At 32.3% G+C, this 72,089-nt stretch overlaps 3 protein-coding genes and 1 long non-coding RNA gene across 4 annotated transcripts; 3 read left to right on the forward strand and 1 right to left on the reverse strand.

Annotated features, from left to right (window-relative positions):
- The first annotated feature begins 16,493 nt into the window (after window positions 1-16,493).
- Window positions 16,494-18,070, forward strand: LOC100800646 (squamosa promoter-binding protein 1). Its single transcript, XM_003525981.4, has 2 exons — window positions 16,494-16,917; window positions 17,528-18,070. Exons 1-2 carry the CDS (start codon window positions 16,586-16,588, stop codon window positions 17,751-17,753), a joined length of 558 nt encoding a protein of 185 aa, XP_003526029.1. The 5' UTR covers window positions 16,494-16,585; the 3' UTR covers window positions 17,754-18,070.
- Window positions 18,071-20,843: 2,773 nt separating this feature from the next.
- Window positions 20,844-25,102, reverse strand: LOC100789914 (probable protein phosphatase 2C 39). The gene is made up of 5 exons (XM_003527187.4): window positions 24,739-25,102; window positions 23,060-23,305; window positions 22,104-22,380; window positions 21,362-21,516; window positions 20,844-21,231 (listed from the first exon to the last, which is right to left on the reverse strand). Exons 1-5 carry the CDS (start codon window positions 24,769-24,771, stop codon window positions 21,094-21,096), a joined length of 849 nt encoding a protein of 282 aa, XP_003527235.1. The 5' UTR covers window positions 24,772-25,102; the 3' UTR covers window positions 20,844-21,093.
- Window positions 25,103-35,425: 10,323 nt separating this feature from the next.
- LOC102665256 (uncharacterized) lies at window positions 35,426-38,514 on the forward strand. The gene is made up of 3 exons (XR_414857.4): window positions 35,426-36,239; window positions 37,008-37,215; window positions 38,252-38,514. It is a non-coding gene; the product is annotated as an uncharacterized lncRNA (long non-coding RNA).
- A 26,075-nt stretch (window positions 38,515-64,589) lies between these two features.
- LOC102659452 (uncharacterized) lies at window positions 64,590-65,252 on the forward strand. The gene is made up of 2 exons (XM_006582598.1): window positions 64,590-65,086; window positions 65,195-65,252. The coding sequence occupies exons 1-2, from the start codon at window positions 64,590-64,592 to the stop codon at window positions 65,250-65,252; spliced, it is 555 nt and encodes a 184-aa protein (XP_006582661.1).
- The last annotated feature ends 6,837 nt before the right edge of the window (window positions 65,253-72,089 follow it).

Here is a 72,089-nt window from a genome sequence, read left to right on the forward strand (position 1 = left end):
TTGAATAAACGTTGGTGGCGACTCCACACGTTTTCCTTCAATGAAAGATGCACCCTTGGCCCATACGAGACGCCTTTTCGCCCCCCCCCCCGGCCGGATGACAGGTTGCGACAGAGGATATGCATGAAAAGAAATTGTAAGTCATATGTGAGTTTTGTGGCATTAAAATTTGTTATCATGTCTTCAGAATTGCATGTTATTATCTTTAAAGTATACCAAATTGTATTCTAGAGACAACATATATAAATTTTGATTATCAACATTATGTTACTTGTCAATTTATGCATCTAACTACATATGCAAAAAATTAATGTTCAATAATATTTATATGATTTTAATTTAATAAATTGCATAAAATATTTGTTCAATGATTTTTATTTGAGATTGAAATATTTATGCTAAAGAGTAACTAAAGGTAATTAGTTGATTAGTATTTATATAATTATAATTTTTGTAATTATTATATAATAAGACATATTATTAATTATTTATTAAATATATTTCAATCACTTAATATTTTTAAATTGATTCATTAAAAATATTATAGATTGTCCCAATCTCAAATCCGGTGACCTCGACTCCTAAGTTATGTGAGACTTTGTTTCTACTTAAGCAAATCTTAAATTCGTTTTTATTTTTTTTATGGTAGAGACGATAAATTTCATTCACAAGAATAAATTCCGTTTGAGTTAGATAGAGGTGACAAAACTCTATTTCTGAATATATATTTAAATATAATTAGTTAATATGTTTATTACAAAATAATATTTTATTCTATGACTAATGAAATCCTAAATGAAATTTGTGTTGATTAATGTATATATAATATTTTATGTATTTGCTACATAAATATACAACAAATTATTTTATTAAATAAATTTTAGTTACAAAATAATTTGTAATTGTTTCTTCAATAATATTATATATTGAATTAGTTTTAATTTTTAATAATCATAAAACCATTATAATCATTGACGAGAGACATTCATGTTTGAGTTAGCAAAAGCCAATTTAGGTTACAATTACTTTTCCGACTATTGAATATAAATGCATATAAAAAATTCAATAATAATTTTATTTTACTTTTAAATCCTATAAAATTATTTTTAATTTACTTAAAATTTCTATAAATATTTTTAGAAAAATAATTAATAAAAATTTTATATAATGAGGTTCAAAAATTTATATAAAATTTAATTTAACTTAATTCTAATTAGTTAGCATATTCATTACAAAATAATCTTTTGACTCCATGATAATAACATCACAAATGAAATATTTATTGATTAATAATTAAATATAAATGTTAAGTATTTTTACTAAATATTTAATAAATTGATTTATTAAATATATCTTAGTTATAAAATTATTTAATAAATATTATAAATTGAGTTAGTTTTAAATTTTTAGTAATTGCAGAGACCACAATAATCATTTATAGAGACAATCATATTTGAGCTAAGTAGGACTGATTTGGGTTACAAAACTCTTTTTTTGAGTATTTAATATATTTGCATACCAAAACTCAACAATATTTGTTTTACTTTTAAAGTCTATAAAAAAATTATTTGCTTAGAAATTGTAATGTTGTGCTTATTAATTGATTATTAAGTTATTTAATTAAATTACAAGAGAAATTAAATTAAATTTAAGTGCTTGAATGAATTAATTAATTGGTAAGTTAGTGTCATGAATATGCGTTTTATGTGTATTATTCAGCTTTTGGTCTGTTTAGACCGAGAGGGATGAACTTTTGAATTATGAGAGAGGATTCAAGTATTTAGTAGAAGCAAGGTGTAAAAAAAGAGAAGCTAGAGAGTAAAAAAAAAACTCTCAAAATCCGCCACATTTAGAAATTTCTCTCAAAAGAAACACTTTATTTCCACTCGCTTCCTCTTCTCCAAGAAAAAATCCACCATTGGAGGAACTTTGAGTTTCGGTGTTGAGCAAAAAACGAACTCCTTTGTCCTGCTTTTAATGGTTGTTGATTTTTCCTAGGTGAGGTAATCTCTCCATCTTCCTCTCTATGAGTTCATTTTCATTTTTCTTAGAGCACCCATGAACTTTCACAAAAAAGCTTGGTTTAAAAGGGTTTTGCTTCCTTTTTATGTTGGCTTTGGGGTTGGGTTTATGCTTGTATTGTGTGGTTGTTGGGGAATTGGAAGAAAGTTCCTCTCTTGGACCCAAAGCTCACTCTTTTTTCCTTCCTTCCTCAAAGAGTCATCCATCTTGGGTTTGTGTAGGTAAGGAAAGCTTAAATTATTATTTTATGATGTATTTGATGTTGAAAATGTTGACCTTTGGCTTAGGATGTTATAAACTATGCGTTATCAAAACTATTGAAGCATTGGGTGCCATTTCAGAGAGCGGTGGAGTGATTTTCAAAAATTTTAAAAAGTTGCAAACATTAAGCTTAAGCACGAGACTTAAGCACAAGTATTTTGGGACTTAAGTGCAGAGCTTAAGATGAGTATCTTGGGGCTTAATCATGAAACCTAAGTGAACTTAGTTTTAATACATATTTAAATATGATTCTCCAAATGGAGCACAAATGCGATTAACTTGTTTTGTGAACTAATATAAGATGATTATGTTATTTTGGGTAAATGTATAAACATGAAGATTGATAAATGCTAATTGTCGAGGTGATGATATGTGTGTCTTAATTGTTGTAGTCTAAAATACTCTTAATCATAAAATGTATTGAGGTGACTTCTTGTTAGTTTCTCATACAATTCACATTCATATATTGAGATTTGGAGATTGACACTACTAGAAAATAGGCTTTTAACATTGGTTATTAAGGACTTTCAACATTGATTAATAACCGATGTTGAAACTATCGACACTAAAAGTATCAATGTTAACATCTATTTTTTAAAACAGATGTTAAACTAAACTACACAACATTGATTTTCTGAAAAATCGATGTTATTTTTTGCTCACCAACATTGGTTTTTAAAATAACCGATGTTGTTTTTTGGTAAACAACATTGGTTTTTCTACAAATTGATGTTCTTTTGCGCAACAACATTGGTTTTTCTAAAAATCGATGTTGCATTTAGGATTTTTGTTAATATCATGTATGTTTTTTTAATTACCAACTATAATCATACATAACACATCTTATCATTCAAAGTTGTGAAAACTCTAAAAGTAAACATAAACCGTCCTTGAAAAGAAGTAAATGAAAACTAAATGTAATAAAATTAGAATATTCAATATATTTTATATAATAAATTGTCTATCCAAAAAACGATAAGCTGACAAAAAGATTTCTAATAGAAACATTCCAAGCATCGTTTCCCTCAAAATATACCACCAAGAGTTATAAACAAAAATTTATAGATATTAGTATAATATAATGTACTTCAATTACAAACAAATCCAAAATAAAACAAAGTTAGATGTTACATCTGGGAAGCTTCCAAATTTTGTGATTGTGCAAAAGTCCTCCATCAATAGCCAATTTTTGCAAACTTTCTCCTATGATTATAAACAATCCTACATTTCGTAATCCCTTCCAAATTCACATGGGTGAATCCCACACCTTTCATAAATGAGTACATGGTACTCGATACATCCTGAAATTAACATTAAGTTCATCTTAGATATGTATATGATTTTAAAATTTGATAGACAGAGGTATTTTTATACTGATTATATACAATGCTAGGTTACTCACCAAACTGCTACAAGTCACTTTGTACTCATTCAGCAGGACTTTAAAAGTAATTGAGTTAGGAATTTGGTGATACAAGGAGTGCCATTTAGGATAAGCTTATGGTTGAGGACTACTTTTGAAGATGACCAGGAAGAAAACACTCTATCCAAAATGGGTCCTGGTCACTTGATGATTTCCTGTGAGTCCATAGAAATCTTTGAGTTTTGTTCATCCAGCAATATAGTTAGGTTCACCAGATCTTAATTGTATGTAACAGAGTGCGTGTTGCCATTACTGTCTAGTAGATGCCAAGTATGCTCTAGTTTATCCTTCCATGTTACAGCAAAGGACCTACTCACATCATCATAAGGTTACATTTAAAGTAACCTAGTATATGCAATATTGATGTGGTATATTATGTCAAGTTTATTTGAGAATAGTCTTGAAATTCCTAACATGGTCCTTAATATGAACTGTGTTGAACATTTCCTTTGGTTTTCTGTTAATCTTCATCATTGTCTTAGCCTTTTCATTCCAATTCTTTTGATCTTCATTCATTGTTTCTAAACTCCATTTACAATATAAAAGTTACTATTAACCACAACATCTATTTTGCCTTAAATTTGTTCAGTTAACAACTATTAATCCAACATTTTATAGTCTCTAATCTAAAATTACCATTTGGCTTAAAAGCTAGAACTGCTTAAAAATAAATATGCATGCCTATCTACTAGTAGTAAACCAAGAGATATGAGATTGGTTTAGTACATGCCACAGAGTTGAAAGACACAGTGCATATACCCATTTTTGAAAACCAAGAATGACATTCCTATTTTCAAAGTATCAATTTTTTGCTTCAAGTTAAAAATCCTAACATCATCTTGGGTCTGTGACAGAGGATCAAAATTTTTAACCAAGAGTGCATGAGGATTCTTACCAAGTGAAATAGGTCGACACATAACTCTATTGTGGTTGGCCGTTAGATGGACTGACCCTGCTTTGCCAGTTTAAACATGGATCTTTGCTTTCAAATAACTTGACTTCATAGGAAAATTATACTCTTTAAGTATAGAATAATCAATTAATTTTTTATCATTTGTTTCTCTATGGTGTTGCATCAAAATTGCAAGAGGTACTTCAAGTTTTCCTTCACGTACACATATTTTTATTCATTATTTTTATGTCTCTCTAATCGTATCAACTATTGGAAAAACATTGGAGGCCTAAGGCTATGGCAGAATTCTCACACCAGCACAAATTCCCATTATAAGAAAACAAACAGAACACATAATTTAAGATTAACTACAAATTTGATTGCTTTAGTATTTCTGAAAAAAAAAATAGAACATAGAATTCTCTCACCAGCATAAATCCCATATGAAATAATATATTCAAAGTTTCAAACTGTCAGTATTTGTAGTCATTGAAGCATAACAGAGCCAAAAACTAAAACCTGAGGTCCGACAAGGATTGTCTCTAACGGTGCCAGTGAGGTGCTGAGAGTCTGAGATTGAGTGAGGAATGATGAGGTCTAGAGGCAACGCAACGGTGCGGAGGTCTCACAGCACAACAGCGGTGAGGAAGTCTGGCGTCGCGTCGCGAGTGAGGAATGTTATAGTGTGTTGTGGCAGCGTGAATGAAGTGGAGACCGAGAGGTGAGAATAGATAGATGATGAGAAAGAGAGTGGATGCGCAATAGGAAGCAACAACATGGGGACGAAGAGGCGGAGAGGCACCGCAAGAGGTTGCAGTGCTATCGGTGAGGAAGTTTCAGTGCCGCAAATGTGAAAGTGAGGGATTTTGAGTGAGGGTGAAAGTCATAAAGGCAAAGTGAGGGAGCTCGAAGGTTTTCGGTGCCAGAAAATCATTATAAAAGATCCCACAACGTCGATTTTTAAATAAAATTGATTAACTCAACATTGGTTTTTGGAAATCCCGATGTTGAGTTTTTCAAAAAACTAATGTTAATGTAGCGATGTTAAAAATCTCATAAGGTGTAACTGAACTATGTGAGAGTTCATGTTTGTTGAGAATGATATGAATGGTGAATTGAGCATGGTGTGATTGATGAATTGATGATATGTTGAATGAGTTATGCATGATGGATTGAATTATTATATATATTGACTCATTGATGAAATGAATTATATTGATGATGGTGGATGAATATAATGGTGATGGGATGTAATGATTAATCATAACCTAAATGCATTGATAAATGACATTGCATGTGAGTAGACACATAAGTTGGGAGTGCTTAGTGGACCTTCAACCTAATGATGAAGGTTTTCAGTGGTGGCTAACAGGAATGAACATACATAATGGATGAGTGTGTGAATCCCTAGATAGGTTAAGGTCTTTGCAAACTTTCTCGAGGTAAGCTATTACCCATGTTCATTCATTTTTCAAAATATTCACACTTCATTTATAAGGTTAATTCTAGTCTTCCCAAATGATCAAGGTGTGACTATGTTAAGGGGTGTGAACTTGGGTTAATCGCTCAAAAGGTGAAAATTTCTTTGGACTAAGGAGTCAGCATGACATAACTTAATAGTTAGACATGAGCATCAATAAATGTGACTTAAGAATGGTGTGCTACTTGATGAGTTGTATAATTATATTGTTATTAGAGATGTGAAAGATTTTCTATATCTCTTTTTAAATGGTGATCATATACTGTTTCCAATTATATGATGTTTATTTTAAAATGAGTTTACCCATACATTTTCTGTTGAACTATGATGATTGTGTTATTTGACATGGAAGCAGATTTTGATGTAGCTTCTAAGAAGTATGTCACTCATGGTTGATATGTATTTGGTGGTGGACTTAGGGTTGAGACCCGACCTTCGTCATTTATTAATGTTTTGTCTTAGTGGGGACCAGTTTAGAGTTTAAGTAGGATTATGGATCGGTGTTGTATTGACTCCCTTAACAGGACCCTTGAGATTTGTTTGGAGATTTGTTTATAATGTTTTGATGTAGTGCCTCATGTAACATCCCATTTTTTTCATAAATAAATTTAAGAATTTTTTAGTAAAAATAATAAAAATAAATAAATAGAGTAAATAATAGGTCGTAAATGCCCCTAGCTATAAATAGCAACATGCTAGGTTTTTCAGACAAACTCCTCAGCCTCCTCTGTCTCTCATTTTCGTTTTTCCCCTTCTCCTCTCAAAACCCTTTCTTTTTCCCGCAGCCCACAAAACCTGTCTCAGAAAAACGATGATCTCAGACTCATTCACCGTTGGATCGTCGTGAAATTTTAGCACCACGTTTGCAACCCCATTTCGAGCATTCTCACCGTTGGGAATTGCAAAATCATGTCTAAGCTTAGAGAAAAACCCTTCGCATTGTAGCTTTTATTTTCCCGCAGAAACCCAAAACTGTCTCGGTAAAACTACGATCGCGGTTTTGTTAACCGTTGGATTTTCATGAAATTTGGATATGTTGCTCGAAATTCAATTTCGCACACTCTCACCGTTAGGATTTGCGATATAATATTAGTGGTAGGAGAAAAAGGAATCGCATGAAGACAATACAAGCGGAGGCTTCAATCTCTTCTCCGTCTCTCTCTAACGTTCGAGAATTCTATCGGAGTAATTGGAGGAAAAACTTGAAGAATCTCAGGGAACCGCTATAGATGCCGCTATCGTTGTCGGAAGACACGTGAGTCCGCGTAAGGGATGAGTTATTCACAATTGGGAAATAGTGAGAACATGTGTAAGAATCCTTAGAGATATCAATTGGAATGAGTTTTTGGGTGTTTTGCAATTTTATTTTATCCTTATAATTATTACAGTGAATTATATATGTTTGACAGACCAATTGTTGTAAAATTGATATGCTATTATGTTGAGCGTGAACCCTATAAATTGAGTACTTTTTCTAATTAATATGAATTGATAAAATAAAGTAAGGAGAAATTTAGAGAGAGATATTGATTTTGTATTTTCTCTTTTTCTTGCTGTTTAGGTTTTTATATATAATTTAAAAAATTAATGTCATAATTGAAACTGACCAAAGTGTTCATATAATTATTTAGAATTTGTGCATTGAAAGCTTACTTTAAAATTTGAGATTTAATATGATGTATGCTAGTTTATATATATAGAGGTAGTTATTTATATTAATAATTTATGTAAATAATATTGTAGAGTGTTATAGTATGATTCCAAAAATTATTAAGTGTTGGAGTTTGAGAATATTATGGTTAAATTTTATGAACATGTGTATGTTGTACCTTATGAATATCATTGGGAATGCTATGAGATGGTTGATGTGATGTTATGAGATGTTAAAGTGTGGACATGATATTCAATTGTGAATAAGTGGATGTATTAACATTTGATGTTACATTAATTATATCGTGAATTATGAATTATACAATAACCCGACCAGTGTTTATGCGCAATGTTAAAGAGAAAGTGTAGGTTCCTAGTTAGGAACCAATGTTAAATTGTAGCGGAATTGTGTTAAACATGTTTGAAACATGAGTGTGAGGTCGTGGTATTGTATAATTCATGAGCAGTGCTTATAAATGAAATATGTGATGAATTGTGGAATGATATGTTGCCTTGAGATTATAATATTGTTATTGAGATGGAGTAAAAGTGTAAAGTGGAACAGGTGTTGAATTGTGAGATATGTGAAAACATGTGATGGCGGATTGTGACATTATGAGATGTGAAATTATGAATGAGTTTTGATTGTGAATAAGTGTGTGATTAACTCTTGATGTGACATTATTTGTGTTGTAAGCTGTGAATTGTACAATAACCCGACCAGTGTTATCTTGAGAAAAATGTAAATGCGCAGTGTTAAAGAGAAAGTGTAGGTTTCCTATTTAGGAACCACTGTTAAAGAGAAAGTGTAGGTTCCTATTTAGGAACCACTGTTAAATTGTAGCGCAATATGTTGTATGTGCTTAAGACACGAGTGTGAGGTCGTGGGTATTGTATAATTCACTAGCAGTGTCTGTGTGTTAAAATGATTTTAGGGGTTGGACCTGAATCAGGAGGGAGAGGCTCTGACGGACTCTTCGGAGTGTAGGCCTTGGGGGTCACCGGGTTTGAGTGCTCCTTTAAGCCTATGCTGATCCCATATGGTTGAAGCATTCTTGCAAAACATCGTGACCCTGACTGTTCTCCCTATGATCTTACTTAGTGAGAGTGACCTGGCAAACCCATTGTGTGGTGTGTCTTGTTATGTACTCCTAAGTGCCCCAGGGTGGTTTTTCACTGACATGGTACCACATTGCATATAGGCTTGAGTCTTAGCATAACTGTCTCATGCGCTTGCTAATTGTTTATTATGAAATTAATGTGTTATTATATCTTGATCAGAGAATGTGATTTTTGTGTAATGTGATTGATGATTGAAAAGTGTGATTGATGGATGAAAAGTGAACTTTGAATGACAAAGCGGTGGAATTACGTGAATTACGTGTAAGTAAATTTTATTTAGTTATATGATATGTATATCTAGTTGTCTTGTTTCTCTATTAGTTAGGAATGTGATAACTCACTCCCCGTGTGTTGTTTGTGTTTGGATCCTGTGATGATCTTGAACTTTGTGTTCGGGGGAGCAGACGACTAGGTGAATTGCTTTAAGGAACTTTATGCTGAAGGACGTCGAGACACAACACTCTGATAGAATGAGACAGTGGGACATAAGTTTTTATATTAGTTGCATGATGTTAGTCTATTTTATTTTATTTCACTGATTTAATAAAATATCTATGTAAATTTTGATGGTCTTATTTTGAGCCAAATATGTTTTATTAAGTTTTAATTGATAATAGTGAAGTGAATGTGAACCTTTTACCCGTGTGAATTTGGTTACCAATATTTTTATATATTTTGCTTATTTATATATATGTCGGGGTAGAGGGTGTCACACCTCAGGGCACAAATACCTTAATGCTTTGATAGATGAGGAATAGCCTAAAAATATTGCTTTATCGGCCTTAGAATGAAACGTGCCCAAGTCATCATTACCATTTTTCAAAACAAAGCACTTGCTTCCAAAGACTCTTCTAAGCTTCAAATGCTTGCATCGTTGAGTCATCTTTGCTAGCACACCAAGTCCATATCATTGGCATTTGATCTTGTTTCAAACAACATACATTTTTCTCCCCCTTTAGGCATATAAAAAATAAACCAAGCATAGTATATGAAAATAGTAGAATAAAACATAAGGGTTGATAACATAGAACATAATCTCATTCATTGATAAAAGTCGTTATGATAGGAATGATACACATAAACTTGGCTAGCATAAACATTAATCATAAGACTCAAAACATCAACACCAAAAGATAAAGCATAGAGCTCTAATCCTTATGTATTAGCTCTAAGACACACAATGCTCAAAATAATTGATTAAATCCATGTGTGTTAACATCACAATCGATTATTTTGTGCAGAGGATGCCACACAAAACAAGTCTACTACAAACAATCAATTATTTTGGGAAATAATCGACTGTCTGCGAGATAGTAATTCAAACATTTTTGTTCCCAAACCCATTTAGTTGATTGGGGCTCGAAATAGTCGAATATTCGTGACCCTGGAAAATTTTCAGATATGAGATAGTTGATTATATACTTACAATACTCGACTATTTGGATTGTATGAAAATTTCCAAGTTTGAGCAAGCATGAAATAATCAATTATTTTGGAGCATAATTGACCAAGTGCAAACAAAGGGCACTCATTCTCATACAAATTACATATACACTCATTTCGTACAAGACATGTAATGAACAAACAAACACTTACCATAACTAGACATACATAAACAACATTTCAAATAGAAAAGGAACAAGACATAAGATTAAACTACATACATGAATTAATATGCATGTTATGCTAGATAATCTTCATCTAGTATGCCTAGTTCATTTTAATGGTGTAAGTCTATCCCTAGGCAAGGGCTTTGTGAGAAAATTTCAATTAGTTGGTTGTTTGTGTCTAGAAAATTTATAAAATAATCACATTTTAGCACATGATCTCTAATAAAATGATGCTTTATCTCTATATGATTAGTTCTAGAATGTATAACAAGATTTTTGGTCAAGTTGATTGCACTCTGTTATCACATCTCAAAGTAATGTGATAAAGGAGGATACCAAAGTCCTTTAGTTGTTGTTTCATCCAAAGGATTTGAGCACAACAACTATCGGCAACAATATAAATATGGTTAATGACATCTACTACTAGTACTCTTCCTATCAACTTTACAACATGCATAATCTAAATATGGCTAATTAACCAAGTTAACTACTTTTTATTGATCCTAATGAATTAGATAATTGTTTCTTATACATAGAATCGAAAAATAACTAACAAAGATTGATCTAATTAGTAAGAAACAAACTCATATTTTACAAAGACGTGAGTTGGATTTTTACTGGTAATGTGATGTGAGAATCTTATTGGTTGATAATCTATAAGTACTCTTTGAACTTTAAGGTCTGTCTTGATTTGCTAAGCTATTGGAACCTAGCTATCCTAAACTTAAATTGTTTGTTATAAAAAAGAAAAACCTGGAAGAGGTAATATTATATATAAATTAAAATTACTATAATGCCAATCGAATATATGTAATTAGCACAGTGATGTTCTACTTATCAATTTCATTTTCATTTATCACTTTTACCAAATCAAACTAGGTGGTTCTAGATCTTTCAACTCGAACCCTACTAATTTAATAGTTAAATCGAAACAGGGCTAACAGATTCTGAAGCTCAACAGAAAACAAGTCAATTATCATTCTAGTAGATTTATGTGTCTGACACTTAAACAGAATCTGATACCTTTGTCTATTTCTTACCCATAAATCCTCTGATAAAGTGGTAGCAAAAACGACAAGTCATAAATCAGAGAAAAACAAAAGCAGATGGGAAAAGAGCCAATGGTTAGTTTTCTGTGTGAAGAAGACCCAAAGGCAAATTCAACATATATGCCACAAAACTAAATATGTGTTAGGTATAATTAGCCGAAAATGTTATTTCTTAAATATGTGATAAAAAAATTCAATTATTAGATATGTGTGTATAAAAATAAATATGTAAGATAAATTGACTCCTTAAATGGATTAAAGTATTTTGAGAGATTAATAATTGGCTTCCAAAATCAAGAGATACCCGGGTTCAACAAAAAAACATATATGCCACAATTCACAAAAGTGTGCCGTGAAAACAAGTCTATGATTTAAGGCTTTATTCATGGGTGCCAAACCTTGGGGACCAACATCAATTTTCATGCTATTGAATCAGATGGTGATTTATATTCCTCTTATCTTATCAATCGTGCAGCTGTATGCACTATCATTCTTTAGCAACAAGAATTCTCTAGCACTACAAGGGTTGCCTCATGCTTTGTCTATTCTCATATCATATGGGAATTCTTCACAACTGTCCTACAAATTGTTTTAGAGAGAACACAACACATAATAATAATAATAAAGGACCTTTTGAAACAGTATAATATGTGTGCACTACGCTTGTGCAGGTGGAACTCATAACTGGTGCTAGCGAGGCTTTATTGGAATGATGGTGTGCATGAACTGCACTGCATAACAAATAAACAAGGAAGAATAAAAGGGAAGAAGCTAGCTAGGGGCAGTGGGGGACCAAAACACCAAGTCAATATATATGAGAGTGATGGGCATATGATTTTTTGGTGAAGTAAGTCAGAGGTGTGAAATTCTGATTCTCAAGGCCAGAAAGGAAAGTAGAAAGTAGAAAACGAAAGAAATATAAAAATTCAGATGGGTGTATAATAATACGGATGATTGTACATTTACGGCCAAGCATCATTTATGCCTCTGAAAATAAATTTGCATCATTCAAATTTTAAGCAAGGAGGACATGTTATTTCAAGCCTGTTTTTTCACTTTTCACCTTAAACAACATATCGTGTATCATGTATTATATACCAAATAATAACATGGACAATTGCATTACAAGCATAAATGCTCCCGCTTTCTAGCTATTATTAATTTTTATATTACGGATGCGAGTTTTCAATCTTAAAGGGTGAGAACATATTTTATTGTACTATTTTTCTTTCTTGTAATAGTGTACCTTTGCTATTAGCTTGTATTTATTTCTTTATAATTTCAAAATTATTCACTCTTTAATTTTAATTCCTTTAAATTATTTTTTCATTAAAAATATTAATAGCTTAATGTTATTTTTTCCCTCACTTATTTCTCAAATTGATTCAAAGTTTACTCTTTTTCCCCTACTTGTTTGTTTGATATATATATATATATATAATCTAAATATTTCCTTTTAATTTATATTTTTGAAAAATTAGTTAAAATTAAAAATACTCATGATACACACCAACTATTAGCTGTTTTAGTTAAGAAATTTTGGTCTGAAGATTTGAGAACGAATATAGACATGCGCTAAGACAAATATTGAGGGATTTTTTATACATAATAATATTGAGGGTTTAAAATGAAAAAAGAAAAATTCTAATTAAGGTAAAGTATTAAAATTCTTGTCATGGTAAACTACCAACAAAAACACGTGCAGGTATATTCTTAGTTATAGTATTTTTTTACAATAGTCAACTAAAATGCTATCAAATCAGAAATAGTCTATTCTCACCCCATTATTCAAAATCCACTTCCAACATTGAACAAAGATACTCAAACAGGGTAAAGAAATTTTAAATTTTCTATAAAAACATGAAAAACGTTAAGGTGATATTTTCTAACACTTTTTTTTAGCATAATTTGTTATTAACTTAAATTTATTGAAAATTACAAAATTAAATGGGTATTGTATCTTTTTTAATGATCTCTCCTAATTTTATAATTTTTAATATATTTTAACCAATAAAAAGAATATGTATAAAGGTATATGTTAAAGAATGTATTAGTAACATTATCTAAATAAGACATGTAAGAATTTAAGAAGAGTAATCAAAGCCCCCAAAAGCTAATCCCCTACAATGGGCTGAATTTAAGGTTTAAATTCTCATTACACTCATATTTAATGTTAGATCGTGCCTTCCAAAAGAAGATACTTGTGAAAAAAAAAACCAAAAAATCTGTTGGTTTAAGGGCAAAAGGAGTTGGTTTCTTGTTAAAATTTTGGGTTTTGGTTACGTGAATGAAAGAAAGAAAATTGCTTAATAGTACGGATTTCTTTTGCACAAAAAGAGATGAAAACTGTAACCCATTGTCCGTTGATACTGCATGATTTCTGTTAAGTCCTTTATTCTTTTGATTTAATTTTTAATCAATGGAAAGTGGACAACCTATTTGGTACTTGATTAGTTACAAATCTTTCGTAACATACAATATTCCACCTAAAAAAATTATAGACACTACAAGAACTTTTACTTAAATGGGTCTACAGGGATTACTAGTATCACGTGCATGAAACAAAGGTTAAACAGCTTATTAAGATGTACCAAGGTTCTAAACTTAGCTCTTTCAGGTTTTCTAAATTGCCATGGCATGATTGATCCTACCTGAGAAAGGCGCAAAGCATTTGTTTTCACTGTAAAAAAAAATGTCAGCAACACATTCTTTCTCAAAATATATTATTTATTATTGATAAAAATTTGTTAAAAAATTATAAATTATGTGTGTGACTCTCTATATTAACTATCCTCAATTATAAGTTTTAATAAATCTTAATCAATAAAACAAATTGTGTTAAAAAGATTGTGTTAGAAGTATTAATGTGTTGTTCGTGATCCTTAACATAGATGATTATATATATATATATGTTTGGTTTAACCTAATGGACACATATTTTTATGGGTGTTTTGTGAGAAATAAGATTTCGTAGCTTTTAATTCAATGACCATTTGGGGGTCTCCTAATGGTAAATCAAACACGCTGTGAATTACGTTGGACTAAGATTGAAGTAAATACAAGTTGGGTGAAATGAAGCCAAACCACCCTCAATGATTGAACGTAGATAAGGTTGAACCGTTTGTTTTTGTCCGCTATATCTAGATACCGTCCATGGTGAAAACTCGCATCAAGTACTGAGTACGATGGCATCTTGTGAAACCACGGTACTAGCGTGCAAGGTCATGTCAGCACCACATGTTGTGGCCATAGTAGTACTATTGCAACTTGATATCATTTATACCACAAAGATTCTACCAGAATGATACCTATTTATTTTCTTAATTTTAAACCACTACACAATATTTTAACTGCTTAATCGCATAAAATGATCAATTACTTATACAACGTGCAACAAAAGTCATGCTAGCTAGAGGTAAATTGAAGATGAAGTTAGAGAAGATTAAAATAGAAAGATCACCAAGGACAAGGGAACAGTTTGCCACTGATTATCATTTATGTAGTAAAGGTGAATTTTCTTCTTCTATATGAAAAATTTGATGTCTCTACTCTCTAGAGTCTAGTAGCCTTGGCTAGTGCTATGAGTACTTTACACTACGGGCATATGATATAAATTGCAATGAAGCAATAGCTCTCACCCTATGCATTTAAATTAATGCTCAATATTACTATTGTAATGAATAAAGCTATGTACAACAGAGATAGAGACAAGAAACTACCTAATTCCACTCAAAAACTTTTACTTATGTAGTTATGTTACTCCCGTACCTCTGTGCATGTAATTGTCATTGTGGCAGTGAAAAATAATAGCTGATAATTTTCTTCTTTTTGATATTTTAGTTGTGAAACAAACCAAAGGATTGCTCCATGAATTCTGATGGATAGTAGTGTGTTTGGTTCTGTGGTGTTGTGAAAGATAATCAATTGTTTTTCCACGTCAAAGGAACTGCAACTCTTTGTAGCTTTGAGATTTTCACGGTGAAAAATTGATTTTTGTGGTGTCACCACGGAACCAAACATACATACAGATTCTTTCTTTGCATATCAAGTCTGCTTTGCAAAAGTCCACACTAGCTTTGTTGATATTTTCTTCAATTTCTTATTGTTTTAACTTTTAAGAGTTTAAATTTTTAATTCACAAATAATGCAAGTTGTTAGGTTATTAGTTTTTGTTAGTAAAAAAATTTAAACTTACAATTTCTCCTTCACCTATTTTTTTCTTTTAACTATCAAGTCAATCTTTAATTTTTTTTAAGAGTTTAATTTTTATGGATTATCAATATAAAAAAATTTACACTATCAATTATTGATAAAAAGTTTTTTGAATTTTTTAAAGTAGTTATTACATAAATTAATAAACTTAATGTACATATATGATACATAATATTATAAAAAAAAACCTGTAATCTATCCGTACAATTAAATTCTTATTTTAATTGTTATAAAGAGTCACTCTTTTATAATGATAAAATAATATTACTTCCGATCTTATTTTATAAAAAACAGTATATTTTATATTAGAACCTTGTTTCTTAAAAATAGGACTAGTAGTAATATACTATTGTGTAAGCAAGGGTTGGCTAGGCATGTGATATGGGTCCTTCATCTGCATCGTATCTGAAATCACAAAAACAAACAAGCAAAATCCTCTTCCTTCCAATTTGTAATTCCTTGAGTACCAATGGCTAAGCATTTATCATTGACGCGCCATCAGCACTATCACTTTCAACTCATGACACCCCATTCATTCAAAAATCAATACCCACTTCCCAGTTGCCACTTTAATGCAAGGAATTGGTATTTAACCTTTTCCTCTATTAGCTTATAATTAAAGACAAAAACATTTCCAACACTCTCCTCTATTTCACTATTGCCTTACCTTTATGATTACAAAAAAAAAAAAAAAGCACATAATTAACAAAATGGAGTCTGTGTGGTCCACACACACCCTTTGCACCTTCTTTTTCTGCCTTTCTGCTTCATATAAACACTCCCCCTTCTTTCACTTCATTGCTCCAAAAAGTCCTAGCTCAACAACAAGCATATCCTTCATCATTGTCACCACCCCTTTGCACAATGGAGAGGGAGAGAGCATTGTTTGAGAGGGTGAGAAAGAATAGCACAGTGGAAGAGGAAGTGGAAAATGAAGTAGAGGAGGAGGATGAAAGTGGCGTTAGTATTACTGAAGAAGAGAAGAAGAAAGGGGTTGGTAGTAGTGGTGGGAGAAGAGGGTCAAGTGGAGGTAGTGGAGGGGTTTCTCCACCTTCATGTCAAGCAGAGAGGTGTGGTGCTGATTTAACTGATGCAAAGAGGTACCATCGCCGCCACAAGGTGTGTGAGTTTCATTCAAAGGCACCTGTTGTGGTGGTTGCAGGGCTAAGGCAGAGGTTTTGCCAGCAATGTAGCAGGTTTGTTCATTCAATACCCTCTTATCTTAAGCATTTTCTCTTTAAGAGTGAATTTTGTATTGTCTTTACTTTTTAGCATTTTACTATGCATGGTAGACTTGATCATGCTTTCCTATTATGTATTATCTTATTTTAGTTCATTTGCTCTTGAAACTAACAACTACATTTTATTTGTACCAAACAAATCACTAGAACTAGCACTAGCACTGCTATAAACCTTTTAATTAAGAACAAAGTCCAAGGTTTTAAAAAACGGTCCATGATCGCGATACAGCTACAAGGTCACAATTGTGACCGTATTGGTAACATTTGTCCAAAATTTTCCACAATATAAAAAATCATGACTATTGCAACTGTTCAATGGACTAGTTAAAAAAATAAGCCTTGATCAATGACTACAAAAATTTGGATGCTCCAAAACAAAATATGACAAGGAAATAAGGAAACATGATCTATGAATAGAACAGAAACACTCATATGTCATAAGTAATTGAATTTCATTGTTTATTCTTCTTGCACTTTTCTTTCCTTGTTAGTTTTTTTTTTTTTTTTACAAGAAGTGTCAAATAGTGTAAGCTTAAGAACTTCTTCCTATGATGAGTGTGTGCAGGTTCCATGACCTGGCAGAGTTTGATGAATCCAAGAGAAGCTGCCGCCGCCGGTTGGCCGGACACAACGAGCGGCGCCGGAAAAGCAACCCGGAAGCTTCCAATGAGGGCAGCACCAAAGGCCATCACCCTAAGGAAACAACACACTGCAGGCTTGCAAATGAGAGGGAGAGAATTCAGATGAACCTACCAGGGAGTTCCGGCTACAAGTCTTTCAACATCAGATGAAGCCAAAGTGTTCACAAAGCTCTCTCTCTTCTGTCACCCTTTGGTTTCTTACAACCCAAGGTATATAATAAAAACCACTTTGTATTGTATGTTCACATGAGCAAGAATCAAAAATCACAAAAACTTCCAACAGCCAAAGCCTGATGTCTTAATATGCAATGTAAGCTAGCTAGTTTCCTGAGCTCTGTTTTTCTTATTTGGATAGAGTGCCTTTTTTTTCTGTTTGCCTTATCACCATTGTTATCCTATAGAAGCACCCTTCTTGATTGGGGTGTGCTCTTATCTTCCATTGGGTTAGAATAAAAAGATATTGCTTCTTTTGGGTATTCATGTTTGTATTTCGATCATTACTTCTTACTTTCATTCCTTTCTCTTTCTATATATGCTAATAAGCTACACCATTAGGGGCTAGATTCTGTTTGAAACTTAAACTAAATTACTCAAAAAGGTACATCTTTACAATTCTATTTTTCCCTATTCTGGGCTTACTGTATAGATAAATTTTATTTCCATTTTATCTTAAGTATCTCCACAACATAATCGGAACCTTGGTTACTATTGAGAAGTCATAAAACCACTGTGACTGAAAAGGAGTCCAAACATGCAAATTGCAAAGTATATATATGATGATTTGGTCTTTAAAAATGTTACTTGCTACTTTTGTTTTTTCCGTTTTGAAAAAATGTTTATACAAATTAAACTTTCAAATTGTTACAGAGAATAACATACAAGAATCAATTTTATTTTATAAAATTATGATGATACTATAAAAAAATAGAAGTAATTATTTGTTATTTTGTCTTTACCATAAAAGTTTAATTGATTGTTTTTCACCATAATTTTAATTCAAACACACTATTAATTTATTAGTGCTAACAATAACTATTATAAAAGTCAATTAAAAGAAATTATAAGTCATTATATTTTAATATAATCTTTTAATCTAGGTGATATGATAAAATAATCTTTTAAAATTTTAATTCAATAGGTGCTAAATGTATAGATGAAATTTTCAAAGAATATATAACAAGGCAAGTAACATCTGCTATTAGATCATTCCAGACTAGTAAATTGTAATTACCTTCCTCTGCTATGTCATGATTAAATGCCTTTCTTCATGCAAAGCCATACCCTCCGTCCTTCTTGCCAAGGTGTGTTGGCAACAGTCATCCACAGTTAATTTCAAAAGGGGTTTCACAGGTACAACAAAATGTAGTCTTGCTCAATTTCCCACTCATAAGTCATTACCAACGTGGGGCAGGCTAGTGGGGAAATTAATAAAGAATGAAAAAACAACTATGTGATATATTGAAATCAATTATCACACTTTTCCACTTATATTATTTAATAATTTTATGTAGAATACAAAATCAATACTCTAATTATGAATTACAACTTTTTGCAAAAAAATTAAGTTTATAAAATTTTATACAAATAAGAAACTAATTAAAATATCACAACTTTATTTTAACACATAATATGTTATTCAAAATATAAATAAATCTCTATTGAGGAATGGTATTAACAAATGTTTAAATTATATAAAATTTGATATGCCCGACTAAAAAGATAATATCAATATTTTAATAATTATATTGGTTAATTTCATATTTTATTTTTTTTTACTGAAATTTCATATTTTATATAAAGCTGTTAAATCATGTAAATGAAAAATAAAATTGACGGTTAATAACAACTAAATATTGTTATATATACATCAAGAAATTTGGCTAAACATGTTGTATTTGATACGGATAGGACAAAAACCTGACTCATTTTTTTCTAAAAAAATAGAAAAGTAAAAAATAAGTCAATTAAAAAATAGACTTGATCATCAAATTTTTTATTATAAATTCATAAACCTAACCCATTTCCAGTTTTGGAGGAATAAATCCATTAATTCTTTGATTTCAATTAATAAAGTAAGATTGAACTAAGAAATAAATTTTAGAAACTAAAAAAAGGTATTTTGAACAATTTAAACAATATGGTTCATTTGTACACTTTATACATAATAAGTATATAACTATAATCTCTTAAAAAAAACAGATAACTGTAATGCTGCAAATACAAATTTAAATTAAACACGTACTTCTTAAAACATAAATAAAAATAAAATATGAATTATAAATGATTTCTTACTACATAAATAATAAGATTAATTAGTCCTTAATTTTTTTTAATTTTTTTTAGTCCCTGAATTTTTTATTGTAATTTTTAGTCCCTGAATTATTTTTTTTGTTCACACTTTTAGTTTAGGATCAAAAAAGTGTTAAAAGGACCAAATCAGATTAAAAAAAACATTTAAGAACTAAAAAATAGAAATTCTAAAAAAAATAAATAAAGAGATAATCTACCCTAAATATAATATCATCAATCGAATATCTTTTTTATAGAAGACAACTTGTCTAATATGTCAAGAAACTTTGTTGCTTTATTTGTTTTTGTTTTCTGAGTTTAAAACTTTATTTCAGTACCTTAAAATGTCTGTGTCAATTTATAGTATGCTTGAATAACACCAAGAATCAATTTTACTCTTCAAAATCATATTAATATCATAAAAAATAGAAATAATTATTCGGTACTTAGAAATTCATCATAAAAAAAAATTGATTATTTCTCAGTGTAAATTAATCTAATCCAGACACATTAGTCCTTTATGTCAGACAAAATTAACAGTGTAAACAAAATTGCAGAATAGTTTAACAAAAACACTTTAAAGAACTAATTAATGTAAAATCTTTAAAATTTAGGAGAACAAACTACAAAAGATTAAGATAGAATACTAAAATCAATCGCAGTTCTTTTTAAATATGACAGCTTGTATAACTCGTCAACAAATTATGCTAACTTCTTTATCTCACGCCTGTAGCGAAGAAAGAAAAAGGATATATAAATCATTTTAAAATTAAGTAGTTGGTGTTGTCTAAGACAGAATTAATGTTTCACATATACGTGAGAAATACCAAAATAAAGTCGATGAAGTATCAAAACACAAGCATAGGTGTTTTCATAGGCACAAATGGATGGTCTACAAAAAATTAAATGGCTAAGAAGGAATTAGTAAAAGGCTTTTCAAGATGATAAAGATTGACCAAACTTTCTTGCATTCGTACGAATTATTTTGGTCTACACAATCTAAAACTAAATCCTTTTTTACACTGTTACATCAAACAACACGTTCTCAGACAGTTGATTTGTACGAAAGCAGATAAAATATCACAAACAGAATGCCACAACATAATAACACCTAAAGGGAATCAACATTAATCCATATACACTAAAGTATATGTTACATTTTCAAGTTCGAAGATAAAAATCTACTATGTGAGTTCAGTGATCACTGAAATTTCACAACAACGCAAGAGATATCATCAGAACTTTTCCTGATCTTTGCTTCTTCGGTAAGCACCTTAGCTGCGGACCTGGCATCCTTAACATCTTTGATAGCACTAACTGCTTCTTGATTTGACATTACCTTCAATAGTTTCAATAAAAAAGATGTTATTAGTGCAGAATATGCATGTATCTGAGTGTTTAAAGAAAAAAAAAAGGACACATATTCATTAGGTGTGTGCATTGTGATTTCTTCATTTATCAAATGTTACCTTCCATAACCCATCACTGGCTAGTATAAGAAACTCTGCATCATCTTCTATCATCTCCAAAGTTACATATGGTTCTGAGCTCAAATGTATCTTCAGGCTTTTGTCACCAAATGCCCTTGACACCGCCAACTGACCATCGACACGTGGAACATCCCCTAAATTGATCACAAAAGCAGTATCATTAGCACTGAATTAAAGTTTGCCATGAGCAATTCTTTTAATCATAATATGAAGGATTAAATATGTTTTTAATCCGTATAGAAATGGTAATATGGTAATATACACTTCTAGTTCTTGAAAGGAAATTATCTGCCTTGGTGACTGATTGGTCATGGGCTCGAATCCAAAAACAACCTCTTTGGATATGCAAGGATAAAACACCATACAATGACCCTCTGGGCACTGGGGTACGTTAGTTAGTTTTTTTTTTTTTTAACACTCTTTGAATTATGAAATGTATCATATGTGATCCTTAGAAAAGGAAGGGAGCAAAGAAGAGATGTCAATTGACACATTTCCATAAATGAAGGACCTAAAGAAGACCATTGTTTTTCTAGAGACTAAAAGCTATTTAAAGAAACTAAACATATTTAAACCCTAATATCAAGAAGATAAGAAAAAGCAAAGAACCAACCATATGCTAGCAGAACTAAACTTAAACATCCATATAACAGGATGATTTTGTGCAAAACTTGGTTAAAATCAATGCAAAATTATCTTACATTTTAGAATGTCAACATACCTGGGAAGTTTGACACAAAACCACCTCTGTTTCTTATATCTTCACTTTCTATGCTTGGTTCATGATCCACTGATAGTTGTTTGGCCACGCCATTCTTGCATAAGACAGCCCGGGAATCCCCAATATTGGCCACTAGCAGCTCCTGACAGTTGATCAATATTGCAGTAACCGCAGTTGAACCCCCTCTACCCAATTCACCTGATTTGTCTAAAATAGTAGAATCAGTTATACCATATGCTCTCTTAACAGCCTCAGCAGGTTCTGTCCAGAAGTTAGGCTACATGAAGAAATGGGGGGAAACAGAGTCATGGACATGCATTAGATTTGAAAAGTTTAATTTTCATACACTTTCAATATAATTTTTTTAATTTTCATATTATTAACCAATTAAAAATCATATTAAATATGACTTTTAAAGTAATTATTAAAAAAGTCAATAACATTACCATATGATAATGTATGATTGAATGACAAAGTAAAGAGTCAGCGTATCTTTATCTCCACCTCAAACTAAATCTTTGAATAAAAATCCAAAGCCAAAACAAAAACTAGAACGATCAAGAAAAATATACCAATAAGTGAATAAAAGGAAAAAGAAAGGGAAAAAACAGAAATTTCTCATAAAGACAATAATGACAAAATCTTATCCCACTAGGTGATGTTGGCTACATGGATTACACAACATTCAATACGGTTAAAAACCACTAGGTGATATTGGCTACATTGATTACAATACGGTTAAATACCAATGCTTCAGAGACTTCTCATATCAAGAGAAAATATTCCATTTCTAATCTATTTAAATTCTTATTACATACTAATCAAATTCATTCAACTTGCACTGACATTGTTACTTTTTCAATTAGACTTTGAGGTCCAGTATAGTTTTTAGGCTTCACATCAACTCAGCTCACATATAGATTAAGTAACCATACAAGATTAGGAACCCTCATTACCTCTTTCAAGATATTATCAAACAAATGAGACTTCAAGTAATCAGGTACACTGTGACCTGAGTGGCCATCAAATATTGCAAATAAACCCAATTCATTGTCGTCAACTTGCTTGAATTGAGCAACAAGATAGTCTTCCATGGCATGACCTGATCTCCCCTTTACCAAGTGAAAGCCATGAGTTATGTTCTTCTTCATCTTGCTCTTTCCTTTACCAGAATCAGGATCAGATGAGCCCAAAACTTTTTCCTGCAAGCAACACAATCATATCAAAAGACAGTCAGAATAGAAAACCCAGAAAATTGAGAGTTATGAAACAATGAGAATCAGGTCTCTGAGAAATATCTGACTGAAAACTTTTGAACACGAGTACTCCACAAAGCAGAAACATAGACAATTTATCTAACAAAGTTCAATTTCTTGAAGCTTTGTGTCATTGATTGTAAAGCGTAATCAATCATTATAATTATTTTCTCATTTCATACTTCCTTAGAGGGCGAGCCCTGGTGCAGCGGTAAAGTTGTGCCTTGGTGACTTGTTGGTCATGGGTTCGAATCCGGAAACAGCCTCTTTGCATATGCAAGGGTAAATGTAGCCGACCCCACCTAGTGGGATAAGGCGTTGTTATTGTTGTTGTTGTTATACTTCCTTAGCCTCCATTTACCTTAGTATTTCATTTCAATATCTTAATTTCTACACACCCTTTAATGTAGTTGTCTAAAAATCAACACCTAACTAGATAGCAGTTATTACTACTAATTATTAGGACCATCTGCATATATAGCATAAATCAGGTTGATTGATATTGCAGCTAGCTGGAATTAACAACTGGCTAAGATGATACTAAAGGCAACCCACTCTTCATAAGGGGTATAATTGACTTTTTCCATTCATTCTGAGTCCTTAATGGTCAAAAACACAGTTGTGGAACTGGGTATATATTGAACCCGTGACTCACTCTCCACCAGTGATGCAGGAGCATTTGATTCTAAAAGTTGCTGATGACCACATAAAAATTGATTTTCTAACCACTTTGACCAGCAGTAACCTTCCAACCATCTCCATTAATCAGCCAATTGAATACCAAAAATTTGATCATTCATACACCATAGCACAATAGATTTTGCAAATTTGCTGGAGCAAAATACTCTAATATCTTGGATTTTTATATCATATAAACATACATATAGTGGTATATTACATTTAAGCAAAGAACGTAAACCTTTATGATATGAGTTAATTAATTATAAAAATGGAGCTACCAAGAGATACTATAGGCTATTCAGTTAATTATTTCTGATTCCGCAGTAAATTTTCAAACATAGACATAGCATAACCTGACATGAATATGATCACCTATTACGCAAGTTACATCACCAGTTTAATTAGTGACATAGTCTTCCCCTGTATATAGATCCGAATTTAGAATCCAGAAAGGTAAACAAACAGTGACAACAAAGACACAGTAAAATTACATATACAACCATAAAAAGCACGAAATATAACGACAGGGTTTATCAAAGAACTGATTGACAAAGATCTATCAACACCGAGAAATGAATAGAAACAAAGCCAAAGAATTAAGTGCACAAAATTAAACATATGATATAGCAATTTTTAATTTAATTAAATAGTTGTAACTAGTAAGCTATATAATGAGGTCCGTGTATATATGTACATACCTTCATCTTATGAAAAATTTCCCTGCCCGTCATAGTGGAGAGACCCTGAAGGGGTTTTATATAGAGATTTAATTAAGAGGGTGTGTTGTGTTGTGAGCGAGTGTGGCCACGTAGAGGGGGGGGGGGGGGGGGGGGGGGTTGTTTTTTTTATGTATATATGTATATGTATATTTTTTTTGGGGTGGTGCACGCAATGAGAGAGGCTAATTAAGAAGAAGACAGGGGAGAGAAGAGGTGAAGAGGTGGAGAAAGAGAAGAGAATAGAACTATAGAAGTGAGAAGGGATCTTAGGAAGAAGAGAAAGACGAGTGTGTTTTGTGAGATGATGAGGATCATTGTCGCGTTGACACGACTTTTTTTCTACTTCCCAATACCATGCCGCGTACGTCGCAATGACGAAGACGCGTTCGCACCCACACTTGGCGGTGTTCCATTGGGTGCCTGTCCCCTCCTTGTCCACTTTTGAGTTCATCATTAAATTAAAGTGTACCGCTTTATTAACCATTGTCAATTTAGTATTAAATATCATTAAAAATAAAATAGTTAATGTAATTAATATATTTGTAAATATTCATTTTTATATCTCAAAATGTATATTCATCCCAGAAACATTAAAATTTCAATTTTAATCCTTCAAAATGAAAAAAATTTGATAAATATATTTATTTTCTATATGTTACTTGTCAGAGTTCTAGTGATATATATTAAAGGATAAATTTATCACTGCTCTAAAAATGATTGTTTACTTAAAAAGTAAGTCAATCTTCATATTTTTTCTTTTTTTTTTAATGATTGCAAACATAATATTACAAGTATTTAAAAAATAAGAAAATAAAAATAAGATAGAACAAATATAATAATAAATATAATATATTTATTGTTCTGAAATTTCTACCGTGACAATATTAAATAGTAAAAAAATCAAGTTGAGTTTCATTTTTTTTTTAAAGATTAACTTAATAGCTATGTATTTTTTAGTCTCAACTTGATTTTGTCATTATCTAATATTATCACATTCGAAATTTTAGAGCAACAAACAATTATGTTTATTTATCAATATTATGTTTGTTTTAACTTATGGTTGTTTTTTTATTTTTTTTTTAGTGTTTATTGTAATATTATCCTTACAACGATTAAAAAAGGGAGAAAAGATGAAGATTAAATTACTAAATTATATTTTAGATAAATAATTATTTTTGTCTTTATAGAACATTGACAAATTCGTCCTTGAATGTATCACACAGGCTCTTTCATTAATGCTAATGGATGAAAATTAACGGATGAATAAATTTGTCGTACTTTTTTTCCACTTTTGAAGACTAATATTTGAATTTTCATCTTTTGAGGATAAATTTATCCGTGTCCTACACATTTAAGGATAAAAATGACTATTTATTGTTAATATATTTTTTGCTTTAAATTTTAATCAAGGATCTTATTTGATGATAGGTTAATTATATTTTTATGTTCATTTTGAACATTTCTAGAATTCAACCTTTAGTCTTTAAATAAAAATTTGATCAGCCTTTGTTCTTGAATTTTTTTTCCGTTCATATTTTTTATTTCTTTCGTCAAATATTGCCATTAAGTGAGATGTAGCGTTAATTTTTAATTTGGTATTATATTTGTGGCGGTTAATTTTTATTAGAATGTGTATTCTTACGTGAATATGATACAAATATTTGCCGCGATGATACATTTTTTAAAAAATTGTTTTTAAATTATATAAAAATTAAACTTTCTTTGTCTTTGCTTTACCCAATGTCAATTTTTACCCTGAACATTATATACATGAGACTCAAAATACTCAATTAGTCAATATGTTTTCCCTTTTAGTATGATTATTTTATTTCCTTTATTTATTTTTTCATAACAGGATGATTTGGTATTTTTTATTGATAATAAGTGGATTAGTATGTTTGAACTGTGCAGTTTTTTAGTATTTTCATATTGATTGTATTTTGATAATGAGTTAAAATATAAAAATCTACTTGCTAAGAGTTTGCTTATTATGTTATCACAGGAGATAAAGTACCAACATTTTGTTATTTAGAGTGAATTATACAACAAGTGCATAAGAAAAAGATGGACAATATGTCTCTAGCAAAGTTAAGGACTTCATTGTAAGTATTTTTTATTAATATTGTTTATGTTAATCTATTTGCTATTATCATCTAACTAAAATTCTATTAATTTGTTGTACAAATCATATGAGAGTGTTGTAACAGAGAAATATGAAGAAGATAAAAACAAAAACATTCCACAGTCAACTCTGACAGTTTGATTAAAAGTGACTGCTGAAAACAAAAAAAGATAAACTCCACAACATGAATCAGCTTGGAGCTTATCAGTGGTTCTCCACAGGGTCATCTTCAATAGTTGCAAGTCCATCTTTCACAAATTCTACACATTCCACAGAAGACATTAATGCAATAATTATATAGATGTCTCAAATGCAGATGCAAACACAATTGCAAATACAAAGGCATTCACTACATCAATCATTGCAAACACAAATGACAATCATGTAGTTACAAATGTTAACACAAATGCAAATGCAAACACAAATGGAGTTTTTTCGAAAAGAGATATTGAAACACCTTGATATTTGTTTTTCTATATTAAATAAATATATGTAACATTAAAAAAATGTTTCTAATAATTAAATAAATAAATAAATATTATTTTTGGTTATTATTGAGGGAAAATAAAATGAGTTTATGTTAAAAAAAAAAATGAGTTTTCTTAAGCATGTTTAAGTGAGCTTTGGCCTTGTGTGTTAGTGGATTTTTTCTCTCTTAAAGACTCGTTAACATAAGCTTAACTCTTAACAAATGGTATAAGAGTCTCATTTTCTCCCTAAGCAAAAATCTAGCCTTTTTCTTGTTCTTCTCTATTCTTGGAATCCTTGCTACCATGAAACTGTCAGAGGAATCGTTGCACAGAGCCCCATCAGAACCTTGAGTTACAGTTGAGAGGAGTGTCTCTTTGTTTTGTCTTCCCAATTTGAAGGTAAGGGGGGGGGGGGGGGGGGGGGACTGATAATTTCTCTTCTTTGCATAAACCTAAGTAGAGTTTGTATTTTTCCCCTTTCCAAGCCCTTTATATTTTAATGGATTATTCACATATTTTCTTGCTGTGATAAGTCGATTTTCTACACTTTATAAAGTGAATGCGTGAAAATTGTGTGACGGTGGATTTTCCATACTTGATAAATTTGTCTTTCAATCTTGTTGATTTTTTTGTTACTTTCTAAAATTTCCGATGCGCATTGTGTACATGTACATATTGACACTTTTATTTTACAAGCTTTTGTTTTTCTTCCACACCCATGATTTCTCTTGAAATGCATAGATGTAGTGGTAATTAGAAATTTGAATTGAACAAAGCTTTAATCACATTATGTATTTAGGCATATAGTAGATTGGAATTTATCTAAATAGTTTAATTGGAATTGACCGAAGATTCCTAGTAGATTGTGTTGTGTATTCTTAGATAATAATATATATGAATTCATGTATACTTATTTTATATCTATATACACATATTGTTTTAAGAATGAGTTTAATGTCTATGCATTGATGGTGTAAAATAGTTTTACGCTGTCATCCAATCACAAATTATCGTTTGAATTACTTTAAGATAATTATTTTAAAAATCAACAAACTTATCATATATTGTAACACTACAAGAAGTACTACATATGATAACATTTTCTTAGCAACATCAATAGAAATGTTGCAAATGTTAATAAAATGGCTTAGTTAAGTTTTTCATACCTGGAAAATGGCAGAGGGTGTCAGGAACGGGGTTGACAACATTTCCCTTCTCCATAGTGAGGCATTCACCTTCCTGCAATAATAAAAAAAACATTTTTAGTCAATAGTGTGTTTTGAGGGGTTAAGAGAAGGAGTACTATAGTTTATAATGTGGGTTGTTACCGTTGGAGATCGTGGACGACGGATTCGAGGTGAGGGCGTTGGTGGGGTAAAGTGAGGTTAAGAAGAGCGTTGATTGTGGGTGAGAAGGAACTTAGAAGGCACATTAAAAGAATGTAGGTGGCGGGGAACATTGTTCTTTTGAGCAACAAACAATTATGATGATGATGAGTTTGGGTGTGGCGCGATGTGATCGACAGTGGTGGCACGACGTGGTCGACGGTGGTGGCACGGTGGTGGTGGTTTCCATTGAAGAAGGGGATAAAGGGAAAAAGGTGATGATATGACTCTGAGGTGTCAATGATAAGGCTTAATGACGTGACACTTTGTCTGTCACGTCATCACTTAACAAAAAGAGACTAACGACAGGTACTATGTTGAAACATAAAAAAATTTCAGGTACTTAGTTGCAAAAAAATGAATATTAGGTAATAATATAAAAATGATCTATTTTTCCAGGTATAAAAAACTTAATTAAGCCTTAATAAAATAGTATGAATTGGTAACATTTATATGAATAAATATTGCAATTAGTCACTCTAAAATAAATGTTGCAATTAGTCGGTTACAATCTTTTTTTTTTGTGAATTATTAGTTGGTTACCCTCTAATATTGTTGTGTTGGTGTTTTATATTTTCATTATATTTTTACTTTTTGATTCCTTTCTCACAATACCTCTCTCGCATTCTCACACTCTCACTCCAGCGATTCCTTTGTCGATGCACCACTTTCACTCTCGCGTTCCTCTATCCCTCTCTATCAACTCCTCTTCATGTCATTCTCCTTTAGCTTCTCGCTCATCGATGTTTTTTATTTCTCTTTTTAATCCCACTTCAACCTTTTGCAAGAATATATTTCAATTTCATCAATTTGTTTAACACTTTGCAATGCCTTAACCATCCGCAATGAGGTGCTTTAATTTCTCTCTTGTTGTTAGGCTCACAAAAATAAACCCATAGAAGTTAAGGCTAAGGGTGTAATGCCCTGAAATTTCATTAACTGAAAATTGATGTTTAATGTATTTGTTGTGTTATTTGATCATTTGATTGATTTCGATGAGTTGGGGTGTTGTATGAATTAGCTATGCGTAATTGCTTGATGTGGATGTTAGGTTATGTGGAGTTTAATTGACCTATGTTGAAATTGTGAGATTTCAAGTTTTACCCAAACTTGTTACGGTAAAATTATGATCCCAGACTCGTTAATCATTGGATCACTTTCAAATTTGGACTATAAGTTTGTAACTCATGTTTTCAAGCTTTAGTCGTTGGAATTTTCAAAATAACACTTCTGTAAATTATAAATACGTTCTTCAACATGAAAAACAAGATTTTTCACTCTTCTTCTCTCCAAACATCCACCCAAACCCTAATACCTTCTTTTCCACCACCCACAACCACCAGTGGCCACCATAATCCACCGTTGCTTGTCGTCGGACCACTGCATGGAGAAGATCATTTTAATCGGAGCAGAATCCTCAAAATCCACCTCAAGGATTTGGTAGAAAAACAAGCTCTCAATCCTTTCTTTCGTAGTTTCTATGAGGTAACTTTGACTTCTATGCCTTTCTCCTAGTTAGTTTGAGCTTCTCTGAGTATCTCTTGTGTTTTGAATACCATAATAGGATGTTTTTACACATCCTTTGAAAACTCCTTGAAAATGAGACATTGTAAAAGTTACCTTTTTTATAAAATTGATGTTGTTTTCATGACCTTCGTTGAACCCTGGTCACATTAGCGTGATCAGAATTTCAAAATGTCGTCTCTTTGTAATAGAACCTGAAATACCCCTTAGCCCCTTTTATTTTGATAAGGGTATTTGACTTCGAATGTTGATATTAACCTTGTTTTTGAAATCTATACTAAATTTCCTTCAATTTGGTATATAAAACTCTGTGTTTGGAACAACGAACATGAACGTGAGAGGCCTCTGAGCGACACAGAGAGGTGACAAAGAACTCACAATAGGTGAGGGGACTTTATTATAATTTATGGCTTTGATACCATAATTGAGGTCAGGGAACCCAATTATGGGAATCTATGTTTGACCCAATGCATGTTGGTTTTAAAGAAAGACAATGTTTTCGACTAATGGGATGCGATATATTTGTTATTGGTAAATGACCTTATGTTTTTATTAGACTTATGTTGTCTAAAGAACTGGGGAGTATGAATCTTAGGCATGAAATTTATATGTACGTATGTGAGGAATGTGATTACTGATGATGTTTTTATTGATGATGATAATTTATATGAGAAAATGTTGGTGTTTATGATAACATTGATATAAGATGATGTTGTTATTGATGATAATATTGATATGAGATAATGTTGTTATTGTTGATAATGTCATTGAGATCAGATGATGTCTATGTTGATAATGTCATTGAGATGAGATGTTGTTGATGTTGATAATCTCATTGTGATGATGTATGTTGTGTATATACATCGGGGGTGCAGTGACCAAGTTGGATATCCCTAGTGGGGGAAATAAAGTGGTTAAAGAGTTTTAAGCATCTCTGGAGTGAAGGGGTGACTTAGAATCTTTAATTATCCACGGTAAATACATTGATGGTGCACATGTGCCATACTTCATACTACACGGAAATAGTATAAACTTTTTCAGTAAGTACTTGTAGTTTTTCATGAGGGAAAATACTTGAACTTGGGGGCATGTCACTCGGTTCGGAACTCTCTTGTGACTCAGGCTGATCACCATGGGGGGAAGGGGGAGTTACCTGTGCACGACGGGGTGACCTCGACACTTGTTGCCTAGTTTTCCTGAGTGTGAGTGTCGCGTGGACACGCTTAGACTATTTCCTGACGAATGGTACCACATTGCATTTGAGAGTTGAGGTCAAGTGTATGCATCATACTGAGCATGATTGATTAGAATTATGGAAAAGTTGAAAAATAGTTGTTAAGTGTATGTTGAATTGATGGATAATTGTGTATGATCTTAGTAGTTGTTATTGTTTCTCTTGCTAATTATAGTCATTTGATAATTGTTGGTTTCTTTTATAATAAATTCACCTTGCAATTTTGTACTGTGTGGTTGGTACCTGTGATAATCACAAGCCTTCATTCTTAGGAGCATATGAGCAACAATAGATGACATGGAGGGAGATTTTTTTTGGGAGCCACCAAGCCGACTTGATGACGTTGAGATTATTTTGGGAGAGAGTTGTCTTTTGTTATCAACTCCTTTGTAGTGGTTCCATGATTCTTTTTTATTTGGGCATGTAAATCTCAGATTTAGATACATGTAAAAATTAAATTATTTTCTGCATGTGAATGGTGTATAATTTTTTAAGATATACATATGTGTGTGTGTGTGTGTGTGTGTGTGTGTGTGTTTATTTAAGTGTTTGTGCGTTGTTTGGTGAATGTATATCGCGAAAAATTTACTCTCGTTTTCATACTCAAATTAATGGAAAATTCATTTAAAAATTGAAATTACGCGTTTTAGAGTTAGTGATATCATAGCGACGAGGCAGGTCATTACAAAGGGAACCTCCAGAAGCAAGGTGAGAACGAGAAATGGTTTTCTTCATTGCCTTTCTTAATTCATATATATATATATATATATATATATATATATATATATATATATATATATATATATATATATATATATATAAAAGATGCAGAATACTAAATGACAAAAATCACATAATGAAACAACAAACTAGCAAACAAGCATATTCCCTAATTTGTACTAACTAATCTTGTGGGGACGACATTATCATTATTCTTTACACATAATCCACTAAGTGCTTGGGTGGTATAGTCTTCCTTTTGGGCCTTGCTAATGTAGTGCCCTGCTGAGCTATAATCCTTTTCCTATCATTCCCTATGTCATCCAAAAACATTTTGTCCTCAAGGTTATAAGCAGACCTTAAACTAGCCCAATCCTCCCACGATGTGTCATCAGGAGATAAGCATGTCCATTGCACTAAAACCATCAATTGAGGTTCAAAATCAATATGGACCCAACGAGTATCTAGAATAGCAAGTGGAGATGACTGGGCTATTGTCAATTGTTGTTGGTGGTAAGGCAATGGGAGAGCTCGTATCAGTTGGTGACTTGTGAAATTGTTTTAGAATGAAGCAATGAAAGACAAGATGAATGCAAGATCCCTCTAGCAGCTCTAGCTTATAGGCTAGATTTTCTATATGTTCCACGATCTTAAAGGGACCATAGAAATGCTTAGCAAGTTTGGAATAAGATGATCCTGCAATAGAGAGTTGGCACTAAGGGTGTAGCTTAACCATAACCCAATCTCCAGTCTTAAAACTCACTTCTTGTCGATGAATATCAACATTGAGCTTCATCACTTCATGTGCCTTAAGGAGTTTCCTTCGCAAGCTTGTGAGCAAAGCTTCCTTATTGGTTAATCTATCACCCACTGCATCAATCTTCGATGTTCCTGCTAAATATTATGAAATTGTTGGGGGTTTCTTGCTAAAAGTAACTTCAAAAGGTGAAACACTTGTACTTGAGTGTTGAGATGTATTATAAGACCATTCAACCAACATCAAGAATTTACCCCAAGAGGATGGCATGTTGTACACGAATGCCGGCAAATATTGTTCAATTACTCAATTCAAAACCTTAATCTGGCAATTGAACTGGGGATGAAAAGCTGAACTCATATGTAACTTGGTGCCACTCAACTTGAACTGTTCTTGCTAGAAATGAATAATTAACAAAGAATCACGGTTGGAGACTAGACTATGAGGCATACAGTGTAATTTACCCACAATATCCATGAAAAGGAGTGCCACTGTATAGGCAGTGTAGTGAGGGTGTAACATGCCCAAGTGTATGCCTTTGCAGAAGCGACCGACCACGACCAAAATTGTGGTCTGTCCTTGATATGTAGGGAGCCCCATAATAAAGTCCAAGGATAAGTCCTCCCAAGGAGCAGAAGGAACCGACAATGGGCACAATAAACCTGCAAGTTTGTGAGCTTCATATTTAGTGTACTGACAATCAATGCATGTTGTTATAAAACATTGAACATCATAACAGATGGTCTTCCAAGTTTTCCTTTATCCGAGCCAAGGTCTTCTTATTTCCCATATGACCACCTGTGGGCGTCGTATGGAATTCTTCCAGCAAGGTTCTGATGAAGTGAAGCCCATTAGGCAACCAAACACGACCTTTCTGTAAAATTAGATCCTGAGCAATGGAACAATCCAGATGAGTAGAAGGGTCAGTCTGAATGGCTTGCCGAAATGCAAAAACTTCAAGGTTGTAGATAAATCCCTTTTAAGTTCCTGTTAAAAAGTGAAATAAGGCATGGATAACATGAAACAGGAGCCATGGGTAGCTTCAGGGATTCTCGACAATGCGTCTGCAGCCCGGTTTGATTTACCCGAACGATATTGGATTGAGTAGTCATACTCAATCAATCGTGCCAAGTACATCTACTGCTTTGGAGTCTGCACAACCTGAGACATAAGTTCTTTGAGGCTACGGTGGTCTGTGAGTATCACAAAGTGATGAACCAGAAGATATTATTGCCATTTTCAACCGTCGTTATAATGGCACATCATTCTCAGACACAGGTTGAAGCATAAAGGAGTTTGGGACAAAATGGCTTGTTGAAGAATGCGATTGGGTGGCCTTGTTAGGATAATACTACACTCATTCCTACCCTTGAAGCGTTTATCTCTAATACCAAGGGTAGAGAAAATTTGGTAGCAGTAATACGGGTGCCTTGCTGACTGCATCCTCAATTAATCAAAATCTTCCTACGCTTCCAAAGACCATTCTAATTTCTCCTTTGTAAAAAGACGAGTCAAAGGTGAGGCAATTGTGGTGCGAGGCATAGGGGGACAATGGCTTAGAAAAGGGGTTAAAATGCGACTTGCCGCAGAATGGTCGACGAGTTTCACTGAACTTCTCCTCCTACAGGCGAGCCAGAGGCGCCACCTGGATCAGCGTCAAAGGCTGTAACGCCTAGACCTCTGGACGGATCTCTAGAGCTAACCCGGAAATGAAACAACTCAACAAGAAGGGTGCGAGTAAGCTGATGATACGACTAGCAAATGATTCAAAGTCCAAAGGGTAATCGTTAATAGACCCACGTTGTGTCAATTTGAACAGTCCTGGTAGGATCCTCGTATGTTGTCAGAGCAAAACGAGCCTCCAAAGTTTGAAGGAGACCGGTCCAAGAAGTGAGTTGGCCATTGCGTGTCATTCATTGAAACCAAGCCAACGCCGGACCTTAAATATAGAAAGAGGCGATGGTGAGACGTTCATGGTTAGGGGTTGCATGATATTAAAAAAAATTGAGTGATCTTGAAGATCCAACCCATAGTGTCCGAGCCATCAAAGCGCAGGACCTCGAGCTTCATCCGATGAGGGTTGGAGGAGAAAAAATAGGTAGGGCATTTGCAGTGGAAGAAGTAGGAGAAGGCTGATATGTGTCTAGATTGGCCATTTTCAGAAGGAGGTCGTCCAGTTTAGCGGACATAGTGTTCTGAGTAGCGGTGAGGGTGAGTTGGTTGGAACTTGGAAGTGAGTTTGGCGATTGCGTCTTCCAGACGATCCATGTTGGATTTGATTTGAAACGTGTGGAATAGGTCATTGGAACTCGATGAAAGCACCAAGATATTAGGCTCACAAAAATAAATCCTTAGAATTCGAGGCCAAGGAAACCTCCAAATCAAGGTGAGAATGAGAGATGATATATATATATATATATATATATATATATATATATATATATATAATACTAAATGACAAAAATAACAGAATGAAATAACACACTAGCAGACAAGCATATTCCCTAATCTGTACTAACTAATCCTGTGGGTACAGCATTATCATTAATCTTCCTTTTGGGCCTTGCTGATGCAGTGCCCTGTTGAGCTGTAATCCCTTTCCTATCACTTGTTGTATCTATTTTTCTTTGCAGGAACCAATTCTAATCTCATCATTGTCTAATATGATTGTAGAGTTCAAATTTGTATCAGCTTTGCTCATTTGGATATCTTATGATTTTCGTTTCTTCTTTTACGTATGAAGTAAATCGAATTGGCGAAGAAAGGTTGAAGCAAACTGTGTTTCTTTAACTCCACTTTTTGTTTTCTGAGTACCAAATGTTTGACGAAATTCCTCAATGTTTTTGCTTGTTGATTTTTGCGCCTCTATAATAATTAATTGATTCTAATTGAAATTTTCGTCTCAATCGAATTAGGCCATCCTGCAAAGTCATTATCAAATTCCTTTTGGTGATGAAGACGCACGATATATCTCTCAGTAATCATTTTTTTTCTGTTTAATTGTTTAGTTTAAGTATTGAATTGTTGTTGTGTTCCAGTGATTTATTGTGTAAGATACATTGGAGAGTTTGAGTATGTTGACCACAGGGTTGGTAAAATCGTGGTTGAATCGAACGACTGACTGAACAAGTGTGGGGTTATTAGACCCCACGTTTTGCTTCAAGATCATATTGGTGGACATGGACTACAAGTTTTGGTCCAGAATTAATGTATTGACGTGCCCCCTATTCCTGGAGCACTAGTAGTAAACATTGGAGATCTACTGCAGGTAAGTTAGACACACATAATTTCATCTAAGTTTGTGTCTTGATTAGCATAAAACCTCAATGTCAATATGTTGCATTACATAAGATGAGTAACAGAATCACATCAAGTAAAAGTGTATATCCATGTTGCCTTAGTGCATAAAACAAACTACTTCACTATGATGTTGTCAATGGATCCCTTGCATCATCATTTTAATGTGGTTGTCATGCAATTTGATGTTATGATTTATTATTATCTGTTAATTGCAGGGTAGTTTCCCCTGCTCCAATGCAATTTGTTGTAGAACCACTGGAGGTCTCTATGATAACATATGTAAATTGTGCACATTTTTTTCAGGAAATTATACGTATGTCTTGTGTGAAACGTTTTAATGATCTTGACTTGTATATCAGTTCATGTAGGTAATATGCTCTGCATTTTGTTGTCTAGCTTTGGTATAGCTCTATGGTTTATGGACATGAATATGTTCATAGAGAATATAATATCTTATGATCCATTCAAGTATATCATCTTTAAGTTTTATTCTTAATTGGCTAGTAGCAAGCTTCCTCTTATTTTTCTCTTTAATTCAGTTTCAATTCAATTCCAATATCAATACAATCCCCCTTTATAGATAGGAATTGTTCCTATCAGTAACTGATGTATATTAAATCAATATGTAAGACTGAGACCTAGCTCTTAAATTAAGTAACATCCAATAAAATTAGAGCAGCATAAATTTCAAGCAAAAATTACTTCTCGTATTAATCTTCTATTACCCTTCTTTCAGGCATTTTATCGGTGGAGGGAAAAAGCATTGGATTATCCATTAGCCACTAGGAAAATGCTGGTGCATATTATTAATTGACTTACTGATATTTCCTAATATATTTTGATGATTGCCAGGTCAAATTAGACTCAAACTTTGTGAGAAGCTTCAATCTCACTCAAACTCTAAAGTAAGCAAGAAAACAACACAGTTCATGTACAACTTCCAGGTAATTACTTGTGAGCAATATGTTTAATTATAATTTGATTATACATTCACTAGGGATATAAAATATTTGTGTTTAATTTAAAAACAGAGCATTTTTTTTCTATTGTAATAATTGTTTTTCCTATTAGGACAAAACATTAGCTACCATTTTTAGTTAGTCTAATAGTGTAATGCTGTGTACAATTTCATTTTTTCAGAAATAATATATTCTATTGATGAGATGAAAAAGCTGCACTTCACTCCTTGGTTTGCTCCTGTTCAATAGAATGATTTTATGTCTTCCTGTTCCCTTAAATGTTGACATCTGGACGTTCTGGATAATAGATGTGTAGACGTAGATAGCACTTGCATCTTAATAAAACAAATTGTAATTTATTAATATGATACAAGATGAATCTCATTAACATGTTAGTCACTAGTCAGGTCATGTTATTTGTTAGAGAAGTTGATTGAAAAACTATCAAGTGAATATCTTATAAATTTGCACTTTTGCACCATTCACTTGATAAAATCTCAGTATTAGTGTTGGTTATGCTACTTATGCATATGATGTCCAATTGTTTTGTGCTTTGTTTTACTGGGCTTCTTCGAAGCTTTCGGGTTTAGCTGTGAAGCAAAGAAATAGGATGCATGATGATTTCAATATTGGAAAGCCTCTTGGAATATTCCTCACTCTCTTGCTCGCAAAAGAGGCTCTGTATCCCTAATTTCTCTCTGTCTCCCTTAGGCATATATCAAATGTCGTTGTTGTTGAAGAGCATTTTCCTAGTGACCTGTTGAAGCGGCTTCTGATTTGCTTGTGACCTGTTTTTTATTTTTAAAATGTGTTGATAGGTAATCTTTGTCTACTCACTAATTAACATTTTCATTGCCTCTGTTCTTGTTGTGATTTAGGGTGAGTTTTGTTAAAATTGTTGGCTAAATTGGTGAAAACAGAGCATATCTATGGAGTCATGAGTGGTTCCCGATCATGCAAGAACATTGTAGACTCTTTTCTTGATGCATTCCTTTTTAATTTGGTTGTACCGTCATTGCAGGTCAATTTAGTTGAGCAAGTGTCCAAGCCCAAGGTGTGGAGAGTCTATCTGAAGAGAAATAAGAGAGAAAAGGAGGCATAGGGAAATTGGGCATATAGGGAATAAGTAGAGAGAGAAAAAGGGGATAAGAATGTGTTAGTTTGTTATGGGAAGAGACTATTAGCTATCTGAAAGAGCATCACTATGTGGCAGTGGGAATGAATGTTTCCCTACTGTATTTTCCTTAATCACCAATAATACAAATCTATATATCAGTTTTCCTATTCTAATCCATTATCAGAATTTGGGTTTCTATCACGTCAAATCTTGCATACAAACCAGTGCATTTTAGCATTTTTTTTTATACTATTTCTGTAGATTTACTCTTGCTCGTTAGAACCATAATTTGTATAAGTTATCGATTTTGCACAAAATAGTTATAGGAAGTTATAAATGGAAACATTGTAATGCATGAGGAGCTAAAAAAGATATTTATCTTATAAGGTAACAAAATTTAATAATAGATTTATTTTTCTCATTATATAATTCATCTTATAGTGTGAAAAAATACCTAATATTTAAAATCTTAAAATATTATAAAAAATGGCTTTTTAAAAATAACGAATTAGTAACATTTGTTGAATGCTACAAGATATATATATTTACTAACTTTTTTTATAAATGTTGTTATTAGTAGTATGAAAAAATGTTGATAAAAGTCTTTAGCAACATTTTTATAAATGTTGATATTAGTATAAAAATTGTTGTTAAAAGACTTTAACAACATGGGATATACACAACATTTAAAAAAATATTACAAAAATATATTAGTAACATTTATTTATGTTTTGGTGACATTTTTTTTAATGTTGCAAAAGACATATCTTGTTATAGTATGAGTTGTGATTTTATGGTTGTATAAAACTTTTTAATTTGTCAGTATATTGTTAGGAATTTTATAATTCTTAATTAATTAATTAGTGTGGGCTACATATCATATTTATTATTGATATTAGTTATTTACATTTATGAGCTCAATAAAAGTGATTTAATTTAGTGAGCCTATTGAACTATCATACATAAATATGGGTTTGATAAGCGGAAACCAATTTGGTCCGTTAGGGAATAATGAGAACTCTAACAGGTTAAAACCTAAAGCAAGGTTGTGGTCCCTTATACACTAAATCAGAAATTGTATTCTTTTCTCCCCATCTGACGAGAAACCTAAGGTCCTAAAAGGAAAACGGTGATTTGATTGAGGAAGAACACAAAACCAACAATTCCTCAGACTCATCAATTCCGCTGTTTATCATGGATCCAAGTATTTTTCACAACCCCTCTTGATAATATAACGTAATGTGTTTCCGGTGATTATTAGTATTTTATTAAGATCCCTAAAATATCAAACAAGTGGTATCAGAGCCACCATTATTGTTAGATTATTGGGAATTAAAGTTATTTGGTTTGTGTTATACCTGTGTTATTTTGTTACATGAACCCTAATTTTATTTTGTGATTTTATCTTTGCAATTATAATTATGATTGTAAGTTTGGAAATTTTTTTTTTTCAATCATGATATAATAATCATCATATGCGCGTTCATGTTTTGCGTTCGGATTCCATGAAGAAAAAAAACCTTTTCTTTCTCGCTCCAGAATAGTCATTCATTTTTGTTTCTCATTCACGTGTTTTTTTTTTTATGGCTGTTGGTTTTGTTTTCTTATGCATGCCATGAATCCATGCCATGACATGTTATACATAATTTTTGGCTTTATTATATCATTATAAGAAAACTCATGTTGCGTATCGTTAAATGCAATTTGGCTTTTGCATTTTATTTTTTTTTCTTGTTTTTATTTGTGAATTTTGTGTATTAATTGGTGATTCTCATTATGTTTTGGTGTAAATTCAGAAATTACAAACCCTCAAAATTATTACTTTTTTATGTGTGGTAATTTTGATTGAGTTGATTGAAACAATATATTGTCAAAGCAATCTCTATTGCGTAAATTAATTTATTTAAAATTGTATAGATATTAGTATAAAATTATTTATGCGAATTGTGCTCAGTCCAAAGGAAGACACAATTTGGCCAAATAATTTTTTATCTGTGATGATAAATGTGTGACAATTATAAGGTATTCTCAAGTGAATTATAGTCGGTCCAAAAAAAGACTATGATTTGATAGAATTTATTGTCAATATTTGATCATTGCGTTGAGAGCACCAATTACAAATTAATTTCTCTGTCCAAAGACTATGAATTAATGTTGTGTTGGATATCTTGTGATGGGTTTATTATATGAACTATTTTGCACATGTCTTGTTATATATATATATATTATATAACTTATTGGCTTATTTGTGAGCATGTAATTATTTTTATTTTTATTATTATTCAGTTTCTATTGATAGTGCTGCAAATGTATCTGCTCAAGTGAACAATATCCCTATGCTGAATGTGACAAATTTTAAGATCCAGAAGGAAGCCGTAGAAATTGTTCTCGGTTGTATGGATTTGGATTTGGCACTGAGAACGGAACGACCCACTTCCACTCTGGAAGCCTCCAATGAGGTAAAAATTGAGAAATGGGATCGTTCCAATCAAATGTGCCTTATGATCATGAAGCGCTCTATTCTAGGAGCGTTTCGGGGATCTATTTCTGAGGGTGAAAATGCAAAGAAATTTATTGATGAAATTGAACAGTACTTTGCCAAAAATGAGAAGGCGGAGACGAGTAACCTTTTGGCTAAACTCATCTCCATGAAGTATAAGGGCAAAAGTAATATAAGGGAGTACATAATGGAAATGTCTAACTTGGCATCTAAACTTAAAGCACTTAAGTTAGAGCTTAGTAAAGACCTGCTTGTGCATTTAGTTTTGATCTCACTTCCTGCACACTTTGGGCAATTCAAAGTGAGTTATAACACTCAGAAGGAAAAATGGTCCTTTAATGAACTTATATCTCACTGTGTGTAAGAGGAAGAGAGGCTGCAGAGAGATAGATATGAAAGTGCTCATTTAAGTTCCACCTCTCAGAATAAGAAAAGAAAGAAAACTAAAGGTGTTGTTGAAGGGTCTTCTCAGCAAAAGAAACCAAAGAAGGATGAGGAATTTACCTGCTACTTTTGCAAGAAGTCTGGACACATGAAGAAAGAGTGTCCCAAGTATGCCACACGGCGTGTAAAGAAAGGTAAATCTCTTGCTCTTGTTTGTTCTGAAGTTAATTTAGCTTTTATACCTAAAGATACTTGGTGGGTAGATTCTGGTGCTACTACTCACATAAGTGTAACCATGCAGAGTTGTCTGTGGAGCCGACTGCCAAGTGATGATGAAAGATTCATATTTGTTGGCAATGGCAAAAAGGTTGCAGTGGAGGCTATAGGAACTTTTAGATTGCAGTTAAAGATTGGATTTGATTTGGATTTGTTTGAGACTTTTTTTGTACTATCTATTAGACGGAATTTAATTTCTATTCCTAATTTGAACAAATTTGGTTTTTCTTGTTCATTTGGAAATAATAAAGTTAGTCTCTACCAGAATTCGAATTTGATTGGTTCTGGTACCTTAATTGATAATCTATATATGTTAGATGTTAATTGTTCCTATAATAAAATATTGCACACAAATTCATGTGGTACAAAAAGGAAATCAAAATAGAATTCAGCCACTTTATGGCACAAACACTTAGGTCATATCTCTAAACAGAGAATTCAAAGACTTATGTTGGATGAAATTCTTGAACCTTTATATTTATTAGACTTTGAAGTCTGTGTTGAATGCATAAAGGGAAAACAAACAAACATAAGGAAATTAGGTGTCAAAAGAGCTAAAAACATCTTAGAACTGGTACATATGGACATTTGTGGTCCTTTTCCAACACCTTCTTGGAATGGGCAATAGTACTTTATCTCGTTCATAGATAACTATTCTAGATACGGTTACCTTTATTTGATACATGAGAAGTCTCAATCCCTAGACGTTTTTAAGAGTTTCAAGGCTAAAGTTGAACTTCAACTTGGAAAGAAAATTAAGGTTGTCAAATCTGACCGTGGTGGTGAGTACTATGGTAGATATGATGGATCAGGAGAACAACATTCAAGACCTTTTGCACTTTTTCTCAAAGAGTGTGGAATTGTTCCGCAATACACTATGTCAGGCAAACCTAGCATGAATGGTGTTGCAGAACGACGAAACCGAACTCTTAAGGATATGGTGAGAAGTATGGTTAGTCATTCTTCTTTGCCAGAGTCACTTTAGGAAGAAGCCTTAAAGACCGCAACTTACATCCTTAATAGGGTGCCAAGTAAAGCAGTTAATAAAACCCATTATGAACTTTGGACTGGCAAAAAACCAAGCATTAAGCATTTGCATATTTGGGGTTGTCCGGTTGAGGCACAACCTTATAGGCCACATGAAAGAAAGCTGGATTCAAGAACAATTAGCTGTTATTTTGTTGGCTATGTTGAACGCTTTCGAGGTTATAAGTTTTATGATCCCACTTTAAAATCAATATTTGAAACGGGAAATGCAAGATTTCTTGAGGAAGTTGAGTTTGGGAAGGAAGAGAACATAAGGAAATTTTTCTTTGAGGAAGAACCTAATATTGAAAGTGCTCAAGTCCTCATACCTATTGTTGTTCAAGAAACAACTCCAGTAATAGAAAACAATGTTCAAACTATTGTTGATGACATTGTTTAAGAACAAGACAACAATGAGGTTCTTCCTTAAATACCTATACAACAACCTCAACAACCTCAAGAAGTGTCATTAAGGAGATATGATAGAGAGAGGAGAAGTGCAATCCCTAATGATTATATTATCTTTCTCCAAGAACATGAGGATGGCATTGGTGTAACAGAGGATGATCCGATTAACTTCTGTCAAACCATGTGTAGTTCTAACTCTCAAAACTAGATCAATGCCATGAAGGAAGAGATGAAATCTATGCAAGACAATGATGTTCGGGATCTTGTCGAATTGCCTTAAAGTGTGAAACCTATAGATTGTAAATGGATATTTAAAACCAAAAGGGATTCAAAGGGCAATGTCGAGAGATATAAGGCTTGTCTAGTCGCTAAAGGATTTACCCAAAAGGAAGGCATTGACTATAAAGAAACCTTTTCTCTAGTATCTTCAAAGGATTCTTTTAGAACAATAATGACACTGGTAGCTCATTATGATTTAAAGCTACATTAGATGGATGTTAAGACTGTATTTCTAAATGGTGACATTGAAGAAACAATTTATATGATGCAACCATAAAACTTTGTATTAGGTGACTCAAAGTCTATGGTTTGAAAACTAAATAAATCCATCTATGGTTTGAAACAAGCTTCCCGTCAATGGTATTACAAGTTTCATCAAGTCATTACCTCATATGGTTTTGAGGCAAATGCAATTGATAATTGTGTATACCACAAGTTTAGTGGGAGTAAATACTTATTCTTAGTGTTATATGTCAATGATATATTGCTTGCTAGCAACGATATAAACTTCTTACAAGAGACTAAGAAATTTCTGACAAAAATTTTTGAGATGAAAGATCTTGGGGAAGCCTCTTTCATATTAGGATTCAAGATATTAAGAGATCTCTTTCAAGGTATTTTAAGGTTGTCACAAGAGAGTTATATCGATAAGGTCCTAGATAGATTCGGCATGAAAGATAGTAAACCAGAAGATACCCAGATAGCTAAAGGAGACAAATTTAGTCTCAAACAATGCCCCAATAATGACCTTGAAAGAATAGAGATGCAAAAGATTCCTTATGCATCAGTTGTAGGACGTCTAATGTACGCTTAAGTTTGCACTCGTCCCAATATAGCATTTGTAGTAGGAGTTCTGGACAAATATTTGAGTAATCCTGGAATGCAACATTGGAAAGCAGCAAAACATGTGATGTGTTACCTAAAGAGAACAAAAGGATACATGCTCACTTATCAGAAGTCTGAGAATTTGGAGATTCTTGGGTACTCAGACTCTGATTTTGTTGGATGTCAGATAGCAAGCGCTCCACATCTGGATACATATTTATGTTGGCTGGAGGAGCTATCTCTTAGAAGTATGCTAAACAGACTCTCATAGCTTCTTCAACCATGGCCACAGAGTTCATTGCTTGTTTTGAGGCATCCAATCATGGGATATGGCTGAGAAATTTTGTCACTGGTTTGCGTGTGGTTGACGGCATTGAAAGACCATTAAAGATTTATTGTGGCAATAACTCATCAGTTTTTTACTCCAACAACAATAGAAGTGCAACCAAATCAAAGTTTATTGACATCAAGTTTTTGGTTGTTAAAGAAAGAGTTCAAAATAGACAGATTTCCATAGAACATTTAAGGATGAATGATATGCTAGTTGACCCACTTACGAATGGTTTGGTACCTAAATTTTTTCATGAGCACACTGCTCATATAGGAGTGACTCTTTATAGTAACTTAGTTTAGTGGGAGTCCCATTTATGTCCTATATATGCCTTATGTTTTTCAGATATTTGTATAGATTGATTTTTTATAAAATAAAGTTAAAGGTTATCATTGCATTCTGAGCTTGTTTTGTTTGCAATATTTATATTGTGTTTGGATTGATTTCTATAAAGAATAAAGTTTGGACTAGTTGGAAATGAACATGAATGAGAGCACATTCCATGTTATTTTCATGCCGCTTATCCATATTTGATATATGTCATCAAGTATATGTGACATTGATGATCATTGTGGCTCAATCACGTTGGATTGTGAGGAAAACTGCAATGATTTTGTGTTACTATATAAGATGGACCAGATTGTTTAAGGAAAGTCTAAAAGTAAATAACATACAGTTGCACGCCTAAAGACTTTTGCAATATAAATGATTAAGGTTAGTATGAAGCTCAAGTGAGAGATTGTTAGGAATTTTATAATTCTTAATTAATTAATTAGTGTGGGCTACATGTTATATTTATCATTTATATTAGTTATCTACATTTATGGGCTCAATAAAAGTGATCTAATTTGGTGAGCTTATTGGAGTATCATCAGACATAAATATGGGCTTGATAAGCGGGAACCAGTTTGGCCCATTAGGGAATAATGGAAACTCTAACAGGTTAAAACCTAAAGCAAGGTTGTGGTCCCTAATACACCAAATCAGAAATTGTATTCTCTTCTCCCCATCTGGTGAGAAACCTAAGGTCCCAAAAGGAAGACGATGATTTTATTGAGGAAGAACACAAAACCAACAGTTCCTCAAACTCATCAATTCCGCTGCTTATCATGGATCCAGGTATTTTTCACAATCCCTCTTGATAATCTAACATAATGCTTTTCCGGTGATTATTGGTATTTTATTAAGATCCCTAAAATATCAAACATATATAACTATTTTCTCTTTAAAAATATTTGAAATTTTAATATACATAATACATAAGCTTTATATTCAAATGTGATTCTAATTGTAATATACATGTTAAAAGAGTGCATCAAATTTCAATAAAAAGGGAGAGAGTGCATCAGATCCATGATTTCATTTCTAACTCATGTTAATAATATTATATTATACATTTTATTTTGAAAAAGGTGTTTTCAACAATGGAAACTTTACTATAAATATTTATTTATGATAATTTGTTTTATATAAATTATTGTAGGATAGGAACTTCAGAAATATCCCATGATTCTTACCAAGAAAATATTTTAGAAAGCATAAAAATAGAAATCGAGCTACAATATGAATTATCCGTAGCAGAATCTGATTATAATTCTGTCAAAATCAACAAAATTACAACTTTTGATAATATACAGCAGATTATAGACGGATTAAATAAAACAGGTATAATAGGAGAAGACCCTGTTGGATCAAGTGGCCTCAGAATAATTAAGAAGGGGGGGTTGAATTAATTATTAACAAACCTTTACTAATTAAAGTGCACAGCGGAAAATAAAGAGTGTAGGGAAGAAGAAAACAAACACAAGAGTTTTATACTAGTTCGGCAATAACCCGTGCCTACATCCAGTCCCCAAGCAACCTGCGGTCCTTGAGATTTCTTTTCAACCTTGTAAAAATCCTTTTACAAGCAAAGATCCACAAGAGATGTACCCTCCCTTGTTCTCTTTGAACAACCTAGTGGATGTACCCTCCACTAGAACTGATCCACAAGAGATGTACCCTCTCTTGTTCTCAGTCAACAACCCAAGTAGATGTACCCTCTACTTGTACCACAAAGGATGTACCCTTCAATGTGTTAAGACAAATTTCTCAGGCAGTTAGTCCTTTGAAACTTTGTGAAGGGGGAAACAAAAGAATTCTCAGGTGGTTAGTCCTTTGAAATCTTTTGTTTATGGGAAAAAAAAGAATCAAAAGAATTTTCAGACTGTATCGTTTTGAATTCTTTGACAAGGGAGAAGGGAGACACAAAAGAATTCAGACGGTTAGTCCTTTGTTCTTTTGGAAAAGGGAGAAGAGAGACACAAAAAGAATTCAGACAGTTAGTCCTTGGTGAATTCTTTTTGGCAAAGGGAGAAGAGAATGAAAAGGATGAATAGCACAAGTTTTCAAGGTTTGGAAAACCAGAAAACTTTGGAAAGATTTTGGCACAAGGAAGAAGAAGAAGTTCAAAGAGATTCAAAAGTTGTAAAGGATTGTATTGTAAAGGTTGTTCAAGATAAAAAAAAAATGCAAATCAAAGTCTTGCTTTTATAGACTCTTCATGTCTGGTCAAGAGAACCATTAGAAGAGTTATGACTTTTAGAAAAACTTAAAACCAATTTGAAAAAGTCAAAAACTATTTGAAGAGTTACATCTTTTGATTTGTTCAGAAATTATCACTGGTAATCGATTACCAAATCAGTGTAATCGATTACATAAAGCTTTTTTGTGAAAGGATGTGACTCTTCACATTTGAATTTGAATTTCAACGTTCAAGCACACTGGTAATCGATTACCAAAACATTGTAATCGATTACAACTTTTTGAAATCAATTGGAACGTTGTAAATTCAATTGAAAGCTTTTTGAAAACCATTTTGCTACTGGTAATCGATTACAATAATCTGGTAATCGATTACCAGAGAGTAAAAACTCTTTGGTAAACAAGTTTTGAGAAAAATCCATGTGCTACTCAGTTTTTGAAAAAAAAAATTCATACTTATCTTAATAAAGTCTTCTCTTGATTCTTGAATCTTGATCTTGATTCTTGGAAGCTTGTACCTTGAATCTTGATTCTTGATTCTTGAAATCAACTTTCCTCTTGAACCTTGAAATGTTCTTGATTCAATCTTGAACATCTTGAACTCATTCTTTGATGCTTGAGATCATCATCTTTGTTATCATGAAGTGTTCTTGACCTTTGAGCTTTTTGTCATCACCTTTGTTCTCATCAAAACTTCTTTGAATCAATCTTGATTCATCATGAAGCTTGCTTCTACAAACCCTACAAAATATTTGGAAAAAGATCCTGCTATATGCAAATTAGAAATTATAAATCCAGACCTGGTAATAAAAACTAAGGATATTCAGTATGGGAATTTCGAACAAGAGGAATGTAAAAACCACATAAAATCCCTCTTGGATCTAAAAGTTATAGTATCTAGCACTAGTCCTCATAGAAGTCCTGCTTTTATTGTTAATAAACATTCAGAACAAAAAAGAGGAAAAACTAAAATGGTTTACAATTATAAAAGGCTTAATGATAACACTCACATAGATGGATACACTATTCCTTCTAAAGATGTGTTGATAAACAGGATACAGAAAGCCAAATGGTTTTCGAAATTTGATTTAAAATTAGGATTTCATCAAGATGCATCCCAATTCAATAAACTGGATTGCCTTTTCTTGTTCAGAAGAATTATTCGAATGGAAAGTAATGCCTTTCGGATTAATGCACCACAAATTTTTCAAAGAAAAATGGATAATATTTTTGGAAATTACAAAGAATTTACTTGTACATATATAGATGATGTACTTGTTTTTTCGAAAACTAAAGAAGAACACTATCTACATCTTAAACAAGTTCTTCATTTATTTGAGAAATTTGGCTTAATTATCTCAAAATCAAAAATGGAAATTTGTAAGACTCATATTTTTTTCTTAGGAACAGAAATAGGAAACGGGAAAATAAGGCTTTAGCCTCATATCTCCCAAAAAATTCTTGGTTTCCCAGATAAAATGGAAGACATAAAAACCCTGAGAGCCTTTCTAGGCCTGCTTAACAATGCAAGAAACTTTATCAAGGAGTTAGGGGAATACACAGCTCCTCTTTACAATAAAACTTCTTTAATTGGACAAAGAAAATTTAATACCGAGGATATAAAATTAGTTCAGAAAATTAAAGAAATGGTTAATAATTTGTCATATCTATCTCTACCATTAGATTCTGACTATTTAGTCATAGAGTGTGATGGTTGTGAACAAGGATGGGGAGCCGTTCTAAAGAAAAAGAAAAATAAATATGAAAAAATTCATAAGGAGAAATTTGTAGGTATGCATCAGGAAAATATCACACAAAACTACAAGTATACTCAACTTCTATAGATTACGAAGTAAATGCCGTAATAAGTGCCTTAGAAGGATTTAAACTCTTCTTGGTTAATAAAAGCAAAATTACCATAAGAATTGATTGCAAAGTGATAGTGGCTTATGGTAGCCAACAAATAAATACTGATAAAAAGTCTCACAAAAGATGGCTTTTATTCCAAGAGTATGTTTATCATAACGGAATAAAAATAAATTTTGAACACATAAAAGGGGTTAAGAATGTTGCTACTGATATTCTTTCTTGTTTTGCAGGGATACAACAAGATAGAGCCTTCTAAGGTCTCTTATCAAAATATAAAACAAAAAATGAAATTTGGCAATCAAGAATTGTTTGTACTTACAAAAGAGTTTCACTACCCTGGTAAAGAAGCCATCAACGAAAAATTCAATTGCCTTATTGACAATATTTGGAATATTCCAAAACACACAAACAATAATGAGCAATTTGTCTGTTCAGTAAAAAAAGGCATAATTTGTGCCTTATACAATTTCTGCATAGCAGATAACCAAGGAGTCCCCCTCTTTACAAAAGCCTCTCTTTCTGGGAAAGGTTATACAGCTTTTATCCTATTATCATGACCCCATAAAGGTGTTTATACCAATTTTAAAGACCTTTGCTTGGCAAAGGAGGGTATTCAAAGCCCAATTTACAAAGGTTCTATTCAAGGGAAGAAGCAGAAAAAACCCTTGAATTAAATATCACAGACAACAACAAAATCAAGAAGGCCCTTGAGCCAAAAACCATAATTATAGTCATAAATGTTGACCAAACAAAAACCTATCAAAAAACATACAAGGACTCAGTCAGCCCAAATGTCCTCGGACCAATAAATAGCTTGAGCCTAGACAACTTCAAGAAAATACAAAAATTATTGTTTAGGGTACAAACCAACCAAACCCAGATTCAAGGTCTCTACATAGGCGTGCATGCTTATTTCAACCAAAAATTTGGATGCACCAACAAAACCTCATTCTGCAAAGACAAAACTAATTGTCCTTGCAAAATAAAATTCCTTTTTAGAAAAGCTAGATTGTGTAACATCCCATTTTTTTCATAAATAAATTTAAAAAGTTTTTTAGTAAAAGTAATAAAAATAAATAAATAGAGTAAATAATAGGTCGTAAATGATCCTAGCTATAAATAGCAACATGCTAAGTTTTTCAGACAGACTCCTCTGCCTCTCATTTTCGTTTTTCCCCTTCTCTCAAAACCCTTTCTTTTTCCCGCAGCTCACTAAATCTGTCTCAGAAAAATGACGATCTCGGACTCATTCATCGTTGGATCGTCGTAAAATTTAAACACCAGGTTCGAAACCCAATTACTAGCATTCTAACCGTTGGGAATTTCAAAATCATGTCTGAGCTTATAGGAAAACCATTCGCATTGTAGCCTGTTAATTTCCCGCAGAAACTCCAAACTGTCTCGGTAAAACTATGATCCCGGTTACGTTAACCGTTGGATTTTCATGAACTTTGGGTATGTTGTTGGAAATTCAATTGTGCACACGTCCACCGTTGGGATTTGCGAGATGATATTCATAGAGGGAGAAAAGGGAATCGCATGAAGACAGTACAAGTGGAGATTTCAATCTCTTCTCTGTCTCTCTGACGTTTGGGAATTCTATCGGAGCAGTCGGAGGAATAACTGAAGGAATCTCAGGGAATCGCTAGAGATGCTACTATCGCTGGCTGAAGACACGTGAGTCCGCTCAGAGATAAGGGATGAGTTATTCACAATTGGGGATTAGTGAGAACATATGTAGGGATCCTTAGAGATATCAATTGGAATGAGTTTTGGGGTGTTTTTACAATTTTCATTTTATCCTTATAATTATTACAGTGAATTATATATGTTTGACAGACCAATTGTTGTGAAATTGATATGTTATTGTGTTGAGCGTGAACCCTATAAATCGAGCATTTTTTCTAAGTAATATGAATTGATGAAATAAAGTAAGGAAAAATTTAGAGAGGGATATTGATTTTGTATTTTCTCTCTTTCTTGTTTTTTTTAGGTTTTTATATATAATTTAAAAAATTAATGCCATAGTTGAAATTGACCAAAGTGTTCATATAATTATTTAGAATTTGTGCATTGCAACCTTACTTTGATATTTGTGATTCAATATAATGTACGCTAGCTTATATATATAGAGGTAGTTATTTATATTAATAATTTATGTAAATAATATTGTAGAGTGTTATAGTATGATTCCAAAAATTATTAAGTGTTGGAGTTTGAGAATATTATGGTTAAATTTGATGAACAAGTGTGTGTTGTACCTTACGAATATCATTAGAAATGTTATGAGATGGTTGATGTGATGTTATGAGATGTTAAAGTGTGGACATGATATTCGATTGTGAATAAGTGGATGTGTTTAACACTTGATGTTACATTAATTATATTGTGAGCTATGAATTATACAATAACCCGACCAGTGTTTATGCGCAGTGTTAAAGATAAAGTGTAGGTTCCTAGTTAGGAACCAGTGTTAAATTGTAGCGCAATTGTGTTAAACATGTTTGAAACATGAGTGTGAGGTCGTGGTATTGTATAATTCATGAGCAGTGTTTATAAATGAAATATGTGATGAATTATGGAATAATATGTTGCCTTGAGATTATAATATTGTTATTGAGATTGAGTAAAAGTGTAAAGTATAACATGTGTTGAATTGTGAGATACGTGAAAACATGTGATGGTGGATTGTGACATTATGAGATGTGAAATTTTGAATGAGTTTTGGTTGTGAATAAGTGTGTTATTAACTCTTGATGTGACATTATTTGTGTTGTAAGCTGTGAATTGTACAATAACCCGACCAATGTTATCTTGAGAAAAGTGTAAATGCACAGTGTTAAAGAGAAAGTGTAGGTTTCCTATTTAGGAACCAGTGTTAAATTGTAGCGCAATATGTTGTACGTGTTTAACACACGAGTGTGAGGTCATGGGTATTGTATAATTCACGAGCAGTGTCTGTGTGCTAAAATGATTTTAGGGGTTGGACCTGAATCAGGAGGGAGATGCCCTGACGGACTCTTCGGAGTGTAGGCCTTGGGGGTCATCGGGTTTGAGTGCTCCTTTAAACCTGTGCTGATCCCATATGGTTGGAGCATTCTCGCAAAACATCGTGACCCTGACTGGTCTCCCTATGATCTTACTTAGTGAGAGTGACCTGACAAACCCATTGTTTGGTGTGTCTTGTTATGTACTCCTAAGCGCCCTAGGGTGGTTTTTCACTGACATGGTACCACATTGCATATAGGCTTGAGTCTTAGCATAACTGTCTCATGCGCTTGCTAATTGTTTATTATAAAATTGATGTGTTATTATGTCTTGATCAGAGCGTGTGATTCTTGTGTAATGTGATTGATGATTGAAAAGTGAACTTTGAATGACAAAGTGGTGGAATTATGTGAATTACGTGTAACTAAGTTTTATTTGGTTTATATGATATGTATATCAAATTGTCTTGTTTCTCTATTAGTTAGGAATGTGATAACTCACTCCCCGTGTGTTGTTTGTGTTTGGATCCTGTGATGATCTTGAACTTTGTGTTCGGGGGAGCAGATGACTAGGTGAATTACTTTAAGGAACCATGTGTTGAAGGACGTCGGAACACAACGCTCTGATAGGATGTGGCATTGGGGTATAGGGTTTTATAGATGGCCTTGTTTGAGCCGAAGTGAATTTATTATTTATTTAGAAAAGTTTTATGATGATGTTATAAAGGTAAATGTGAGTCTGCTACCCTCTTGAAAGACTTGTATTTAAATATGTTTTAAAAACTTGAATTAAGTTTAATTTTTTTTAATTATTTCTTTTATTATTAGTACATATATGTGTGGGGTAGAGGGTGTCACAGATTGGATTTGGACCAGTTCAAGTCCTTTGGATATGAAGACTTAGCAATCTCCACAAAAAGTCTATTGGACTATGGATGTTTGGAATCAATCTTGATTCCTTCATTAGATAGATTTGAAGGATTTAACCCCTCAATTAATGAGGCCATAAACCTAATACAGGCAGAAATGATGGATTACATTGCCATCAAAAGAATAATTTGCTTGAGCAATTTCTTTGCTCAAAATTATCCCTACCATGTTATGAAACTCCTACTAGAGGATCATAGAGACTTTCCCTGCCTGTTCAATGATGAATACAAGACTTGGGATGTACAAGGTAACACACAGTACCAATACAACCTCATGAGGCCACAAATACAAGGGAACCAATGGTTCTTCTCAGAATCAGACAAACGAGAGTTTGACCTGATAAGAGAAACCTATGATACAAAGTTGTTCCAACCATCATACAATGGGAAGTTCTTCATTCCTTTCCCAATTGACCACAACAACAAATTGGTTCATTTCTTCCAAAAAGAGAAGAAAGATAAAGAGATTTACGAAGCCAGTGGATGTCATGGACAACAAACTCCTCCTTTTCCATCCACTGATCTCTCAATGGAGGACTCATCAGACATTTCTGCTCTGGAAATATCCAAGACGAAGAAGAAAGCGTTACTATAACAAAATCCACAAAGAGTTGATCAAAAGACAAAAGCATCCTGCCAAAATACAGATGTAAATTTAAGACGGGAATCTTTACTATTGCAAAGACTCTGACACTGAGTCTATCTATAAAATTTTATTGTAAAATGGGCCATGTGACAAAGTAAATGAATAGTAATTTTACTGTTATTGACTGCAATGGTTTTGTGTTACTATATAAGATGGACCAGATTGTTTAAGAAAAGTCTAAAAGTAAATAATATACGGTTGCGCGCCTAAAGAGTTTTGCAATTTAAATTATTAAGGTTAATATGAAGCTCAAGTGGGAGATTCTTAGGAATTTTATAATTCCTACTTAATTAATTAGTGTGGGCTACAAATTATATTTATCATTTATATTAGTTATTTACATTTATGGGCTCAATAAAAGTGATCTAATTTGGTGAGCCTATTGGACTATCATAAGACATAAATATGGGCTTGATAAGCGGAAACCAGTTTGGCCCGTTAGGGAATAATGAGAACTTTAACAGGTTAAAACCTAAAGCAAGGTTGTGGTCCCTAATACACCAAATCAGAAATTGTAATCTCTTCTCCCCATCTGACGAGAAACCTAAGGTCCCAAAAGGAAGACGATGATTTGGTTGAGGAAGAACACAAAACCAACAGTTTCTCAGACTCATCAATTTCGTTGCTTATCATGGATCCATGTATTTTTCACAATCCCTCTTTATAATCTAACATAATGTGTTTCCAGTGATTATTGATATTTTATTAAGATCCCTAAAATATCAAACATATATAACTATTTTCTCTTTAAAAATATTTGAAATTTTAATATACATAATACATATGCTTTATATTCAAATGTGATTCTAATTGTAATATACATGTTAAAAGAGTGCATCAAATTTCAATAAAGAAAAAAAGAAAAGAGTGCATCAGATCCATGATTTCAATTCTAACTCATGTTAATAATATCATATTATACATGTTATTTTGAAAAAGGTGTTTTCAACAATGGAAACTTTACTATAAATATTTATTTATGATAATTTATTTTATATAATTGAGTACAATACATTTGTTTTTTTTTTTTTACTTTTTTTGTATATCTGAATTGTTTACTCCTATGTCTTGTTTTTCATGTTAGTTACATGTATATAGGAATTTATCTCTATTGAATGCAAGATTGATAAGTGTTGATGATTTGGTAGGCTTCATATCTTTTCTTATGCAACATTTGTTTGTATAAATTAAGATTTCATCCCTTGATCTTATGCACTTAGCCTAGTACTTGGTATGTGCTCTCAAGTTGGTGGTTATTGTATATCTATATTGATTGATACTTTGGTTAGGTAGTTGTGATCTGTTTATATGTATCACAGTTTAAAATTATGTATGTTGAACACATCTTGTACATATGTTGAATGAACTTTATTGCATACAAAAAAAAGTATGATTTCAAAAAGTATTCTTTTGTTGAAGTTTGAGAATATTATGGATAGATTTGATGCACATGTGTATGTTGTATCTATGAACATTGTTATGAATGTTATGAGGATGTAAAATGAACATGAGGTGAATCAAATAATATCATGGTAATGTGTATGTGGCCCAAGTCTGTGTGGGGCAAAGATCACCTTGTTAAGTTAATGTGAAAATGCCATGATATCATGTGGACATATCATGTTGTGTTTTTCGTGGGACGCTGTTGAACTAACCAAGGAGGATATAAATGAATTGAAGTATAACTCTATCCTTGGTTTGAAATCTCTGTGTAGCTCATGTTGATCCCATGAGTCAGAGTATCCTTGCGAGACTGAGTAACCTTGACATGTCACTGACAATCTCATCTTAGTGAGAGTATGTTGTCAAGTTTCTCATGGTTTGAAAATCTGACAATTTCATGTCCTCGAGGTTCTTGGGCTTCTTTCAAAATGTTTTTAATTGGTACTACATGTATATAAAATCATAAGTTAAAATTGTGTCGTAATGCATGAGTGTATATTAGAATGTGTATGGTTATGTGAATATGGTACAAATGTTTACCATGAGTGATAATACATTATTTTTTAATTGTTTTTAATTCTTATACTGTTATATACGATGTATATATCCCATGTTTGTTTGTCTTGTTTTTTTTGGGCTGATTATTTTGCAGGCGAGATTCGGTACCATGTTAAGGATGATTCTTGAGGAAAGACTTAAACCTCAATTAGTACTTGTAACTTTATGTTTTTTATGGGTTATAATGCTCTAGTAGGTTCTCACACCTCTAGACTTGTGTTTATTTTCTTTTTGGAGTTATGTTTTTAATTTTAATGGTTTATTTATGGATTTTAAATGGCCTTTTTTGATTATTATTATTATTATTTATCTATACGAGGACTATGAGGATATTGAAGTTATGTGATACCTTTTATCTTATGAGAAATTTTTTTAAAAAAAAATATTTATATATTCTTTTTCTCTTGCCTTATTTCTATAAATAGTTCTGTGAAGTAAAGGGTGTTACAGATCTTGATGTAAGCTCCATTGGAGCTTGTAGGCCTAGGATCTTCTTCATCAATGGATTCATTTGCTTCTTGGAAGATGAATGGCAGCGGAATGGAGAAGGAAGAGAGAGAGGAGACGCCACTTCAAGGAGAATATGAGTCTAGAAGAAGCTTACCACCATAGGAGGCCATGGATAAGAGCTTGGAGGAAGAAGGAGATGAATGAAGGGAGAGGAATAGAAGAGCACGGAATTTTGTGCTCTAAAAGAGCTCTGAAATTTGAAGTTTAATATTCAAATTATCAAAGTTGGAAAAATGCACACACATAGCCTCAATTTCTATTCAAATTTCACTTGAATTTGAAATTGAATTTGTGGAGCCAAATTTTGGAGCCAAAATTTCACTAATTATGACTAGTGAATTTCAGATATGGTTCAACCCACTAATCCAAGATCAAGTACAATATTCTCCACTAAGTGTGCTTAGGTGTCATGAGGCATGTAAAGCATGAAGGACATGCACAAAGTGTGACTATATGATGTGGCAATGGGGTGTAGCAAGTAAATGCTCACCCCCCCCTCTAAAATTTAATTGGATTGGGCTTCTCCCAATTCAATTAAATTTATTTCTCAACACACACATCAAATATTCACTTAATGCGTGTGAAATTACAAAACTACCCCTAATACAAAAACTAGTCTAGGTGCCCTAAAATACAAGGGCTGAAAAATCCTACATTTCTAGGATACCCTACCTACATTATGGAGCCCTAAATACAAGGCCCAAAATTAATGAAACCTTAATCTAATATGTACAAAGATAAGTGGGCTCATACTTAGCCCATGGGCCCGAAATCTACCCTAAGGCTCATGAGAACCCTAGGGCCTTCTCTTGCATCTTTGGCCCAATCTTCTTGGAGTCTTCTATCCAATGCCATTGCGGGGTAGGATTGCATCATTCCCTCCCCCTTGAAAAGGATTTGACCTCAAATCCAGAGGTTCTTGAAACTCATGGATTCTTTCCTCAACACCTGTAAAAAGAATAAAACCATATATATTAGTGATGTTGGGTATGTTAGAGTACGATAAGGACTGAAAACCCCTTTCCTGGTCATCTTCCCATGAGAGAATATAGTTCTTCACCAACTCAATGAGTGATGCTACAAGTATAGAAAAATATGGGACAAACCTTTTGTAAAAGTTTGTTAAAATATTGAAGCCCTAAATTTCCCTTATACTTGGTGGAGTAGACCACTCAGGAATGACCTTTATTCTCTTAGGGTCCATGGGAAGCCCTTAATCACTATTTAAAAAGTTAAGGAAAGTAATGGAATAAAACATACCTTTTTCTTTATTTTCATGTTGATTATTCCTAAGAAAAATTACGACAAACCTAAGGTGTTCCACATGAGCACCTAGGTTTGGATTGAAACAAAAAATAAGAACAAACCTACCTAATGAGTCCCTATGGACACAAATCATGAAGATGTTGGGTGCATGAGTGATTTTACAAAAGATTGTTTCACCACTCAACACATTCATCATACCACCTATCATAGGGATTTGGTGTCTAATAATACCTATTTTGGGCACCAACAAAGCACAAGAATTTAAGCTCTTGCAAACCAAACCCTCATCCAACAACTCCTTTACTTGAGGAATAAACTCAAGCCTAAGAGGTGTGGCAATGCTAACAAGTGTCTTTTTACAAAGGAGAAAATGTGGAGGTTGTCTAAGAGGGGAGACTTCTTTAATATTTGTCTTTATTTCAAAATGGATTTCCTTCTTAGCTAACCTCTTGGAGGAGACACTTACCTCTTTACACTCCTCATTAACCATTAAAGGTTGTCCTTCTTCTTGGGGGTAAATCTCTTTACTAGATTCTTCCCCTTTTGCTTCTTCACTTTCGCTAGAGGAAGGTGAAGTAGTAGCCTCATCTTGGCTACTATAAATGTCTTGGCCCCTCATAATCATTGTTTTCTTGGTGGGGCATTGAGAAGTAATGTGTTCTCTTCCAATACATTTAAAGCATTTCATGGAGCTAGTCTTCTCTTGCATACTAGCCTTAAGGGGTTGCTTTTCTATTGTCTTCCCCTTATCATCTTTAGGCTTAGAAGGTGTCACCCCTAAGATGCCTTGACCTTGGTCTTTCTTTGGATAAGAGTGAGAGCCATAAGATTTTGAAGTAGATTTCCTTTTAAGTTGTTGCTCCACCCTTATTTCCCAATCTAAGTTAGCCTCTACATTGTCCTTCCCATGAAAGTATGGGAGGTTAATGTTAGCCTCTTGAGGCTTTCTTTCCTTTTCTCTTCTTTGGGAGTGATGTTCAGTATGTGAACTATGGCACCCTCTATAATAGTCGCTAAGTTCTTCACTTAAACTTTTGCAAGAGTCATGACTACTATAGGAGACATGTTTTTTTATTTTCATTTCTTTCATTATTTTTCTTTTTTCTTCCTCTCTTATTTTCTCTCTTTCATCTTGATTTATTTTTTCCACTCTTTTTTTACCTTTTTCTTTTCTCTCTTATTTTTGTTTCCACAACTTAAGGGATCTCAACTCATCTAATATCTTATACAAGGGATCCTTAAGAGTAGAACCCTCACCATTAACACTAGATGAAGAATGAAGACTCATGTTGGTTCCTAAGTTATGGTTCTTTCTTGTTGGGGGTTTGAAAACAAAAGGTAAAAGAAACTATGGTTGAAACTAGCCAAAATAAACACTAAAAGAGGTGTGAAAGATAAGGTAAAAACTAATTGGTAAAAGGCAAGCTGCCTAGGCGATTTGACAATGGAGAGTAAAGGAAATAAGCTATGAAAGTAAACAAGAAATTAAAATGCAAGAAATGCAAACTAGGCGGATCCTAAGAGTGTTTGGATGACCTCATTTAAGGTTCCCAACAAAACACTCACTATCCTAAGGGAAAATTGCCTAAAATTATTACACACAAATTGAAGTAGGGTGACCTATTGGAGGCTCCCAACTTACTTCCAATGAAAGGCCTTGTTACAAAATTTGAAAGAAAAGTAAATTGTCAATTACAAAATTACAAAAAAAAAGTCCTTAATTGTGGTGGCTATTCTCTCTTTGGTGTTTCACTCAATTTGGAGTGCTTCTTAGTCCAATAGCTCTTAAGGTGGTTGGCCCCTTGCTTCTTGACTCAAATTCTTCAAGGTATGACACCAATCCTACTTTCCAATTCCCTATATGGCAACTCACAAGCAAGGAAACAAAGAGACAATCAATAACCAAAGACAAAAAAAAAAAGAAATGAAAGCTAAACCAATAGAGTTTTAACAATACAAATTTTCAAGGATTATTCAACAATTAAAGCAATGAAAAACACACAAAAGCAAGCTAAGACTCAAAGAGAAACCTATAATGGTTCTAGAGTATAGTAGAAAAAAAACTAAAAAAAAAGACTCAAGAAACCTCTAGTTTTGGCACTTGTTTTCACAATAATTTTCAATTGAAATTTCAGAACTAGGATTGGTATAAAATAGTCATCAATTATAGAACAAATTTTGAGCCAAAATCACAAGCACACTTCCCTTTCACTTCTTTTTTTCCTGGACACTGATTTTTCTACCAACTTGTGTGATTTTACTTATTTTTTCCTTTAATCCAAATCGATTGTTTCTTCTTTTTTTTTTTATAGTTTTGGTCCAGATGTCTAGAAAATTCAGTAAAAATTTCAGCTCAAAACATGTAGTGATCAATTCCCAGTAATTTATACAAGTTCGTATGTTCAAGCTGCCAGCACCAGTGATTTCAACCTAGAAATCAAGATTACTGTTTATGTTGCTTAAGGCTTGGATAGTTACAATTTGTATTTGTTTATGCTCAATTATCTTTAATAACACAATTCAAGAGAACTTAAGACTTATTTGATTCACAAATCCAGCCACAACTCAGCATCACAACTCAACTTCATCATAGGCATCATGTAAGAAACTTAGAAAACAAAAAAAAGAGTTCAACAACAAGACTACTTCTAGGAATTGATTTAGAACATGTTATGAACTAAATAACATGCATGAATTACCCTCAAAATTCAAAAGATAGGCTAAGAATGACAAGAATACATGAACAAATGTATCTAGAATTCAATCAACAAAATAAAAATTCAACACAAACTTAGAACATAATGTGACAATTACTATGATTAAACATGACTCTAAGACAACATGGATTAAGTGATTTACACTTAGATTTTTGTGTTTTTTTTTTCTAATCAATATTTTGGAAGAAAATTTAGATCTAAGGTTCAGCACCAGAATATTATGAATGAAAAATGATAGAACCTAAAATCAACACAAAAAACATGATTCAAGAGTAGATCTACAAAATTTGAATCATTGAAATGCAAGAACAAGTGTAGATCTAAGATTTAATCGGTTTATTTTTTTTAATCTACTCTAAACAACACCAAACCACAAGACAATGGAGGATATACATGGAGAATAAGATGAAGAACAATAAATTAAAGAGAATTCACCGAACAAAAAGATAGAGGAAGCAAAAGAACATCACCTAGATGAAAATGCTCTTGATACCACATGATGTCAGCTCATGATCTTGTCTACCTTCATGAATCCAACACCACCATCAAACAATAATAAATGATAATGTGTGCATGCACTAATCCTTTTGTGCTCTTAGCACCTCTAGTGTTGTTATTAATATATTATTGTTGCTGATTAAAAAAATTGATAATGTTATGCTTTAGTTTGATATTAATTTTTTTTTATGTTGTAAGACTCAATAATATATAAGACTTGTGGACAATGGTTAAGTATTTCTTGTTGCATTTTATTTGGTATTCACTTTGATGGAAATGTTTTATTATTTAGTTATCTTGAAAGAAGACTCAATTACTAAGAGTTTGATTTTTTACAATATTTAAAGGGTTTTTTTTTTCTAATTGTTACTTTAAATCATGCATGTTATTTTCAATCATTTTGAAATTTATAATTTAAGTTATCTTGAATCTTATTACCTTTTAAAATTCAATTTTTGTTACATTAATTAAACACACAGGTCAATAAGTATTTTTAAAAGAAAAAATAAAATAAAAAATTGAATTTGCAAAGGAAAAGAAAGAGATTAGGGAGGAAATAGCAATTGAAAGGAAATAACAAGCTTGGGAAAAAAGTTGCAAGGGAATAAGGAGGGACTTGTGAGGGAATACTTGTAAGCAACAACAACAAAATCATGATGGTTTTGAATCAAGAGTGAGGGAATAGCAAGGGAATAACAAAGGTTTAGACAGAATAATTGGGAGGGACTAGTGAGGGAAAAATCATAAGGATAGAAGGTTTTGCAATGAAATTATTGCAAGGGAAAAATCGCTATAGCATTTTGACGGATTAGCAAGAAAGATTCGTAACAAATTAGTGAGGAATTATTCATTCTAAATCATCTATCTTATGAGGAATTTTTTGAAGGAGTTGCAAGGGAAATCATGAGATCAGCGAGGGAATATTTTCCTCACTAGTTATCAACCTAAATTTAGTGACACCGACTTCTCTCAAAAATTCATGGCAAACTTTTGCGAGGTATTAGTAAGGGAAAAGTCTCTTGTTAATCAACAACTTTTTTGTAGTGAGAGATCTTTTTCATTAGTGACAACATCAAGAGCAAATGCGGATAAAGGAACAGCATTGCCACAATGGTGTCCTATGGACAGAGAAAATGATAATGAGAGAGAAGAGAATGAGGACAAAGAGGGGTAAGGGTCATTATGGTATTTCAAAAAACCATTAATGTTACTTATCCATTAATGTTAACCACTAATGTTACTTATCCACCATAAATCACCAATCCCATTTGACCACCTTATCCTGCTTAGTATATTATAGAGGAGTACTAACAACATATTCTTTGTCACACTCCTTCAAATACATTATTTTCTATTATTGAAAATTACAAAATTAAAAGAAATAAAAATTAAATAAGATGTGAGACCCATACAATATTGTAATTTTGGATAAACTTCAACCAATAGAATAAAGTATGTTCAAAATAGTGTATTAAAAAGTGTGTTCTAACATTTCTTTATATTATATACTCATAAATGATTAAACTTACTAAAAATGAATGTTGTTGAAACAAAACAATTAAATGTTCAAATCTTGAAGAAGCTTTTTGTAATGGGAGTTTTTTTATACCTATGAATAAGTTAAGTACCAATAGATTTACAACAACTTACAAACATGATCGATCAACCAATTAAACTAGATTGTTTTAGTACTTATAATTAGAGTTTAATCTTATCGATTCCTGTTTGATTAAATGAATTTATCCTACACTTAACAAATATAGAAATACCCTGAAAAACCTAAGAAAATGTAATAAACCTTTTTGTGCATCCACAACAAAGTGGGTTCAAAAGTATTTAACCGAATATTAATTTATTAGAGTAATTGTGTGCAAGTTCTCTTAAATTTTACGCAAAGATATATAGCGTAATGTATACTTATGGTTCAATCGTTAAATTAATTAATGAAACTTTATATTATTTTTTGAGACAAAAATCTTTATATTCTTTTTAAAAATTAACAGGTTATTTTAGATACCCGGCCTATATATATGCGTAGTTGTTATATTTGTGAATTATATAAGCGTTTTTAATGTTATTCAACGTGATAATGGTAGTCAAAACAGTTTATAATTATATGGAGTTACAATCAAACCTTCACCAGCTTTGTCTTCAAATCCATGGACCTGCCACTTTGCGTTAGCGTCATATTAAAGTATGCTTTCTAAGGAAGATTGACAAATAATTTGCATTGGTAGTGGAGAAAAATCATAAATATTGAAGACTGAATCTGGCTGACCAATGGTCCCCAAGGCATAATGAGCTCAAATGAGCCACTGGGTAACGCCACATAAACTTAAATAGGAGACCAAGAATTTTTATAAGAGTAACTTTGTCCCCTTGTTTGTGTAGGAGTAATCAAAAGTAGGTCTTTGATCATTAAAATCACACGCCTCCTAATGTTTCATACAATTTTCTTTTCTTTTAGACCATAGGGAGCCTTTGGCTTTGCTTCCTCCTACAAAAGAAAGGTAGCTACAATAGTGATCCCACCATTCCTTGGTGTTTTGGAAAGAAGACTGAAGTGAACCATAGACTAGTACTATTGCTTCCTTCTTGGCCCCTCTCCCCTTCTTTTCCTTTTGTTTTTCTGCTTTATCTGTATAGGAAGGGCATATTTGGGACTCTGCGTCCTTTAGAAAAACAAAAGGCAAGTTGACAAAGGTTAATATCTAATTCACTACCGTACTAATGGGGATGAGCAAATAATAATTGAAAAATCAATACTACCTTGAAGGTTATGGGATACAGAGATTTGCGATATCTTATCAAAAGGGGAATTCTTTTGAAAACATACATTTTTAACCATTTTTATAATTAATTTTTTTTTGTCAATTTAATTGTTAAATTTCATGACATTACCGTAACAATATACATTAAATTTTAGCTCATTTAAATATTTTCATTAACATTACATTTTAAATGACACATAAGATGCTACCAAAAAAAATATAACACATGAGATATTAAAATAAAATAATATGAAAAAATTGATTTTGAATTATATAAACATTTATAGTTTAATATAGTTATAAGAATTTTTAATTCAATAATTGAATTGATAAAATCTATGATGCATGACAAATATTAAAAGTATAGTTTTTGTCAAACTTATAATGTGATGTCAATATATCCTCTCTCCACGTGTACTGTAGCCAAGAGACATGATGATTAAGCATATTTGCACTTTTCAAATCCACTCACTTAATCCCAATCACTCATCATCCCCCAACATCTTTCAATAAACAATACACAACGAATGACTATAATTTATATAGAAAATCCCCTCATCCTTCGACACATTTATTTATAGCATATTTGAACACACTCATTTTTCTTTCTTTCTTTAAATCAAACGACGGCTTCCAAACTTAATACTCAAATATATTCATCAATTAGGATCGAATTAATTAAGATGAGAGAAATTTGAGGATATCCTCCAAAATTTTAGGATTTTAATAGAAATTGAGAAATACTCTTTTCCTATCTCTCCCTCCCTCTCTTTTATGTATCTAAATTGCTCACTCAACTATTATCTCAGAAAATAATTATACCTATATCGTTAAATTTCTCTAAATACAGCAACAACTCCCCTGTGGTAATTTCCAGAAAATAATCCATATACATTTATTTTTATTTCATCCTACTTCCAACTCATTTTTCTTTCTATCTCTCTTTTTATCTTCTATAATTATATTATATATATTACATCTCTCTTTTTATCTTCTATAATTATATTATATATATTACATCTATTATTTTCTCTATTTTTTTTACTGTCTCTTTCTTTTGTTTTTTTACCAATATACATGCACCCAAAAATTGCGTCTATACTTATCATTGCTCATAATTCGTTGGTAACATCTTTACAATCGCACATCACATGACACACGAAAACAATACACTCTTGTTTGTGACACATCTCACATAGGCTAGCTAGCTAACAACATCATTACAACACCACCATGCAATATTATTCCTCAAACTTTTTTAACTTATGTCTTAGTTGGCATCCCATGGTTTACATTATTTACACGTACACCACACCCAAAGACACTACTAAAGTGTAGCTCCCTCAATTCAAACCCAACAAAGACCTTGATTCACTCCCCATGTCCCACGTCCAAAGCCCCATAACCAATCTTCTAACATCACCATCACACACACACATATAAAAACCCTAATTTTCTTTCTTATCACAAAACCAACCCTCCCCAACTCTTCCATCATGAACAACACCACACACCACAAAAAGCCCTCCTCCGGGGACTCCTTCTCCTTCCCTAGCACCCCAACCCCGGACTCGGCCGACTTCGAGTTCGGCTCCCTCACGCCGGACTCGTCCTCGGCCGAGCCCTTCGCAGGCTCTCCGGCCGACCACCTCTTCTTCAACGGCCGCCTCCAGCCCCACTACTTCCCCATTACCAGCCGCACCAGCAGCACCAGGGACTCGCTTTTCTCGTCAAGAAGCAACAGCACCAACAGCAGCTGCAGCAGCGCCAGGACAAGCTCCAGTGACAGCTCCGAGCGAAAAGCCTTCCACAACAAGCACAAGGGTGATGGTGGTGGCTCACTTAGGGCAAAGACTCAGTCTCATAATCAAGCATATTGTTCCCAGAGGTGGCAGTATATAACGCCGGTGCCCGCCGCGTTGAGCCGCGACGGCTCCGTAAGAAAAAGGAGGGATACAAACCAAGGGAAGAAGAAGAAGAAGAAGGACAAAGGGTCCAAAAGCAACAACAACAAAAACAAAGATAACAATAATAAAAATAATAAGGGTGTTAGGTTGAGGTTTGGGAAGAGGATTTTGCGCTGGTTTCTGATGGCTTGTAGAGAATGCCATGCCATGGAACCTTCATCCAAGGGTCGTAATAAAGAGATTGTGATTTGATGAATGATGATGTTGAAAGGAAATGTGAATAGTTTAGCTTATGCAACTTTTGTTTAGCTTTTTTTTTTTTTTTCAAGTATATGGGAGTTTGGGAAGATATATATAGTAGTATATATATAAATTATATATGCTAGGATTTGTGCAATTGTGCATGTGGTTGCCACATGAATTTGTTTATTTCGCTTGTCGATGCAAAAATCGACGGGCTTGGTTTTGGATCTCCGAGTATTTGTGACTAAAAGAGTGGTTTGAATTTGACCATTGAAGAAATTTTTGCCTTGGATATTGTGTGTTGTGCTGTGAAGTTGTTTGTGATGGTATATATTATTGGTACGATAACTATTAACTACGGAAGAAACTTATTTATGCTTATTTTTATCTCATTTTTAATTTTTTTATTGTTCTCCATTATATTACTTTTTTTTTATATATAAACCAACAACAACACCTACCATTTATTAAAGATAGTCGAATAAAAGCGATAATATTCTTCCTAACGACTCGAAAGACTATATTACTTGTTATACTACTACTTTTTTCCTTCTTTTCGTCTCTTGTTTACCACCCCCAATTCACTTTTTTTTTTAAGTGGAGTTGTCATTACTCATTAACTACACTACTAAAGTGAGGATTGCATGTTAAGAATAATGAATGCAGTTGTTTGACATTTCCATATAAAAAGATATTAGCACGGTTATTCCTATTCCTATTCCTATATTAAGTTAAAATTGAATCGTTATTATTTAAATTCAATATTTCATGAAAATAATTTTTGGTTAGATTTTATTTTTTTTTTTATTAAATTTTGAATTTGTCAGAACTCTTTTCTTCTAATATATCAGAGGGTCAAGACAAAAAAAATATTTATTTCTATAATATTTTAAGAATATATTTTAACTATTTTTAATCAAACATAATCAAACTATTTTAGAAAATATTTTTCTTAATTTAGGATCTGAAGAGGAATTCTCCATGAAAAATAATTTTATTTTAATACAACTATATATCCAAGACTTAAAGTCAAAATTATTAAATAAACTAATTTTTTTTAATTAAATAATTTCACATCAATTGATCAGATGTTCAATGAAAAGAAAAAAAATACATTTTAATTAAAATCTATTGTTTATTTACATTATCAAAATTTTGTTTAAAGAAAATAGTGTTGCCATTTGTATTTATCATCTATTTGCCAAAGTTATCTAGTTGATCAACTCCCTTCTTTTCCTCTGCCTTTTCTTGCAAAAAATATAATTAAGCATGCGGGAAATGTATAAGGTTTTGAGCATAAATGCACCATTGATGATTATATAAAGGCTGCTTTCTCTTATTTTTTCAGTTATAAGATATTGACTAATTTTGCTTATGATAATATTTGCTGAAAAATTAATGATTTTTTTCTCGTAACCACTCTCTAAAATTTGAATTCAAAAATCTTACTTTAAAAAAAATCAAATTCAATTCTATGCCAACCAAGAAAATGTTGATTCTTGCTTTCTCTTATTATTAAGTTATTTTATTTTATCTTATATTTATATTTTTCTTTTATGATAAGTACTTCCGATTTATAGCATTCATATATTATATTCAATCAATCAAATTAGATCATTTTATTCTTAATATGAATACTAAATATCTTTATTAGAGATATGAAGTTCAGGACCCTGCTGAAAATTAAATTTGCATTATTGGGGGACAAGAATGTCAGTACACGATCGATCACTATCACGTGCACCCCTGCGTAAGAATGGAACATGTATTATGCAAACCTGAACCATATGACATGAGATAAATTGATACGTACCTAACTGTCAACACAGTATTTGTTGATTTTATAATATTTTTTATTCCAAATTATTTTTTATTTTAGAATGCTAAAAAAACATTTTTTTTTTATTTACAAAAAATTTGAGAAATGATATGCTAAGTTTATTATCTTTTAGTTCTTGAAATTGTGGAACATCGTTATAGTAATTCCTAAAACTTGAAAAATGTCAAATAAATTTTAATGTTAAAATTACTGTTATTTTAGTTTCTAATATATAAAACTTATTATTATTATTATAATTTCTAAATTTTATAACTTATTATCATTATCTATATCTATAATAAAAGGAAAATACTCATTTTTTATCTCCATATGTTATTAGTATAATTAATTATTTTCTTGTTTTGCATTTTTTAACTCGTGAATAAAACGAGACGGAAGAAGTATTAGCTGCATTAATGTATGTTGTCTTTTAATTAGGAAAATATTGAAAAGAACGTAATGGCATGCAATTTCATTCCTTTGTTTTTCTGAATTGGATGGGGTCAAAAGCCCAAACCAAGAGATAGATTAATTTTTTTTTATGGACAAACCGAGAGATAGATAAAACACCACTTATGGACAAATCAAACCGTTGATCTCCCATGAAAGGAACAAAACAAAATCAAGAATTGTGCTAAACATAGTGCACTCATTATCAAGGAAAACACCATGCTTAGCAAACTTATCTGTCATACTATTTGCTTCACGCATAACGTGAAAAGAAAAGAAAAAATCCTTAATATTGCATAAGAGTAGTTAGAAAGAAAAAAAAATGTCTATTTGATAGGAGAGAAAGAAATAAGATAGATGAAAATAGGAAAGAAAAAAATAAAATAATGGTAATGGGTGAAAAATAAAATAAATTTTAGGATAAGGAGAAATAGAAAAGAAATATGAAAGAGAAAAATAGGAAAAAGAATAACAAAATTACATGACAATCATTTTTTTTTTAAAATGGTTATTTTTGGGGCTTAATGTGCCATTGTTAAAACTGTGAAGTCTACCCATTTCATTTGCATTTATCATTGTTAAATGTCATTTAGCCGCCAATAGCATGTTGGGCTCAAAGACTAACTCTGAGAATTGCTACAACTACTCTTATTAATCCCTTGTGTTTCTAGCTTCTTCTTTTTTTCGTTGAGACTGCAGATATCTTTGGATCAAGTAATTCTGCTCAAGTTGAATTAAACTACAGCTTGTAAAATTAATTCTGCCTTCAAATATTTATCACAGGCACAATATTCAAGTCATCATGGCATAGCTAGGTTAATTTATATCATATCTTTCTGTTATTATCTTATGAATATGACTTTTAGTTTGTATCTTTTAAATTTAAATCTCCTAATTTCTATCTTTAGTCGTTGATCTCGTATGTGTCTATATATACACTTATTTATCTATTTATAAAACTTATGAAATCTCGAATAATTTAATGAAAAACATCAACCATTTAACTTCTCTACATGGTGTCACGCATCATGCAACATATCTCAATAATGTTTTTTCAATTCTGGACCTGGCTGTGTTGGCTGGATTCAGATTATATACGCTAGCCTACATCATAGGAACTTGGTTTCTCTAATGTGGCATTTGGTGTGTGGACAGTATGGAATGGAACAAATAAAATGTTTCATACCTTTTTATCTGTTGTACCCCCAGCCAACAATTTTAGGTTAATGGTTACATGATTGATCTCATGTTAAATAATTGATTGTAAGTTCAAAACTGATGTTAACCTGAAGCAACTTTAAGTAACTTTTGTGTTAGATTAAAACTTACTTCACCTTCCTTCGCTACAAAACCAACATCCTTCAAGCTAGACAAGTGAGCTTTCCAACTGTTCAGAGCATGAACCTAAAGTGTTGTCATTGTTGTCTTCACTTTTACAAACTCTGCCTTCTCTCTAGTATTTCTGAGACTCATGTCTGCTAAACCTATTTCTGAGACCGATGTCTGGTAAAACAGTTAAGGAAAAAGGCAAGTTATACTATCTTTAGTATACTAAAGATATTTAGATATTGCATGTTGTTGGAGTTTGACTTGGAATTTGAGATGAAAAGTTGGTGCTTTACTTTAAGGGAAAATGTATGAAGGAAATGTTAGGAGAATGCTGAGAACAAATTAATGCTTTCAAGTTCCTCCTCTAATATGTTGATTTGGGTTTCAAGTTCCTTGATGGTAGCCAGAGAATTTGAGAATTCTTCACACTGTTGCTTGAGCAGCAAGAGGAGATGAGCATTCATACTACATTTTTAACTGTTCTTGCAGTTCACTGTGTTCCAACTTATATGCAATATCATGGTTTTCCTGTTTCAATATCTCATAGTCTGGTGCAAGCTGTTCCATCTGCATCTCTAACTCATTTGCGTCTCTCCTATACATCTCTATTTCACCATAGAGATCTATAATATTTTGCTCAAGTTAGTGAGTCTCCTTGGCATTGTTGTGCTCCTTAAGTAGCTCTTTCAATTCTTTCTGTTCTTCATCATCTGTTTCACAATTAGAGAGCTTCGACCCTAACTCATGGGAGTTTTTACCTTCTTCATATTTTTTGGAAAGACTACATGTTTCCCTATTTTTCTGCTCCAGCATTTCATCTAGGTCCTGCACTGCAAGAACTAGTTAAGAATTTGCATCTTGTGTCTTCTTGAACTGTAATTGGAGATTCGCATTTAGCTCCTTCTGACACTTCAGTTCTTGTCTAATTTCTTCAACAAGAGTACAAAAGATTTCCCCTTTCGATGTAAATTGTTGTAATGTATAATACATTTTATAAATGTTGAAAATAATCATATGATTTTGGTTTCCATCAATGTGCAGTTTTCATTTGTTGCTTAAAAGATACAAGACAGCAAGAAAAAATAAACTAATCCAAAAAAATTACCTAAAAAAATATAATAAAATAACAAAAAAAAAATAATCTAAGACAATTTTTTAAATAACCGTTTTAGAATAACTGTCGACTACAATACTATGGTCAATCTAGGACGCTTATTTATATAACCGTCTTAGTTGATTAAATCGATGAACTCAGAAAAGTCTTATTCTAGTAATGTAATTATGTAGAGGAGTTTGTTAACCTTTTATATTCACCAATTTTATATAAAACTAAATTATAACACAAAATTCAAATAGTGATAAAATCCTCTCTTAATATGTTTGATGAAATTAGTTAAAAGATAATAGAAAATTTATAAACTATAGGCTAAGAATTGAAAAATTAAAAATTTATAAGCTACTTTATTTAATTTTTCTCCTTGTCTATTTTCTTATACCAAACACACAAAGAAGCTGGGGCTATGGAATATGTTGCATATAGAACAAATCTTGAGAGAGATTCATGCCCATACTCGTTAAACAGTTTAGCTTTTTCAGTGAGTAAAAATAGTGGCTCTACTGCTATTCTTAGATGCTTTTGTTGATTATACGGCACATAAATCTCAGGTGCTTTCGTTTCTATCGTTTATTTATTGCGTAAAGCATCCAGATTTGTTCTCATCGGAACTAATAGAAAAATTCAGTGTCGTCACAATTCCACTAATTCTTGTTTTTTTGTTTTTTGTGCAGCCACTAATTCTTGTTTTTTTGTTTTTTGTACAGCCACTAATATGACGAGGGAAAAATGAAAAGCAAAATAAATAAAAAGTTTAGTTTCTGTTATTTTTTATGAAAAGAAAAAGAAAATATAATAATGATATTTAATTTTTTTATTAAGTAATTATAACTAACATGATTAAAATATCACTCAGCCTTTTTTTTTTCACGCCTTCCTAATTATTTCCTTCCTGTTTTTCTCATTCCAACTGCCTATGCTAGCTTGATTGTTTCCTAAGAAAAAGAAAACCAAAATCAAAGTAACTTATATAATATTCCGGATGAAGTAGTGGTGACTGTTTTCCACTAGTATTTTGTACCATATGTTCTTTATGGTGTTTGTTTAAATGACAATGTTTGTTCATTTTGCTAGATAAAATTTTTAGTCATTGTATTTTCTGTCAAATTTAATTAGGTATAGGTCTTATAGATTTAAATCAATCAATTTGATTCTTATACTTTAAAAAGTAAGTAAATAATTTAGTTTTTATTTGTTCCTTTGATGTTAGTGTGCATCAGTGCATGAATAAAATACACTTATTTTTTAAAAGTACATGACCAAATTAATCAATTTAAAACTACAAGAACTTAAAATAAGTTTGGCCAAAAATACAAGAACCAAAATCATATTTTACTCCATTTTTATAATTTTGGGTTTCCACAAAGTCCCACCTCGTCATTTCTTTTTATAACAATTAAACACCTCTCGGAGTTCATTTTAGGTATAAATAGTTTTCGTCGCATTGTGAATGTAATAATGGCTAATGAGATTGAACTTGCATCACTCAAACGCAGGCGTTTGGGGAACAATTCTCTCAAATACTTTATTCGTCAATTTATGTATCAACGTTAAGCTTTTCATTAACCAAAATCTAACTTTTTTTACTATCCCTTTACTAATCCAAAAAAATATTTTGAGACAAAACGAAATTTGATTCCCGAAATTTGGAATCAAATAAATACGTTTGCATTTAATTTTGGTAGTAGTAAAAAATATAGAATGGGATTTTTCTTGCTCCCATTGACAAGTCTCGTTCCAATGTGCAACACAAACACCAATGAATTTTTTAGTTTTACATAACAAAGTCATATCACAAAAAACACCTACGATATGCTATACTTTGTAATTCAGAAAGAAAGAAAAAAATGCTATACTTTTAGTTTCCATGAGCTTAATTTTATATTACAGACCTGGCAAATTCAGCCCACATGAAAAAGAACTCGAACTCACTTCCCGAGAATCCACAAACTATTAAAAGGCTTTTCAGTTTAAGAAAACTATTTTTTATTTTCATTCATTTTAATTAAAAAATGTCAGCATGTCAGAAGTCACATTGTTTTATTTTATATCATATTGCGTACTGTATCTGTTAACCTTTATATACAATTCAGAGAAAAATAAATAAAAATAGTAAAGAAAATTTTATTTCCAA

This window comes from Glycine max, chromosome 6, assembly GCF_000004515.6.
Source record: "Glycine max cultivar Williams 82 chromosome 6, Glycine_max_v4.0, whole genome shotgun sequence".
Classification (NCBI taxonomy): domain Eukaryota; kingdom Viridiplantae; phylum Streptophyta; class Magnoliopsida; order Fabales; family Fabaceae; genus Glycine; species Glycine max.

Bases quoted from the DNA above. Each gene is read 5' to 3' on its own strand.
- LOC100800646 (XM_003525981.4), top strand. From the start codon at position 16,586: ATGGAGAGGGAGAGAGCATTGTTTGAGAGGGTGAGAAAGAATAGCACA. The intron at 16,918-17,527 runs GTTTGTTCATTC...GAGTGTGTGCAG, and splicing joins TTTTGCCAGCAATGTAGCAG to GTTCCATGACCTGGCAGAGT.
- LOC100789914 (XM_003527187.4), bottom strand. From the start codon at position 24,771: ATGACGGGCAGGGAAATTTTTCATAAGATGAAG. The intron at 23,306-24,738 runs GTATGTACATAT...TGTTGCTTGCAG, and splicing joins AAATTTTTCATAAGATGAAG to GAAAAAGTTTTGGGCTCATC. The intron at 22,381-23,059 runs GTAATGAGGGTT...TTCTTCATGTAG, and splicing joins TTGATAATATCTTGAAAGAG to CCTAACTTCTGGACAGAACC.
- LOC102659452 (XM_006582598.1), top strand. From the start codon at position 64,590: ATGAACAACACCACACACCACAAAAAGCCCTCCTCCGGGGACTCCTTC. The intron at 65,087-65,194 runs GTCCAAAAGCAA...GATGGCTTGTAG, and splicing joins AAGAAGAAGAAGGACAAAGG to AGAATGCCATGCCATGGAAC.